Raw genomic sequence first — 72,089 nt, forward strand, 5'->3', positions numbered from 1 at the left:
TTTCCCCATCTTTCTTGTAGGCCCCCTTGAGGTACTGGAAGACCGCTATCAGGTCTCCCCGGAGCCTCCTCTTCTCCAGGCTGAACAGCCCCAACTCTCTCAGCCTGTCCTCATAGGAGAGCTGCTCCAGCCCTTTTATCATCTTCGTGGCCCTCCTCTGGACCTTCTCCAACTGGTCCATGTCCTTCTTATGTTGGGGGCTCCAGAACTGGACACAGTACTCCAGGTGGGGTCTCACCAGGGCAGAGTAGAGGGGGAGAATCACCTCCCTTGACCTGCTGGCCACGCTTCTCTTGATGCAGTCCAGGATGCGGTTGGCCTTCTGAGCCGCAAGGGCACATTGCTGGCTCATGTTCAGCTTCTCATCCACCAGCACTCCCAAGTCCTTCTCCTCAGGGCTGCTCTCAATTCATTCTCCGCCCAGCCTGTATTTGTGCCTGGGATTGCCATGACCCAGGTGCAGGACCTTGCACTTGGCCTGGTTGAACTTCATGAGGTTGGCATGGGCCCACCTCTCCAGCCTGTCAAGGTCCCTCTGGATGGCATCCCTCCCTTCCAGCGTGTCGACGGCACCACACAACTTGGTGTCGTCGGCGAACTGCTCCAGCGTGAGTCATCTCTTCCACGGGGTGCAGGCCCTCCAGAAGAGGTTGCCCCAGCATGGGCCCTCCATGGGCCACAGCCTCCTTCAGGCATCTGCCTGCCCCAGCGTGGGGTCCTCCATGGGCTGCACCACGGGCTGCAGCGGAATCTTGGCCAGGAGCAACTTTACTCCTCCCCCTCCTTCTTCACTGACCTTGGCATCTGCAGTCGTTCCTCTCACAAGAAATTCTTCACAATCCGGCTCAGGCAAACACCTCTCAGGTTCTCTTCACATCTCCTCTCTTCACTTCTTGTGGCTGGGCTGGGCTGAGCCGGGCCCAGACAGCAACCCAGCGGGAGACCAGAGGGTGAAGGTCACAAGGCTCAGGCCTCCTCCTCTCTGCCCCTCGCTTCTGCTTCTTCACTTCTTCCTTTTTTTTTTTTTTTTTTTTCTCCCCTTCTTAAATACGTTATCGCAGAGGCGTTATCACGGAACATTCTGTGACCAATTGGCTTGGCCCTGGCCAGCAGCAGGTCTGCCCTAGACCCAGCCGAGTCCACCAGACAAAGGGGAAACTTCTAGTAGCTTCTTGCAGAAGCTGCCACCGTACCCCACCCCACCCCCAAAGAAAACCAACACAATGAAATAGGGAAGAGGGGAAAAAACCTTTCAGACCTTCTGCAGAAGAAGGAATGTAAAATGGCAGTTTATTCTTTTGAATCCATGGAGAATTCACACATAATCTAATAAACTACTGCACTACTGTAGAAAATTGCCAGCTCTTCCTTTTGAGCTCATTTTTCTTGCAACTATCTTTGCTTTTGCAAACTAAAATGATGGGATTGTTTACAAGACTTATCAGGAGTGCACACTGGAATCTCCCTGGTGTAGAAATCTTATACACATATTACAGTTAATCAGAACAATGAAGATTCTTTACTTGGCTCCAATCCTAAAAGCATTCACATGCTTAGCTTTAAGCACCTGTTCACCATGAAGTCAAGTGGTTATGTACTCAAGTGCTTATAATTAGGTATAAGCTTGATTGCAGGAAAACAGCCTTGTTTTTAATGATTCAATTCTTTGTGTGCTTAGGTTTTCTTCATCTCCCACTGAAGTCAGTGGGAAGACCACTCAACATGAGTTGGACAGAACCACAAAAGCAAGTAGTAAAGTTGAGGGAATAAAACATAGCAGGAATCAGAAGTGTGATAACTATCTTCAAGACTGTTGAGTTTCCTCAGGCAACTTATGGAAAGGCTGCACTGTATATAACCTACTAAATAGTATATGGTTATATATCATATTTAGATAGATTACTATATTTATAAGAAATTATGAGAAATTTCAAATTATCTCTATAGACCAGATGTCTACAATTAAAAACTCTAATCACATGTCATTCACAATCCACATCAGTCTGATAGCACTAACCTGGAATACTAATACCATTTGCTTGCAAAATCTGATATTCCAGAGATTGAGATTAAATTATGCAACAACAAGAACTGCAGTAAATCAAGTCATTGTACACTACTTTCGAACTAAAATGTATTCACTTATTACGATAGTTTATGCTCCATTCCATTATCTCCCTTACTGCCCATTGAAATATAAAGCTTATTTTTTCTCTGTCTCTCTGTTCAGCCCACATATGTCCATGGTTTCTGAAAGGCAACAATAAACCTCTGACCAGAGATGGAAACCAAGTGCTCAGATAAAACCAGAGTTTTCATGGCTTTCATCAACAGAAGTGTGCATGTGTACATACACATCCATGAAATCTCTGTAATAAAGTCCAGGTATCATTACTAGTCTCCAAATACAATGCGCTGCACCATCTATTCCACAGTAACTGGGAAATTAATTGTTATAAGCATCACACCATTTTCAAGCAAAAAGGATGGAATTTTTTTTTCCCGTATATGTTCTGGTCTTGTTTTTAATCACATTGAGCCTTTATATCACAATATGACATGGCAGAAACTGTTGCTTTCAGACAATTCAAGGCATCAGCCTGGTCTAAATATATGGTTCAAATTCAGTGTAAACAGCAGTATGCAGTACAGACAGAATGTAGCTACACAAAATTGAATGTTTTCTTCTTGAGGAAAAAGAGCCATCAGCTACTTTATTCTTTTCCTGTTTTTCCCTTTTGTCCCTGATATAAGTTATAGACCAGTCAAATCCTGAATTTCATACATCTCTACATTTCTTCTTCATACAAATCCATATAGTACTCACACATCTTCTAAGTATCACATGGAAAAACAAATAACTAATTAACTTATATAAATAAATAAATGAATAAATTTATTCCCACCTTACCTTAACTTCTCCCATTTATCTGTATCTAAATAAAAATGTCAATAAAACTAGACGTTTTTCAATAAAAAATACTTTTAAACTGTCTCAGTGTAACGAAATTACTTAGAACAGTGTGCAGACCTATTATTTTCAAGCTTCATAAATATCAAGCACAATTTAAAAACGTCAGTATACACAAGCACAAAGTTGCGTGCACCAAATCTGTAATTAAGAGCTTAGAATGTATAGCTTCTCAGCAGAGCTCCTCAATATGGGGCTGGATTAGATTTAGAGATCACTTCCCTCTCCCCTCATTTAACCTCTGAAATGGGCATATAAAAGACACATTGCATTTGAAAAACAAATATTTTAAAAATTAGAAACCTGGGGGACACAACTGCAAAAAAAAATCACATCTCCTTAATTGTTTGCTGAAACATGTCAAAACTGCATTGTCTGTACCAGCTCACGGAGCACCTTTTGGGGTTCTACTATCCTGAAGAACAGAAATTAAAGGGTGTGCATTTGAACAATGGGTTTTATGACAGCATCAGTTACCCATTCTTCATAGGCATAGAATCATAAGTCTTCTTTTTGTAAATCTTACCATGGACACTGTTGCTGCTATTTACTCTGTGTGTGGAGTTGCATAAAGCTTTACTTGTACAGAGATGCAACCAAAAAGTCTCATGGCTATATTTTCCCTCCCCCTCTACACATAGCAAATGTTGAGGAGAGAGAGAAATGTATCTGCGGACACAAATGCAGCACTAGAAAAGGAAGCAGTAATGAAGAAAACTATCCTTCATGCGTGTTGTGAAGGTGAGGTGTCAGCCTTAGATATAAACTGGTTGCTCTTGCGCAGTCAACAATCTGTACATAGCAGCTGGCATGGTCTTCATATGAACCTAGAAGGTAATAAGATATGTTAATTAATACTCTTATTAGGCATACTACCAAAACCATGAGTGTCCATAGCCTAGGGAGCACTAGGTAAGAAACTAGCTGAGGTAACATACGACAGAGGGAAAAGGAAAGCCTGAGAATATTCATATCCATACTAAGGTCTGGGGAAAAAGGATTCTCTAAGGTGTTGAGTATCTACCAACCATCTCAATTTTATCTGAAATTGTGGGCGCTTCAATAATAAGAAAAATATTGGTGGTTCTCACTCTCACTTCTAATATTTATGTTTGAACAGTAACAACCCAAAAGAGGCAATGATGATGAAATATGCAATATTGTCTAGGCACACTGCTTACTCCTACCTCACCAATAGCATTTGAGAGAATGTGAATAATTTTCTCATGAGGTTTTGCTACAACACTCTGCCCATTGATTTCAATGATACGATGTCCAACTCGCACTCCTCCTCGCTCTGCTATACCTCCTCTCATAAGGCTACAGATCTGGAAGGGAAAGGACAAAATTAACACAATTTTGATATGGAACAGAGGCTTTTGACCACAAATGATAATTCAATATTTAAATACATGTATTTGCAACAAAGTCTAAAATGTAGTGGATCACTGATTCAAAGTAACATTTACTAGCAATTGAGTACTACACATTCTCTTCCAAAAGCAAAAGAAACTATCCACCAAAAGCTATCCGCATTATACTTGTTACTTCATGGTTTGAAAATTTAAGAGTGTATGAAGAACCATAGTTTACAAAAAGTTCAAAGTGCATAAGCCTTGCATTAAGAGAGAATCAAAGATAGACTCTTTCTTTTGAGACCATATAGAATGGTTTGGTCAGAGACACAAATGATACAGACTGAAAGCAGCCTTCTCCATACACTTTTGTTTCTTTAGCCTAAATCAGCCTTTTCACTCCTCCGATTGATTCTAAAGCTATGAAATAAAGTTTCTTTTCCCACTTTTGACTGGGAAAAAAGACAGATGAATAATGATTGGACTTGATCTTGGACATCTTTTCCAACCTTAAAGACTCTAATTCTATGATAACTTTGACCAGTTCAGCTTTTATATTTTAGACTTAAAATGTGTACTGAACCCCTGCTACAGAGAGGGAAAAGATACAATTCATTACATACGTAAACTTTAACATATGTAAAAGCATCACCAGAAGATCTGGAAGCTACTTACAATCCCATTCTGTACACTGAAGCCTAACTGGTATCTGAGGTCAGGTCTCCTGATCAAGACTGTGGTTACCGGAGGACATCTAACCACATTCAGTTTAACTTGGGCTTGATTTTTCAAACCCTGCAAAAAATAACCATCACCATGAAAAATGTTGACAAAGATGGGGTGAAACAATTTAACATGAGCACTAGGAGAAACAATACTTAGAATGTTAACATGGGAATAGCCCTGAATAAGCAGTTCTTTGAATGTATCATTATGAAACAGAATTCCTGAACAGCAGACACAAGCAACAGGATGCTCAGTGAATTGAATGATGCAGTATAAACCTCTTCTTGTCAAGTAGTTGATGTGGTTGTTTTAAGAAATCTAGCTTCCTGTTGGCAATTTCTTCATTTGAGAACACAAATTATTGTTCTAAAGGAAGCAAAGGAAATAAAAAGTAGGTCTATGCAGTTGACCAGAAAACTGCTAAACATTCTGGCTGGGAAATGAAATTTAAAATATGCAGCTAAGATAGATAGTTACAAATAAGTGGCTTTTCTGGTGTAGTTATATTCAATCCTGTAACGCAAACATCAAGTCCTTGTATAAGCAATACTCACATTTACATTACCCCTCCCTTCTAAACTGGATTTTTCACATTCACCATTAAATCTTTGCTACCGGAAGAACTAAATGAAGGAAAACCCAAACATAAAAGTGGAGATAATTGTAGAGTAACTGACTTCAACAAGATTAGGATTTCATTCAGAAAAATAACTCCTATTACAGCTAAGGTACTGATGTCTCTACATGCAGTTTACTGCTGCTGATTTTGTTGAATCTAACTTTAGACTTGGTACTGACTTGAGACTGACATTCTGCTGAGATGAAAAGTCAATGCTTCTAACTGCCTGAACATAACAGTTGCACAGTCCCTGAATCTGTTTCTGATAGTAGTTAGCACCAGATGCTTCTGAAAAAGACATAAGTAGCATAATACAATTAGGGAATAACCATCGCATACAGAAAATTTCTTCCTAAATCTGTCAGTTTGTAAATGGTTTATGGTCAATTAGTAGCAAGGCTTACATCTCTAATTTTAGAATAACCTTATGTGAAGTACTTACAAGATATTCTCCTCATCTATATAAAATGCTTATCTTTTCATAGGAATGCTTATAGCATGCTAAAAAAGATTGCAATCTTAGGATATTTCCGTAACATTGAAATATATACTTAGATGATTGATGTTTCATTTGAGGATTCATTTGTATTATCCAAAAATGTTACATAATCAGTTCTAGATGCATGGCTATAAAGACCTGAAAATGCATCAGCTACCTTCTTAACAGAAAGATAAATGGCTAGCAGTTCCTCAGGCAATAGCCTCATGTACCCATGAAAAAGGAGTAAAAAGGTCTCTAAAAGGCAGGAGACAGCAAAGCTGGTTTTTTGATTGTTTTCGTTTTGAGAAAGTACAGAATATTCTTAACGCATCACAGCAAAAGTCCATCTATATGAGTGGTGGTAGCTTCTGTAGGAAACTGCTAGAATTCGCTCCCCTTTGTTCAGTGGACTCGGCCGGGCCTAGGGCGGACCTGCTGCTGGCCAAGGCCGAGCCGACTGGTAGCAGAATGTCCCGTGATAACGCCTCTGCGATAACGTATTTAAGAAAGGGAAAACAGAAAAAAAAAAGAGAGAAGAGAAGTTGTAAAGAAGCTGAGTGGGGGCAGAGGCGCAGAGGGGGAGGCGCAGGCCTCATGGGCCTTGCAGGCCTCACCCTCTGGCCTCTCGCCAGGCAGCCGACTGGGCCCGACTCAGTCCGGCCTGGCTGCAAGAAGTGGAGAGGAGATGAACTTCTCCTCAGCAGCTGGTGTGTTTTGGATTTCATGTGTGAAGAATGTTGATAAAAACACCCTGATGATACTGATGATACGAGTTGTTGTTAATGAGACCAAGGACACTGTCTGGCTTTCCAAGTCTCGTTAACGTGCAGATGCAGGAAGCTGGGAGAAAGACAGACAGAATAATTGACCCAAAGTGGCCAAAGAGAGTATTCCATGCCATAAACGTCATGCTCAGTATATAAGTGGGGGTTGCCCATGGGAGGGGGCATCCTTTTCTGGCATCCATTCCATTTGGGTATCCGTTCGGGCACCCTTGGCATCCTTTTCTTCTCTCTTGCTTGCTGGCATCGTTCCCTCTACCTTGCTAGCTTGCTCTCCCCCCTTTGCTTGCTGCTCGGTGTCGTTTCCGTGATCACTGCTCAGGATGGGCTGCGTCAGTCATTCGGACATCAGGTGGTGAGAAATTGTACACTGTTCATTTTGTATATTTTGTATATATTAATATCCTTATATCCTGTTAGCTTTGTAGTTTTTAGTATTTTTAGTAAACTGTTTTTATCTCAACCCACGAGTTTTCCTTTCTTCCCAATTTCTCTCCCCCGTCCCACTGGGTAGGGGGAGGGTGAGTGAGAAACTGTGTGGTGATCTGGGCTAAACCACCACATATGCTCTCATGTCAATGAAAAGAAAGTTCTGCCAATTAAAAAAACCCACCATTTAGCCAAGTTCAAAGAAACATTATACTTTCCAATATACTCAAGTTGTTTCTACAGAAAATAAATAGGCTTCATTCTTCTTTTAGATTCAAAGCTTAGAAAAATGTTAAAATATGTTTTAACAAACCAAATTTTTAAAAAAATTACTCCATTCTCTAGGAACTAGATCACAGGAATCATTCAAATGTCTAAAATTGCATCAATGTAGATTTTAGGCACCTATGTCTCAGACTGTCCTATGAAGTTTAGGTGCCTCCAGATAGTAATAGACATCTTCCTTTTGGATCCAAATACCCTTGGGGCCTGAAGTCCTGCACTGTGACCCAGTCTAAGCAGCTAAATGCATAGCTCCCTTCTTAGGGCTCAGAAAATAGGTAAAACAGAATTTGCTCTCTACTTTAAGGTCATCAAAAGGAAACTGCTATAAAATGCACAAGATCGGAGTTAACAAACAACAAATAGTTCTATACTTTTTGCTCTTCCACTACTCCAATAAAGGTTTTAAAATATGTAATATCCAGGAATATTCTCTGTACCTTTATAATGCTCTGGCATGTTGAGAGTGGTAAGCCAACCAAACTGGTCCCATTAATTGACATGATCTGGTCCCCTATATTTAGTTTCCCAGACTTCTCTGCTGGTCCTCCATGCATCATGTTGGCTATGATAACTGTAGGCAAAATGGATCCCCAGCCAGATTCCACAATCACTACACCTAGAATTTCTCCCTTTTGCTTTTCAATGTAAACCTGAATCATAAGAAAGAGAGTTTCAAACAAAATCTTTTTTCTCATCTATGGAACTGATGATCCCACCCCCATATGTTTCTATATAAACAAACACAGGCTTCTCATTTGCAAAATGCCTTTCTTATTCAAAGGCAAAACACAGTAAGGTATATAGTTTAACACAGTTTAAATGCCTTCAACCATCAAATAACATTAAAGCTAGAGATTTTGTTGAATTCAAAATCCTCCCTCAAATAGAACTCATCTGTTCATATGGCTGGAGGGAGCTGGTATAGAAGAAACCCTGGCATGATGGACTTTGGTGGACAGAACATATTTAAAGTACTTGTATTTTTGGTAACAATTACCCATGTATTGCAGTGTTACACTACTTCATCTTTATTAATAAAACCAGCAGCAAATATATAACCTTTTAAAATCTGAGGTCAACCACTCTTATCAACCTCAGTGCCTCCAAAAATTTTATACTGTCTACTGTATATTCACTTCATTGACATGTAATGTCTCAAATGTGAAGAATGTTTGGTAAAAAGAACACATAGAGACAGTAAAACATTCAACTATTGATAAATTTAGGATTCACTGCTTTTTCTTAAAACAGAATTGCCCACAGGATAAACCTACTGGGAAGGATAGAAATTACCTCAGTGAGGTTATTTATTAGAAGCACTAATAGCTTTCTAATTGTTAACAGTACAGGCCTGAACTCAGGATACATGAACTTAACAGTGTTATGGAAAAAAAGCAGAGACATACATCTTTGCAGTTTTCAGATTTGGAAAAATGAATCAGGTCATCATTGTACATGTCCTGGGTATTGAGCAAGTCACTATATTCCTTCCGGCTTAAGTCTTCTGGATTGATTCCATTTGCCCTCAGAAATTCCTGGTAGGCCACGCTAAATGCTTGACCTATAGACTGTGCAATCAGCTGTGCCTGTAGTAATTCCCAAAGAAGAAAAGAAGAACATCAAACATTCCAATGGTTTAATTCACTGACACATTCTCTGTTACAAACAAGCTGCAAAATGGTTTATGCCTACAAGTTAAGGAACTGGAATAAATTTTTTAAAAATGAACTTAAAGTAATAATTAAAAAAGCAAAACAGAACATCAACATAGTCACCCATACAGTGAACTCAGTTGAACAAGTAGCTACACATAAGAAACACAAGTAAAGCTTTTCTTTCACAGCTAACTACTGCTAACATAAAGGTATATTCATTGCATTACTTGAAACTGAGACTCCAGAGGGAGAATGTGAGCTCTCGTCCGTGCTAGTTTTCACTTCTGGGACAAAATCAAGCCATCAATGAAAAATAAAAACATCTTCTAGAAAACACACAACAACATTTTAAAAGGTAATGAGAAGGCCTTTAAAATAAGGCAAAAGTATCTTGGGCTGCATTAGGAGGAGTGTTGACAGCAGGTTGAAGGAGGTGATCCTTCCCCTCTACTCAGCACTGGTGAGGTCACACCTGGAGTCCTGTGTCTAGTTCCGGGCTCCCCAGTACAAGAGAGATATAGACACACTGGAGAGAAGTCAATGAAGGGCCACAAAGATCATTAAGGGACTGGAGCATCTGTCTTATGAGGAAAGGCTGAGAGAGTTGTGAATGTTTAGCCTGGAGAAGAGAAGGCTCATGAGGGATCTTATCAATATGTATAAATAACTGATGGGAGAGTGTAAAGAAGACGGAGTCAGATTCTTTTCAGTGGTGCCCAGTGACAGGACAAGAGGCAATGGGCACAAACGGAAACACAGAAAATTTCACTTAAACTTAAGAACACACTTTTTTACTGTGAGGGTGTGGTTGAATACTAGAACAGGTTGCTCAGAGAGGTTGTGGAATCTCTATCCTTGGAGATATTCAAAACACAACTGGACATAGTCCTGGGCAACCGGTTCTAGTGGACTCTGCTTGAGCAGCTGAGGTTCAACTAGACAGTCTCTTGAGGTTCTGTCCCACCTCAGCTATGCTACAATATTTCCTACTCTTCCTTCTCACCCATGCTTTCCTGTGGCAGTAAAAACACGGACTCCATGGATGGTGTTCCAGAGACCTTTATTGTTAGTCAGCATTAGTCTTTTATACTCTATCTAAGTTACACGTGAAGCGCACACACTTATAGAATCATAGAATGGTTAGGGTTGGAAGGGACCTTCAAAGGTCATCTAGTCCAACCCCCCTGCAAGGAGCAGGGACATCCCCAACTAGATAAGGTTGCTCAGAGCCTCATCCAGCCGGGCCTTGAACGTTTCCAGAGATGGGGCTTCCACCACCTTTCTGGGCAACCTGTTCCAGTGTCCTATAACTCGCATTGTAAAAAATTTTTTCCTAATTTCCAATCTAAATCTACCCCCCACTATTTTAAAACCATTACTCCTTGTCCTACCTAATTTGATTGGTAGCAATATACTGTTCATGTGCCTTATGCTTCATTTGGATTGGTTATAGTTTTTTGGTTGTCTTTACTATTTTTGTTTTTGGTATTTCCTTATCTTGTTCTAGTTGCTGTTTTTTGTTATTGAGCAAGTGGTGTTCAAGGACATGGCCTAAATTCATCAATGTCAAACAGCTGCGTTGCACTTTCTGCCTCCACACTTTCCTTTAAAATTCTCACAACTCTGTTTCAAGTTACTGTCAGATAAGGTGTTCTGGTTTTGTTGGGTGAAGGGGGGGCCTAAGGTGGTAGCTTCTGTAGGAAACTGCTAGAAGTCACTCCCCTTTGTTTAGTGGACTCGGCCGGGCCTAGGGCGGACCCGCTGCTAGCCAAGGCCGAACCAATTGGTAGCAGAATGTCCCGTGATAACGCCTCTGCGATAACGTATTTAAGAAAGGGAAAACAGGAAAAAAAAAGGAGAAGAACATGTGAAGCAACTGAGCGGGGGCAGAGAGGGGGAGGTGCGAGCCTTGTGGGTGTTGTAGGCCTCACCCTCTGGCCTCCTGCCGGACAGCCGACTGGGCCCAACTTGGCCCAGCCTGGCTGCAAGAAGTGGAGAGGAGATGAGAAGTGAATAAGATGCAAAAAGGATCCTGAGAGACATCTACCAGCCTGTTGTGAGGAACGGCTGCAGACGCCAAGGTCAGTGAAGAAGGAGGGGGAAGAGTAATGTGGCTCCTGGCCAAGATTCCCCTGCAGCCTGTGGTGATGACCATGGTGGAGCAGGTTGTCCCCCTGCAGCCCATGGAGGTCCACGGAGGAGCAGAGATCCACCTGCAGCCCGTGGAAGACCCCATGCCGGAGCAGGTGGAGGCCTGAAGGAGGCTGTGGCCCATGGAGGGCCCGCTGGGACAGCTGTTCTGGAGGGACTGCACCCCGTGGAAGAGATGACTCACGCTGGAGCAGTTTCACAAAGGACTGTGGCGTATGGGTGGGACCCCACAACAGAGCAGGGGAGGAATGTGAGGAGTTCTTCCCCCGATGATGAAGTAGCGGCGTGAAACAACGTGTGATGAACTGACCGCGACCCCCATTCCCTCTTCCCCTCTGTGCCGCTCAGTGGGGGGAGGAGGTAGTATAGATAATGTTAAGCTTGGGAAGAGGGAGGGGTGGGGGGAGGTTATCTTGTTCCCTGTCTCATTATCCTGCTAGTTTTAGAAATAAATGAGTATTTTTCCCCAAGTTGAGTCTGTTTTGCCCGTAGCGGTAATTTTATGGATTACTCCCCATCCTTATCTCAAACCTTGAGCCATTTTCCTTATATCATCTCCCCCTATTCTCTTGGAGGGCGGGGGGTGCGAGAGAGAGACTGCGTAGTCTGGTCCCGATCGGGGCTGAACTACGACATAAGGTATGGAAAAGGTGGAAACAACTGGCCTGTTGAGCATGTCCAGCTCTTAATGTGACTGCAAGTCGTCCACGATCACAGAATCATTAAGGCTGGAAGGGACCTCAGGGGGTCTGTAGTCCAATCTCCTGTTCAAAGCAATCAACTATGAGGTCAGATCAGGTTACTCAGGTTTTTTAGTCAGATATCGAAAAATCTTCAAGGACACACTATATAACTTCTCTGGGAAGCCTGTTCCAATGCTTGACAGTTCTCATGATGAAAAAGCTTTTCCTTGTATCCAGTCTGAACCTTTCTTGTTTCAATGTATGCCTGTTAGCTCTCATACTCCCACCATGCACCACTGCGAGGAGGTTGGCTGCTGTTAGGGTCCCCTGAAGCTTTCTCTTCTCCAGGTGGAACAAGCCCCGTTCCCTCAGTCTCTCCTCAAAGGGCAAGTGCTCCAGCCCCCTGATCATCTTGATGGCCTTCTGCTGAACTCACTCCAGTTTGCCAATGCCTTTCTTGTCTTGGCGGGGAGCGGTGGACTCAAAACTGGCCGTGATATCCTAGAGGTGGTCTAATGAGTGTCGAGTAGTGAGGAAGAATCATTTCCTGAAATTTACTGCTTATGCTCCTTTTAATCCAACTCAGGATGCCGTTGGTTGCCTTTGCTGCCAGTGCGTACTTGCTGGCTCGTGTTCAGCATGTTTGCCAAGACCTCCCAGGGCCTTTTCAGCAGAGCTACTCTCCAGCTAGTCAGTCCCCAGCCGGTTTTGTTGCTTTCACTCACTGCTGCATTAGTCCCTGTGAGCTGTTCTAGTGCCTGGAAAAAAGGGAATATTGTACCCAATTTTTAAAAAGGTAATAAGGAGGACCCTGGGAACTGCTGACCAGTCAGATGTACCTCCATGCCCAGTAAGATCATGGAGCAGATCCTCCTGTAAGCTATGTCAAAACATGTGGAAGACAGAGAGGTGATTAGAGACAGCCAACATGGCTTGACCAAGGGAAAATTGTGCCGGACTAATCTAGTGGCCATCAACGATGGAGTGACTGCATTAGTGGGCAAGGGAAGAGCTGCGGATGTCATCTACCTGGACTTCTGTAAGGCTTTCACGTTGTCCCCCACAACAGTCTTGCTGCTAAATTGGAGAGATATGGGTTTGACGGATGGACTGTTACATGGATAAGGAATTGGCTGGATGATCGCATCCAAAGAGTTACAGTCAATGGCTCAATGTTCAAGTGGAAACCAGTAACAAATGGTGTCCCTCAAGGGTCCATACTAGGACCAATACTGTTTAATATCTTCATTAATGACATAGAGAGTGGGATTGAGTGCACCCTCAGCAAGTTTGCAGATGACACCAAGCTGTGTGGTGCCGTTGACATGCTGGAAGGGAGGGATGCCATCCAGAGGGACCTTGACAGGCTGGAGAGGTGGGCCCGTGCCAACCTCATGAAGTTCAACCAGGCCAAGTGCAAGGTCCTGCACGTGGGTTGGGGCAATCCTCAGTATCAGTACAGACTGGCTGCTAAATTGATTGAGAGCAGCCATGCCAAGAAGGACTTGGGGATATTGGTGGATGAAAAATTAGACATGAGCCGACAATGTGCGCTTGCAGCCCAGAAAGCCAACCGCATCCTGGGCTGCATCAAAAGAAGCGTGGCCAGCAGGTCGAGGGAGGGGATCCTGCCCCTCTACTCCACTCTCGTGAGACCTCTCCTGGAGTACTGCATCCAGCTCTGGGGTCTCCAGCAAAAGACAAACATGGACCTGTTAGAGCGGGTCCAGAGGAGGGCCACAAAAATGATCAGAAGACTGGAACACTTCTCCTATGAAGAAAGGCTGAGAGAGTTGGGGCTGTTCAGCCTGGAGAAGAGGAGGCCTTGGGGAGACCTTATTGCAACCTTTCAATATAGAAAGGGGGCTTATAGGAAAGATGGAGAGAGACTTTTTACCAAAGCCTGTGGTGGCCAGACAGGTGGCAACAGTTTTAAACTGAGAGAGGGTAGTTTTAGATCAGATATAAGGAAGAAATTTTTTTACGATGAGGGTGGTGAGACACTGGAACAGGTTGCCCAGAGAAGTTGTGGATGCCTGTGATCCAAAGGGTAATGGAGTCTGACAATATGTTATAAAACAAAGCTTTAATGAGGCAGCAGGAAAGATGAGCAACAACGCACCCATATGGCGACTCACCCGATCACCAATAGCAAACACAGGATCATAAGTGGTGCCATGGCTCTGGTGGACTGCCAGGGACACTTGGTGTCCAAGTCATCTGGCAGCAACAGCCAATTGTGCAAATGCCTTTTGAATGTAGGTAAGAGTTGTGTCATCCCATGGCTCCACCAATGGTAGTGTGATTTGAGAGAATCGTACCTTACGTGAACAATGTGGGTGGCATCCTGCCTATGCTGCCAATGTCAGTCGGGGGAAGGGTGTGGGCAGTCTGTCTATGCTGCCTATACTGGTCAAGGGTGTGGTGTCGGCAGTCTGTCTATGCTGCCAATATTGTTCAAAGGACAGGGTGTCAGGAGGCAGGGTGTCAATGTCCCATCCCTGGAAGTGTTCAAAGTCAGGTTGGAAGGGGCTTTGAGCAAGCTAATCTAGTGAAAGATGTCCCTGCCTATGGCAGGGGGGTTGGACTAGATGGTCTTTAAAGGTCCCTTCCAAGCCAAACCATTCTATGATTCTATGATTCTAGCTCCTGCCACCTGCTACTGGTGGTAGAGGCAGGGATGGGTAGAAAAACAAAGGCATGTAAAGGGAAAGCTCTGATCTCTGTGCCATGCAAGGAAGCAGCTGAAAAGAGCAGATTAGTGGAATCCTTTGTTGTGAGGTGATCAAGGTAAACTTGGAATGATATACATATTGTTTACAAGTGGAAAGCAACATGGCATGAGTACAGAGCTGATGGGAGCAGTACAGGAAACTGAGTGTGGAACAGTGCTGTGCATAACCAGAGTGCTGGGTGCAGGAAGCACTGTGGAGTGTAGGGGTGCTGGTCACAGCGTGGAATGAAACTGCCCTCTGGTGTGTAGTTCTGGTTAGGGGGAAGGGGAGGGAAAGAAGATGGGAGGACTCCATCGCCTGTGGTGTGGGAGTGTGCTGGGGATGTAGCAACACAGCTAAGCTGTGTTTTTACATGCAGCCGAATTCAGGCCTCAGTAAGGAAAAGGTTCCCAATCCCCAAAAAAACCCTATTTGTATCTTATATCTACTCAAGCTAGCTTTAAACTTGTTGATGACAAAAAACATGATTGCTGGCACTGAAAAGGTCAACAGCACACAGAGTCTGGACTTCCATTATTTTGCAAACTTTCAGATCAAAACAATGTGATGGCAAGAACAATATGGCAAGAAGAGTGCACTGCAACTCATTAGCTCAGCACACTATCTGCAAGAGAGGAGATAAATATGGACTTGTACATTCAGATGCATACACTGAGATGGACATCCACGAAGAGATCAACTGCCATTTAGACATCCAGTATTTGGCCATGTTTTAGGAGCTGAGCTGTTCTGAATATCCAGTGCCAACTACACTTAGAAAATCTGTTGTTGTTGCATTGTTTTTAAGATAAGGACAGTACCAAGCAGGGATGCATTTTGGCCATCACCCATTTGAAGGCTTAAGATGTATCACAATCAGCTTAACTGGATATATTCTTCTAGATATCCAGCTATCCCAGAAGAAGAAAAGATGACAGCGAAATATGTGAGATTTATATATATAAGAGACTCTACTACTCCATTGGATTTACAAGCTCTTCAGAGTGGAAATCTCTTTGCTGCTAACAGATACATTTCTATCTTAACTCTTTCTGAGCTATATTTCTTCCCACTCATTGGGACTTTTTAGAATGTTTATAAGCTATTTTTGAACTACTCTATGACCAAGGAATGCTCATGTCCTGAAAAACCTCAGAATATGTTCAGACTATTAAGTGATCGATGCTTTTTTTTTTTTTTAGACCTACAGACTTCTTGTACTTTCCAGGATAATATTTTCTGGCACAGGAAGGATCATGTCCAACACAAATATTAAATCATCTGACCAAACCACAGAAGGTAATGACAACAATCCTCTAATGGAAGCACACATTCTGAATAGCCAAGAAAATACTGAGAAATAGATCCAGGAAGGCTATCATATTCTGAGAGAAAAGAAACCACTGCCTCTGGCATCTGACAATTTGATCTTTGCTTTTTGAACTGGACAGTGAGAGAGAGAGAGACCAGTAGCATACAAAATGTGTGATTTGAAATACAGAAGCAACAGCCTCAAACTAGGCAGCACATCAGGTGATGTGATCACTAGTGATCTAGTGATGTGCACATCCCCCCCCCCCCGAGAAAAAAACAACAAACAAAATCCAAGTCACCTCAAAACAACAAAAAACGTAGTCTAGTCTTTCTATTTGCATGCCAATTTCATGAAGGGCATTACCAGAAGAGTGGCTTATATGCTATTTTGTATAAAAATCAATCTTTTAGGTTTTCTGTCAAATTTGGTTTGGTAGAGGACTACCTCTAAAAAGGTGAAGCAAAAACACTGAGAATCCCAGCAGTAGGTTGCATATGTACCTGCAACCACAGAATTTATATGAACATGGTGCCTTCAGAACAGGTTCCCAAATGCATAAAGAAATACACACTTCTTAAAGGAAACTTTCCTATCTGGAAGCCCTTACAAATATTTTTGACGACATCTAAGGTATTAGTGAGAAATTAATATTTTCACTTAAATGTTTATTAATTAGTTTAATATACTCCAAATTGTACTGCAAAGTCTTTTTGAAGCCTAAGTGAGGTGCAAGGCACGAGAAGCAGAAATAGGCTATTACCTCACCATCTGTAATTTTGGCTGGATGCCTTAACTGGCATGACTGCTGTAGTCTAAGCATTGATTTTCACATGGGAGTGATTCCTCTCCCTCTACATGAACCATCTGATCAGCATAAACATGGTGGTCACCATGGAGACATAATATCCTGTTATTTGGAGGGCTGAGCAATAAATGACATTTGCTGTCTTGTCAATTAGATAGCACCATGTGAGATCATTTTATTTGAGACTAACCTGATTATAAGACTGACAACTCTGTATCTCCCAACTTCATTTTGATGTATTTGTGTATGATTTTACACCTTGTTTATTTAGTTTAGGGGTTTTTTTTAAAAAAAACAAACCACATAAAATCAACAAGTTACGTGCACTGATATTTCTTTCTCAAAATGTTTGGGTTTTAATTAGTGAGAACAGAACATCAGGTTTGATAACAGACAACTCAGCCCTCTGTGGGGGTGCTTGTGCACCCACACTTGGTAAAATGGCCTGGGTAAGAACAGACGATAAGATGCTAGTGTGAGTGGGTGTATTGGGTCTGGCTGGAATGGAGTTAACTTTCCCCACAGCAGCCCTTATAGTGCTGTGCTTTGTATTTGTAGCTAGAACAGTGTTGATAAGCACCAATGCTTTGGCTACTGCTGAGCAGTGCTCCCATGGCATCAAGGCTGTCTCTCCAACCCTCCCTGTCCCCAAAGGCCAGTAGACTGGAGGTGAGCAAGAGGTTGGGAGGGGACATAGGCAGGACAGCTGCCCCAAACTGACCAAAGGGCTATTCCATACCATATGATGTCGTGCTCAGCAATAAAAGCCGAGAGAAAGGAGGAGAGGAGACATTCGATATTCAGATATTTGTCTTCCGAAGCAACCCCTACATGTACTGAGGCCCTACTTCCCAGGAAGTGGCTAGACATCACCTGCTGATGGGAAGTAGAGAATAAATCGTTTTGCTTTGCTTTGCTTCTGTGCACGACCTTTGCTTTTCTTCACTAAACTGCCTTTATCTCGGCCCATGAGTTTTTCATCTTATATTCTCTCCCTGTCCCACTGAGGTGGGAGAGTGAGAGAGCGGGTTGGTGGGCACCTGGTGGCCAGCCAAGGTCAACCCACCACAGTGGGTGTGAATGGGAAACCCACAACTGTCTGAGAGGGCATTTGCCCCAAGTTGATAACAATGAAGACGAAGATGACCATCGCCTGACTTAAACAGCAAACAAGGAATTATAAAGAGACTTTGTAATTACAAAGGACACTCTATTGGAATTCCCAGCATCATTCATTGGGCTTTTTTTTTTGGGGGGGGGGTGGGAATAATTTCAGCTACTCCTTCTGAACTCCATCATCATATCAAAAGGAAACTCAAACAAACAAAAGAAGCCCAAAACATCCCTTTATGGCATATAGCAGCAATCCTCGTGGCAACACTAGGGAATGGAAGCTCCCTATAAAAATAAGCTGCTTTGATGGTTGCTCACTCTCACAGATCCTGAGCTGGTATACATAAGCTGTGGCAACAGTGTTGTTTTAGAATCTGTCCCTCACTGTCTCTAGGAAAGTATTTAATTTACTTGAAAAAAAGGAAGTTCTGTAAATACTGACTTTGCAAGTAAAACACAGGGTTCCATAATGCAAAGAGAAAGCAAGTTATTCTACTTCAATGAAATATTTTTATGCAATTAACAAACAAGCCAAACAGGACCATTTGCTATAGACTTTCAAGCCTGTCAAGATGTGCTCACATTTTACCTCCTAGAAAAATCACAAGATTAAAAAAATCCTTACATCCTCAGACTCGAAGACATGGCAAATCATTTTGTATTGTCTTTTTCCATCTTGGCACGGGTGAGATGTTTCCACATTGTCCTGGGAATTTGATCGTGGCATTCGTCTACGAGCCATCAGAACAACTATATTCCCTATATCCGCAATGTAAGAAATGGTCCTCAGAGGATGATCCATCATAGTTTCCTGGAGGATAGACAAAATGGTATCAGATGCTGTTTTAAGCAAATTCTTCTTGCACTTTTGGTGTTTTATAGAGAGATTAACGGCAGTATGACACCTTTATTACATAAATGTCTACAAAAATGAAAAAAGTCTCCGTGGAGGACCCCATGCTGGGGCAGGAGGATGCCTGAAGGAGGCTGTGGCCCGTGGAGGGCCTGCACTGGGGCAGCCGTTCCAGAGGGACTGTACCTCGTGGAAGAAATGACCCACACTGGAGCAGTTCACAAAGGACTGTAGCCCGTGGGAGGGACCCCACGATGGAGCAGGGGAGGAATGTGAGGAGGAGTTCTTCCCCTGAGGAGGAAGCAGTGGCGTAAAGCGACTTGTGATGAACTGACCGCAACCCCCATTCCCTCTTCCCCCCTGTGCCACTCGGGGTGGGGGAAGGTGGCAGAGATAATGTTAAGCCTGGGAAGAGGGAGGGGTGGGGGTAGTTATCTTGTTCTCTTTCTCATTATCCTGCTTTGGTTTTAATAATAAATAAATAGTTTTCCCCAGGTCGAGTCTGTTTTGTCCGTAACGGTAACTTTAAGGATCTCTCCCTGTCCTTATGTCAAACCTCGAGCCTTTTTTTTTTCTTATATTATCTCTCCCTATGGTCCCGAGCGGGGCTAAACTATGAAAACTGCCTAGAATGCTCCATAATGTGAACAAAGCTGCTTATCTTTTGGGCTGACTGCAATTAGCATACCTGCCAAATCAGTCAGACAACTCTGATTAATTCCATGTGTGACATGGTTCTTGAGCATAGATTTTTGACCAGGAACTCCTGGAAGGAAGTATAAGAGCCAGCACTCCCTGAAAGTCAAATTTTGGCAAGTAGATGAAGGTCTCTTTCAAGGGACTATTATTATAACACTGACAAGGCTTGATCTGGCAAAGGTGCTTCTTTGTCCATACCTGTGTTTCTGCATTCAATACTTTTATTCTCTGCGTAGAAATGAAGAGGTCGACTTCAGTCATGGGTTGAGATTCACCTTCTGGAGCCTGCAAATAAATGGAATAGCATCAATAACATTAGGCAACACCCTTAATAATGATATTAGATCACAAACAAGACACAGTCACCAGAACAGCAATTCAAAACAAAGTATTAGATTGCAGAATCTAAAGATAAACAAAAAGATATGGACACCCTGTATTAGATACGAAAGTGGGTTAGATATAATTTGCAAAATTTTTAATCCCATAAAAAAACACTCTGATCTCCCTTCCCATACAGGGGCTTAACAGCAGTGACTGCTCAGAATAATGGAAAAATGTGTACCACAGGTGCAGTTTTAAATAACTTATAGCACAGTTCTGGCAAGAGGGTCTTCACAGTCAGACAACATACTATTAACACACTAACTCCCTCCAGAAGCCATATCTTTGTAAACAAAAAGCAAATGCTTGCAATTTTAAGTGTCTTCTAAAAAATCTCATAACTATTTAAGATCTCCATAATCATAACATATTACTAAAATACGAGTCAGTCGGCATATAATTGTGTGTCTATACTTTTTTCCTTTATTTGACACAGCTGTGAATCAAGCAAAACACTAAAAAGCACTTTTTTTTTTTATTTTGCCAGTTTACAGAAAAAAAACCTTTGACACGCCAGTCTTATTTCTTTGGTATGCGTTTTCGGTACTACCTGTATCCCTTTGATAAATCCAATCTTTACTCTATTTCTAACACAAAATGGCTAATGATAAGCAATGGTTAATGATAGTCAACCAGGCAATTGATTTCTGAGAAACGTTAACTGACATGGTAGCTCAGAAATAAATCTAAAAAAAACTTGCTGGATGCAGAAAAGAAAAGCACAAAATAAAAAGGAAAAAAAAACAAACCCCAACAAACAAAAGAACAGACATCACATCAAGCTGATGGTGGTTGTACTGCACCTTCTTCCTGTCTTTGGCTAATTTCTGGGTCATCTGTTTAGCATGTAAGAAACAGAGATGGAAAATAGTTAGAGAAGAACTTGCAAAGACTCTTAAGTCAAACAGGAATCTATACACTAATGCCAGGGCTCAATCTATTAGTTATTCTGGATTAGTCTCTGCTTAGATTAATTTCCTCCTTTTCTTTTTGATTTAGGAAAAGAAAAGTTTCACATTTAACAGTTTCTTTAAAAATGAAGAGAGATCTGCACCAGGAGAGTATATAAAAGGATTTTTCCCCATTTAAACATTACTCTGAAAAACAGTTTCCTCCTCCACTCTCCAAGAGCCTTTCCTCATTTACAGCAGTACAAATTGAGAGTAGCTCCTCCAAAGTAAAGTCAGCATAAGATGCAAGAAAAGAATCCCACCCATTATTATTCCAACTTTCTCAGATTTAAAGAATTTAAATACAAATTGCTTAATGGTCTCACACACACGTGGAATCATAAATCCCAAAGCATGCAGTCTTTAATCCCAAACACAGAAATATGATACATTTTCCTGGAAAAAAAATAGAAGTTATACTTGACTGAACCCTTCTGCCCCCAACTACATCTCCTCCTATGCACACCTTTTTTTAAAATATATATTCAAGAATTTACTGTTAGTATAATTGGAGTCTTAACAATCTAACCATTATTAGTCCAGATCTAATTGTTACAGAAAAAGAAAGAATAATAGTAAAGTTGAAATGTTATACATCCACCCTTGTTCTTGGTGTTGTGTTCACCCTTCCACTGCTCCTCTTGGGCCTACAGTTCGTAGTTTCTTTCTGGTGGGGAGGAGTGGGAGTGCTACAGCAAGTTGTCAGCATCTAGAGTTCTTCACCAGGACGAATATGATGTTCATGTTGGTGGCTTCTTCTTCACTCCAGGATCCACTTGGGGTAATTTGTACATGTTTGCTAACATGCTTTTACAATCTTTGCTCTTTCTTCATTGGTCTGCAGCTCTAGGTTACATCTGAATTTACTGTATATGGTGGCTTTTTACAGATGCTAGGTACTATTTCAATATTCTCTGTTACCCCTAAAATCAGTTTTGTCCAGCTCCAGGTCTGCATTTTGTTAACTGACCACTGGTGAGTTTATAGCCATGGGGTCTCCAGTGACAAAAGCCTGTGCCCCATCTCTTAACATCCCATGTCTGTACTCCTCTACACGGCATCCTGTGTCTCCAATTCTCAAGACCCCTGCTACCATACCAGGCCTGTATTTCTCTACACTACATTATTATGTTAGAATCGTAAAACCATGGTGGTACTATACAAAGATAAAAGAAAATCATATTATCCATAGACACTTGATCAATTATAAAAATTACTGTTACAGCTAAATCAAGTTAAAATAAGGCTATGAGCAGATCAAGAAAAGTTCATACAGAGTAGGCCTGACAAACTTCAGTCCTGAGGACTTGCAAACTCAACACAAAACTACCAATGGAAATACAGTATTACAGGACTACAGAGTAACACTTTACAGATAGAGATTTATGACTAATTAGTATTAGGAACTGCAAACAGAAAGCCTGAATCATGGACGCACTCAACATTTTATGTTATTCATGCTCACAACTTAAGTCTGCCAGATTACTTTACACCAGTGTGAAAGCAGTCACTTAAACATTAGATTCTATTTCTTATTTACAAATAAAACCAAGCATTTTCACACTTCTAATAATCTTTTTCAGATAGAGAAATATGCTATAGTTTGCTATCACCAGACTATTGAAAAAGCAATTGGAAATGGCTCATACTGAAGGCTCTCCATTAAATTAATTGACACTGTGCCGTAGTTCAGCCCCGATCGGGACCAGACTACGCAGTCTCTCTCTCACTCCCCCCACCCTCCGAAAAAACAGGGGGAGATAATAGAAGAAAAACGGCTCAAGGTTTGAGATAAGGACAGGGAGAAAATCCTTAAAGTTACCATTATGGGCAAAACAGACTCGACTTGGGGAAAACTATTCATTTATTACTACAAACAGCAGGATAATGAGACAGAGAACAAGATAACCTCCCCCCACCCCTCCCTCTTCCCAGGCTTAACATTGTCTCTACTACCTTCCCCCCTCCGAGCGGCATAGGGTGGGGAGAGGGAATGGGGGTTGCGGTCAGTTCATCACGTGTTGTTTTACGCCGCTGCTTCATGCTTTTTTTTTCTGTTTTCCCCTTCTTAAATACGTTATCGCAGAGGCGTTATCATGGAACATTCTGCTACCAGTCGGCTCGACCTTGGCCAGCAGCAGGTCCGCCCTAGGCCCGGCCGAGTCCACTGAACAAAGGGGAGCGACTTCTAGCAGTTTCCTACAGAAGCTACCACCTTAGGCCCCCCCCTCACTAAACAAAACCACAACACACTGACATTAAGGAATAACATACATATCCTGAACAACAGCTTCTGCACACACTGGTAGGATGCATTTTTATTTTTTTTTAAACTCCCGAGATAAGCAATTGTAACTGTTCCCCAAAATCGTATTCTTTTCCAGACTGTCATAGTTCAGCCCCGATCGGGACCAGACTACGCAGTCTCTCTCTCACTCCCCCCACCCTCCGAGAGAATAGGAGGAGATGATATAAGGAAAACGGCTCGAGGTTTGAGATAAGGACGGGGAGAAATCCTTAAAGTTACCGTTATGGGCAAAACAGACTCGACTTGGGGAAAACTATTCATTTATTTCTAAAATTAGCAGGAGAATGAGACAGAGAACAAGATAAACTCCACCCACCCCTCCCTCTTCCCGGGCTTAACATTATCTATACTACCTCCCCTCCTGAGCGGCACGGGGTGGGGGGGGAAGGGAATGGGGGTCGCGGTCAGTTCATCACGCGTTGTTTTACGCCGCTGCTTCATGGTCGGGGGAAGAACTCCTCGCATTCCTCCCCTGCTCTGTTGTGGGGTCCCACCCATACACCACAGTCCTTTGTGAAACTGCTCCGGCGTGGGTCATCTCTTCCACGGGGTGCAGTCCCTCTAGAACAGCTGTCCCAGCGGGCCCTCCACGGGCCACAGCCACCTCCAGGCATTCACCTTTCCCAATATGGGGTCCTTCACGGGCTCCAAGTGGATCTCTGCTCCTCCGTGGACCTCCATGGGCTGAAGGGGCACAACCTGCTCCATCATGGTCCTCACCACGGGCTGCAGGGGAATCTTGGCCAGGAGCCGCGTTACTCCTCCCCCTCCTTCTTCACTGACCTTGGCGTCTGCAGCCGTTCCTCACAACAGGCTGGCAGACGCCTCTCAGGATCCTTTTTACATCTTATTCACTTCAACTTCTCATCACCTCTCCACTTCTTGCAGCCAGGCCGGGTCAAGTTGGGCCCAGTCGGCTGCCCGGCAGGAGGCCAGAGGGTGAGGCCTGAAAGGCCCACAAGGCTCGTGCCTCCCCTTCTCTGCCCCCCGCTCAGCTGCTTCACATCTCCTTCTCCTCTTTTTTTCTTTTTTTCCCCTTCTTAAATACGTCATCGCACAGGCGTTATCACGGGACATTCTGCTACCAATTGGCTCGGCCTTGGCCAGCAGCAGGTCTGCCCTAGGCCCGGCCGAGTCCACTAAACAAAGGGGAGCAACTTCTAGCAGTTTCCTACAGAAGCTACCACCTTGGCCCCCCCCTTACTAACAAAACCAGAACACAGACAAAACTAGAAACACAATGATGGATCTCACACACAAAAAAAGAAAAGCACATGTCAAAAACAGAAAGGAAAAAAATCTTGAGATAGAACTCCACAGTGCAGGCACTATGTCAAAGGTGAATCAAAATACCCTGTGAAGCACTTCATTCAGAACTCTGCTCTCAAATTTAATGGGAACAGCATCAGACTGCAGATTTACTTCAACTTCTTAGTGAATGGTTTTCTAATATTTCGTAAAACTAATGTAATAGAGGTCCCAGTTGAGTGGATGTTAGCAAACGTGACGCCCATCTACAAGAAGGGCCAGAAGGAGGATCCGGGGAACTACAGGCCTGTCGGCCTGACCTTGGTGCTGGGCAAGATTATGGAGCAGATCATCTTGAGTGCCATCACACAACACATGTACAGGACAACCAGGTGATCAGGCCCAGCCAGCATGCGTTTATGAAAGGCAGGTCTTGCTTGACTAAACTGATCTCTTCCTATGACAAGGTGATCCACTTAGTGGATGAGGGAAAGGCTGTGGATGTTGTCTACCTGGACTTTAGCAAAGCCTTTGACACTGTTTCCCACAGCATTCTCCTGGAGAAACTGGCTGCTCATGGCTTGAGCGGGCGTACTCTTCACTGGGTAAAAAACTGGGTGGATGGCCGGACCCAAAGAGTTGTGGTGAATGGAGTTAAATCCAGTTGGCGACTGGTCACAAGTGGCATTCCCCAGGGCTCAGTATTGGTACCAGTTCTGTTTAATATCTTTATCAACGATCTGGATGAGGGGATTGAGTGTACTCTCAGTAGGTTTGCAGACTCTGCCAAGTTGGGCAGGAATGTTGAGGGTAGAAAGGCTCTACAGAGGGATCTGGTATGAGGTTCAACAAGGCCAAATGCCAGGTCCTGTACTTGGGCCACAACAGCCCCATGCAACACTACAGGCTTGGAGAAGAGTGGCTGGAAAGCTGCCTGGCAGAAAAGAACCTGGGGGTGCTGGTTGACAGCCCGCTGAACATGAGCCAGCAGCGTGCCCAGATGGCCAAGAAGGCTGACAGCATCCTGGCTTGCATCAGGAACAGCGTGGCCAACAGGAGTAGGGAAGTGATCGTGCCCCTGTACTCGGCACTGGTGAGGTCGCACCTCAAACACTGTGTGCAGTTTGGGGTCCCTCAGTACAAGAAGGATGTTGAGTTGCTGGAGCGCATCCAGAGAAGGGCAACGAAGCTGGTGAGGGGTCTGGAGCACAAGTCTTATGAGGAGTGGCTGAGGGAACTGGGGTTGTTTAGTCTGGAGAAAAGGAGGCTGAGGGGAGACCTTATCGCTCCCTACAACTACCTGAAAGGAGGTTGTAGGGAGGTGGGTGTTGGTCTCTTCTCCCAAGTAACTAGTGATGGGAAGAGAGGAAATGGCCTCAGGTTGCAGCAGGGGAGGTTTAGGTTGGATATTAGGAAAAATTTCTTCACCGAAAGGGTTGTCAAGCATTGGAACCGGCTGCCCAGGGAGGTGGTTGAGTCACCATCCCCGGACGTATTTAAAAGATGTGTAGATGTGGCGCTTAGGGCCATGCTTTAGTGGTGGACTTAGCAGTGTTAGGTTTACCGTTGGACTCGATAATCTTAAGGGTCTTTTCCAACCTAAACGATTCTATGATTCTGTGATTCTATGAGTCTATGTCAATCTGCATGTCGTTGGAGCTGAATTGAGGGGATGACCCTTTGTTACCCCCTCTATATTCATGGCCTGGCCGGCGATGTCTGTAGAGAGGTAGCCCGGGGGTTGGCGCAGGCAGATTTGCGTGCGTCTGAAGGGGCTTAGCTCCTGTGCTTGACAGGGGGGCGGAGCAGGCACCATGCTGGCGGTGCTGGAGCTGGGGTCTGTGTGGCCACTCCCCGAGTCTGTCCTACCGGCCCCGGCCTTGCTGCTCGCGGCGCGACGGTGGGGGAACCGATGCCCAGTCCCCTTCTCCTCCTGCTGAGGACTCATCAGAGGAGACGGTTGGTTTGGCTACCTTCGGGGACGGTTGGGATTTTCTGCCCTCTTCTGAATCGCCCCTTTCAGCGCCCGCCATTGTGGAGTTAGGAAACTGAGGGGAAACCCGGCACGGGGGCGGGGGGAGGTCCTCACTGAGTGGCAGATCCCGCTTCTGCAGCTCTCTGTCGCCCCAGGATCCTGGGAGTTTATTTCCTTTTCTGTCCTTTCTATGCCCTTTTATCCAATCATCCTGGGCACGCCTTGGTTAGTCTGGCACGATCCGATGGTTCGTTGGGCACAGAGAGGAATTTATCTTCCTGCCGTAGAGGCGGGTGCTGCTGCTTCTCCCCTCTCCCACCGCAGCTGGCGGGGTACAGCGGGCTCTGGCGGCGGTCGCTGGCCAGGGTTCCCAGGTAGGCGCTAGTGCCTGCCGGGTGTCCCGTGCCGGCAGCGTCAACTCCCCCGAGCCATCTGCTGGCCTGTTGGGGGCGCTGCCGCCAGAATTTAGGGATTTTTGGACGTCTTTGAGCAAAAGCAAGTAGCGACCTTACCCTCCGCCCCCCATCGGATGTACGATTGTTCTATCGCGCTGTTACCAGATGCTCCTCTCCCCTTGGGTCGTATCTATCCCCTGTCATGGCCAGAGGTGGTAGCCTTGAAAGCTTATAGTGAGGATGATTTAGCCCAGGGTTTTATTCAATACTCCACTTCATCCCTTGGTGCCTCTATTTTTTGTAAAGAAGAAGGATGGAGACTTGAGGCCATGTGTGGACTACTGGAGACTGAATAATATTACTATCAATAACTGGTAGCCCTTGCCCCTCATTCCTGAGCTGTTTTGCAATTGGAGTGTTTGCAGTGTGCATGCTGGTTTACTAAACTGGATCTGAAGAGGGGTTTATAATCTTATTTGTGTTCATCAGGGCGATGAGTGGAAAACTGCCTTTGTTTGTAAGTACGGCCATTTTGACTACCGTGTGATGACGGCCTGTGTAGTGCCCCTGCCACCGTTCAGCGCTTTGTGAATGATGTCTTCTGTGATTTGTTGGACAGTTATGTCATTGCATATCTGGGTGACATTTTAGTTTACTTGACCACATGGGAGGAACATGTTTTTCATGTTTGGGAGGTTCTCTCCCACCTTTACTGCCATCGCCTTCATGCCAAGATGGAGAAGCATGCCTTCTTCCAACAGTGTATGGATGTCTCAGGGTATTCAATGGGCCCTGAGGCGTGAGCGTGGACATGAAGATCAACACTGTTCTTCATTGGCAGGCTCCCTCAATGGTGTGTGACATGCAGCGCTTTTTAAGCTTTGCCAATTTTTATCAGCGTTTTATTCGGAATTTTGCTCAAAAGGTTGCTCTGTTCACAGCACTGACTCGTAAGCATGTCCCTTTTTAGTGGACGCCCGAGGTTCAGGAGGCCTTTGATAACTTGAAGCAGGCATTTACAACAGCCCAGGTTTTGGCCCACTCAGATACCAGTTGTCCTTTTGTATTGGAGGTGGATGCTTCCGCCCATGCCATTGGGGTGGTACTTTCTCAGCGTAGTCCATTGGATGAACAGCTTCATCCTTGTGCCTGTTTCTTCTGCCAGTTGACTGCTGCAGACAGGAATTATGATATCTGGGAGAGTTGTTGGCCATCCATGAGGTGTTTGCTGAGTGGAGGCACCTTCTCGTGGGTCCTGCTGAGCCCGCTTTGGTACTGACTGCCTATTGAAATCTGGAATGTTTTGGGAACCTGAAGTGCCTCTCTCCCCAGTTGACTTGTTGGGCAACTTTTCTCTCAGTTTCCATTTAATATCACCTACAGACTGGGCAAACAGAATGGTAGGGTGGATACCCTGTCATGTCAGGAAGCCCCAGCAGGAGCTGCTGAGGCAGATCCACCCCCCTGTAATTTTTTCTCTCTGCAAAATGTTATTGCATCCGTGCTGGCCCATGCCTTTTTAAGTTCTATGCATCGGGCAATGGTTGGTGATTCTTTGGTCATGCAGTTTCAGCCAGGGGATACTTCACAGAATCTGCAGGAGAAGGATGGTTGTCTGTATCATGATGAGTGGCTGTATATCCTTGCTGGTCCACTGCACACACAGTTCCTTCAGCACTGTCATCACATGCTGACAGTAGGGCGTGGTGGTCATCAGAAGACTCTGCATCGAGTCACGCAGATGTACTGGTGGCCCATTGTGCATGCAGCTGTCATGAGCTATGTTCTTGCTTGCAATGTCAATGCCCAGGCCAAGAAACTGACACGGAGGCTCCAGGGTCTACTATATCCCTTACCAACTCCTGAGTGGCCATGGCAAATTATTTCAATGGATTTTATTGTGAACTTGCCTGTGTCTCAGGGGTAGACAGAGGTGCTTGTGGTGGCGGACTTGTTTACGAAGGCTGCTATTTTGGAAGCTCACTATTTAAATAAGCTTCAGTAGGTAAGTCAAGGATTGGCATGGCATTGCCTGAGGGTGGCAATGCTAGTGGGAACATTTACGCTGGAGGGCTCAGGAGCATATCTGAAATGCTTGTACACCAACGCACACAGTATGAGAAACAAACAGGATGAATTGGAAGCGTTGGTCAGCTCCCAGAGCTACGATATCATTGGTATCAGTGAGACTTGGTGGAATGAGCCCCACAGTTGGTCTGCTGGGATGGAGAGCTACAGGCTGTTCAGGAGGGATAGGCAGGGCAGGCAAGGTGGAGGTGTCGCACTTTACGTAAGGGAGAGGTTTGATTGTACAGCCCTTACAGTTAGCGGTGATGTGGTTGAGAGCCTCTGGGTGAGGATTAGGGGGATGAAAAACAAAGCAGAAGTTGTAGTGGGTGTCTACTACCAATCACCCAGCCAGGATGTAAGCTCTGATGAGTTATCCTATAGGCAATTAGGAGAATTTTCAGGATTGGTAGCCCCTGTCCTTATGGCAGATTTCAACTTCCCAGACATCAACTGGGAATATCATACTGCTGTGATGAGCATGCCTTGGAAAGTCTTGAAGTTTATAGGAGATAACTTCTTGTCACAAGTACTCTGTGAGCCAGCTAGGAAAGATGCTCTCCTAGACTTGCTATTTGTGAATAGAGAAGGACTTGTAGGGGATGTGCTGGTGGTAGGTGGCTGTCTTGGCCACACTGATCATGAAATGTTTGAGTTTAAAATTTTCAGTGCAATGAGAAAAAAGAACAGCAGAGATGCTACCCTGGACTTCAGGAGAGCAAACTTTAAGCTATTCAGGGAGCTATTTAGCAGAGTACCCTTGAAGTCTGCTTTTGAGGGCTTAGGAATCCACGAGTGCTGGTCAGTTTTTAAGAACCACCTTTTAAAAGCACAGGAGTAGGCAATTCCACCGTGTCGTAAGTCAAGCAAGTGGGGCAGAAGACCAGCTTGGCTGAACAGGGAACTCCTCTTGGAACTCAGGAGAAAAAAGAAATTGCATGATCTCTGGAAGCAAGGTCTGGCTTAATAGATAGATTAAGAAACATTCCCCATCCCTGGAATCGTTCAAGGCCAGGCTGGATGAGGCTCTGAGCAACCTGATCTAGTCAGGGATGTCCCTGCTTCTTGCAGGGGGGTTGGACTAGATGACCGTTGAAGGTCCCTTCCAACTCTAACTATTCTATGATTCTATGATTCTATAAACAATAAAAAACTTCTAAACAATAGAAGATTTACCTTTCAAAAAAACCCAGGCATATAACCACGGCCAGAACCACAACTGAACAGAATCCAGTATAACCCCCTCCACCTGCGTGGGACATTGGTTTAGAACAATGAAGATTAACACACCATTGACACATACATCCACACCACCTGCACAAGACAAGCATGTAGTGATCCTGCATGGGACAATTACATACTGATTACGCGACAAATAGTAACTGATTAGCCCACCCCTTAACATGAGTAATTTGATTGATCTACATAACTGTATTGTAACATATATAAACCCTGCTCTCCTCTCTATTGGGGTCCTCTCCACCTCTGTGTGCATAGCTAAAATAAGAGAATAAATTCCCTTGATAATTCTATGCTAAGCATCCTTGTCTCCCTCCTCGGCCGACAAAGGACTGACTGACACCCCTGAAGACTGCCTTGAGCGATCTCCCTTGAGCAGTTGTGGCATATACATTTGCTTCTTCAAGAGCAGCTGGAAAAAGCAAGGCTGCTTACAAAGACTATGCAGATAGATGTTGGTGACCAGCGCCAGACTTTGCGGTTGGGGACTATGTTTGGTTGTCTGGTGAACATGTTCATTGAGTGTGTTTTTTTTCTAATTTAGACTACCGTTATCTTGGCTTATATAAAATCGTGGCTCAGGTGAGTCTGGTTGCATTTTGTCTGCAGCTTCTATGTGCTCTCAAGATTCACCCTGTCGTTCATGTCTCCCTGTTAAAACCCATTCACCCAGATCCCTTCTAGCAGCAACCTTGACCTCTGCCTCCAATTACGGTCCAGGGCCAGAAAGAGTATCACACCTGCGCTATTTTAGATTCCTGGATATCCTGGGGTACCCTGCAGTATTTGATTGACTGGGCAGAGTATGGCCTGGAGGACCATTCCTGGGAGCCTGCGTCAGAGGTGCATACCCCAGCTAAGGTTAGGCTTTTCGTGCCCATTACCCTGCTAAGCTAGATCCACTGGAGAGTGTGGGGGCACATCCTTGGTGAGAGGGGGGATGGTGTCAGTTTTATGCTTGTATCTGTTCAAAGGAGATGACGTTTTGTAAATAGTATGTCTACATCTGCCCTTGTTGGTTATCAGGAGAGCTAAGAAAACTGGCTAGCAGGTAGAGCTCAGCCTCTTTGAGCTACTACTTGCCTAGAGCCTTTGAATTGTATGTCTCTCTCTCATTTTGGGCCTGCCCTGACAATTATAGATTTCTGGCTAACAGAATAGAGCAGTTGTTGTACTGTAGAAATTAGAATTATCTGGAACTTTTTCCCTTTTACCCTTGTTCCAAAACCTCCCTTCCAATACTTAAAGGGAGCTTATAAGAAAGACGGGGAGAAACTTTTTAGCAGGGCCTGTTGTGACAGAACAAAGGGTAATAGTTTTAAAATAGAGGGAGGTAGATTCAGATTAGATATTAGGAAAAAATTTTTTACAATGAGGGTGGTGGAACACTGGAACAGGTTGCCCAGAGAGGTGGTGGATGCCCCATCCCTGGAAACATTCAAGGCCAGGTTGGACAGGGCTCTGAGCAACCTGATCTGGTTGGGGATGTCCCTGCTCCTTGCAGGGGGGTTGAACTGGATGACCTTTAAAGGTCCCTTCCAACCCTAACCATTCTATGATTCTATGATTAAATAAGTGGTTTATCTTGCAAAAAGAAAGATTAGTCACTTAATGTTTCTGAAACCACAGATAATCCAACATGGGAAGACTTAAGTGTACAACAAGTTCACATCTGCAGCTTTAAAACACCAATTTGAGAAACAGCAAGAGTCATCCCTCACCTTGATTCTGCTGACAGCCTCTTGTGCCTGCATCATTCTCACATTCTTGGAGGGAGTTTTGTCAGAAAGGAGTTGTGTGGAGCCAAGGTAATTGGCAGCAAAAATTATTCCATCAATCAAGTCTTCAGGATCACAAGGTCCAGGAACTACAAATACAGGGGGGGAAAATCTCATTAAACCATGGTAAATAAATAAATAAATAAATAAAAATTCTGACTACTTGAGCCTGTACCTAAGAGCCATAAATGCTCCTCTGAACTACTTCACTTAAGCATGATGGCATGACAACCAATACTTTTAAACAAGACATACAAAACACCGAGCATGTCTTCTCAACATCTCTCCCGCAGAAACTAATTGCTAATTCAGTTTCTCACAATAGATCATTCTCTTATAAGGCAAGGTTCACTCTAGAGCAAAATAACCTCTTTAGTTTTGTTCTTACATAGAAACAAGAAGACTTAAATTGTTCTCTCAGCACTTTGAACAGGTAATGGAATCTCCTCAAGAGTGCTTTGCAATTATCACACACACACACACACACACACACTCCTCCCCATAGTAGAGGGATCAATATTATCAAAATCACACTCGTTCCTAACAAGGGTATTGTGTTGAGGTGGGGGAGGAGAGTGTTAAACAAAAATATTTTGATGGTAAATATACAGAGCAAGGGCTCTTGCATTTGGAAAAAGCTAAGATAAAAGTTTATGACTACTGATTTTGAGGTACCTTGAGTGTGCTCAGTCTGTTCAGATACTACATAAGTGGACACCCAAAAAAATAAAAGTAACTATGGTCACTAGTCACTTTCAATAATGAAACCCAAAGGAATGGAATTTATATTGTTAGGGCTGCAGGCAAATGATTGGGCCACTGATTAGGCTGTGGCCCAAGGTTCAGCTAATTGAACAGGATGTGGAAAAGTACTGTCTGTGACATGAGAAATTGACGGATGTGACAGGTGAGAGAGTGTAAAGTTGACAAAAGTTACAGGCAGCGCCATGAGGGATGGTTGGATTGCACTGATGATTAAGGGGGAGCTATGTGAGACTTCAGAGACACCTGACAGGGAGCATTGGGGGCCTTTGGGGGAGTGGAACCTTGCAAGGCCAGCAGTGCCTGGGTAACTGTAGCGTATAAGGCTGAGAGTGTCTTGGGACTGGTATCAGAAATACCAAATTTGCGTATGGATGTAGCAAAATGGACTAGTGGGAAAAAAACTAATTAGAGGTGAGTTGTTTAATTGGGAGGAGACCAGGGTGGAGAATGGGAGAGGTCAAGGTAGATGGGGGGGAAGTACAAGCATGGGAAAATGGAGAAAAGGGGGGATAGAAGAGGCCGATCGCATGCAAGCAGGCTGCCAGTGAGTACACTTGTTTGACTGAGCCTTGTGCCTGATCACTGCAGTCTGTCCTGTCTTCTTATTAAATCCCTTTTCTTAATTCATGTCTCTGTGTGCTCTCACCCTCTATCCTATGTGAGCGCTGCAAGGTCAGCAACTGGAGAAGGGGTCACAAGTCACAGGGCCCATAGGTCTAGGTGCCAGCAACTGGAGGAATTGGGATGTGTTTATATTTCCCTAATGAATTTTAATACTCTGTGTGTGTGTGTAATTTGCTAGCAAACATCAACCTGGACTAGCTGGCAAGTAGGAGACTTGCATCTGGAAAGACTCAAGGTGTGGGTGAGGGGCCCCAAGTCCAGGCATGGATATTAGAAAGGGAGATACAAGGGTGACAAAAAGGAGGGCCAAGCAGTGGGAAAAAGGATAATAAAGTATGCAAATCATGTGATCTGTGGTGTTTGTGGGCCCCCATTGGGCAACCCTGTGCTTGATCAGCCACTGCAGTCCAAATCAGGACAATGAACAAAACCTGTTCTTCTGACCATATGACACATGTCAAACCTGCTTCCATGATCAGGATGACTTGGGGGGTTGGGGTGCTTTCCCTGGCTATCAGGGGAACCCCCAGATGGGACAGAGCAAGCATCCTGATATCACTATGTTGGTGCCTATTCCAGGCATGACAGCATCAGCATCTTACCAACCACTTCCAACCAACCACATAGCATCTAGTAGTGCTACATATTGGCATATTATTGCTCAAGCCCTGGAACTATACAGTATTTTAATTGCCGATATTTGTTACTCTATGCATAAAGGCCTTATTACCACTTCCATTACTCAAACCCTTTATAGCATAGTTCTTGATCAAAACACAAAATCTTAAACATAGGGTGAAAGAGGTACAGATAAGATAGGAAGCATATTCAAAAGGAAAGAGGAACATGTTTTAATTTTATGAGATGTGAACATACTTGCAGAACAACAGTAATGTTCTTCGCAAGCCCTCCTCTCTACATTATGTTAGAGTATGAAATTATCTGTTGCATAAAAGTGTAGTGCAGGTGAAAGTTTTTTATACCTGCATAAAAATAGTGTGTGTTCAATGTTTTAAGCAACTGTCTACTGGACCAGTGTCTCAAAGGATGATGAGATTTTTTTATTTGTTGGAGGGCAGGGACACACTTTAAGATGGTCCATGACAGAGAGAGGGCTGTCTACCAGAGACAGATCCTTCATTGGTTTGAATTTCCAAACCTCGGCTAATTTCAAAGCAATCTATGTAATTTAGAATCATAGAATCATAGAATAGTTAGGGTTGGAAGGGACCTTTAAAAGTCATCTAGTCCAACTCCTCTGCAAGGAGCAGGGACATCTCCAACCAGATCAGGTTGCTCAGAGCCTCATCCAACCTGGCCTTGAATGTTTCCAGGGATGGGGCATCCACCACCTCTCTGGGCAACCTGTTCCAGTGTTCCACCACCCTCAGTGTAAAAAATTTTTTCCTTAGGTCCAGTCTGAATCTACCTCCCTCTATTTAAAAAACATTACCCCTTGTCCTATCACAACAGGCCCTGCTGAAGAGTTCCTCCCCGTCTTTCCTGTAGGCCCCCTTTAGGTACTGGAAGGCCGCTATAAGGTCTCCCCGGAGCCTCCTCTTCTCCAGGCTGAACAGCCCCAACTCTCTCAGCCTGTCCTCATAGGAGAGGTGCTCCAGCCCTCTGATCATCTTCGTGGCCCTCCTCTGGACCCTCTCCAACTGGTCCATATCCTTCAATTTACACCAGTTCATCTGGTCACAGGTTCTAAAATGTACAGCATATACTTTTAAAGACTAAACCAAAGCCAAAATTTACAGTCTAAAGACAGTACACTGTAAAGCAATCAAGGAATTCAAAGACATTCCAAATTAAATATGACATCAGAGCTTTTTGTCATTCTATAAAGCATAAGGGTTATTTAATCAGAGGATAAGTACCTGAAAATCAGTGCAAGTTTCCTCCTACTTGCCTGCCAATTAAATCTCAGTTTTGTGGAGATTTTGACTGTTTTGTCTAACCTCTCTTCCTTATCAGACAACAAATTGCTCTCTACACACACATTCACATACATTATGACTTCCACAGTGTTTAGTGTTTGTTTTTTTTTAAATCAGTGATTTAAATGATATCGATAACAACGCAGTAGAAAGGTGGCAGGCGCCATCAATAAAATGTTACAAAATAAGAGAGAGAGATTTCACTCAAATTCCAAAAAAGCCTACTTAGGGTTTAATGCAAGTTCCAGGTTGGACACCGTTTAATCTAAATCAGTTCATCCAACCTTAGCAAGTTTTATGTTCTGCACATAAAAATAAAGTTCTGTACTTTAAAAACATTTGAGTTCCTCATATAATGAAAAAAAAAGTTATGAAATATATCTTACCTTCAACATATGTTGGGAACAAAGCCAAGCTTTTTCTGGACTGTAATCAAGACAAATAAGATTTCAAACAGAACAAAGTATGCTTAAATACACATTAAAAATTCCTCCACAAAAATGAAATGACAATAAGAGTTATTAGAAAAAGATGATGAGAGTTTATTAGGAAAATATTTACTTCTAAATTAAAAATCCAACCAATTATTAGAGGGTTATTATCCCTAAATATGACATATTCTATTAATATGTACATGTACAAAGAGGTAAAGAAAATTGAAAGGCATAAGCAATACAGACAAGATGGTGGCTTTTAAAAAGATTGTACTACCTCTTTATTAGTGGAGGTCTCTGCTGTACTGCAGACATCCTGATGATGTTGCCTACTTGGTTCAGCATCCCAGGGTGAAGAGGAATCAGAAGACAGAGACTAGACATGGTAAGAAAATAAAATTACATAATTTGAGTGACCGATGCAGAAATATCTCTGGTTTGGCAAAGGGAATAAGAAATTAGGAAAACACCAAACCATGACAAACACTTTCTGAAGTGTTATAGCCCTTCCTTTTCATTGCAATGATCACACACAGTCCATTGGGATGTTAAGACTTATCTAAACAGCTAAATCGTCACAGAAAACTTTTTTTCCTTTGTCAGTAATCTATTAAATGAAGCACGTTGAAAAATTAATAGCTGCCCTTAGTGGTAGACAACTGTGGTGGGTTGACCTCGGCCAGCTGCCACACACCACACACCCACCCAGCCACTCTCTTACTCCCCCCCCTCAACAGAACAAGGGGAGAAAATAAGATGGAAAAGCTCATGGGTCAAGATAAAGACAGGAAGATCACTTACCAATTACTGTCATGGACAAAATAGACTTGACTTGGGGAAAATTCCTTTAATTTTTGCCAATTAAAATAGATTTGGATAGTGAGAAACAAAGACAAATTAAAACAACACCTTCTCCCCACCCCTTTTTCCCAGGCTCAACTTCAGTCCTTCATTCCTGACTCTTCTATTTCCCCACACCCCGAGCAATGCAGGGGGGATGGGAAACAGGGGATTTAGGTCCGTCCATAACAATTCCTCTCTGCCACTCCTTCCAGCGTAGGTCCTCTCCACAAGCTACAGTTTCTGTCAGGAAAAATCTCCTCTAGCACGGGTTTTCCACAGGCCTCCGTTCCTTCAGGAAATATCCACCTGCTCCAGCGTGGTCTCTTCCACAGGCTGCAAGGGAATATCTGCTCTGGTGCCCGGAGAACCTCCTCCTGCTCCTTCTTCTCTGAACTTGGTGTTCATACTACTGTTTCTCACTTTTTTTTCCCCTCACGCCTCTGCTCGTCATCTGGCATTTTTGTCCTTTCTTCAGTGTTTTCACAGAGGCGCCACCAACTTTGCTGACTGGCTCAGCTTCAGCCTGCTGTGGGTCCATCAACAAGCTGGCTGGAACCAACTGTGTCCGGCACAAGGCAGCCCCATACCTCTTCCCACAGAAATCACCCCTGCAGCCCTCTCCGCTACCAAAACCTTAATTAAATCTTAATGGAGAAACAATTTTTCAGACTATTTCCCCCACTCATTCACTATCATAAAGAATGTTCTTCTCTGTTCTAACGATAAAACCTCCATCAGATATCATATACTTGGGAAAGTCATATTAGAAAAATAAAGCAAACAGCACAGAAAACCAGTATAATGAATTTTCTATCTCTATGTGATCACCTTGGTGAGCTGCTATGAGAAATGCTATCATACTAATAGAAGACTCCTATGGAATGCTGCTAATACTAAAGAGCTGTAGCTAGGTATCTAAAGTCAAGAGTAGTAAGTACTTTAGTGCAAATATGATACAAAATACAGCATGTAAAAGAGTGTAAAGCTTTGACCCAGCAAGTATTTCAAAATCAAACCTTTAGGAGATGTGGCAGTGCAGATGTCACAAGGTGAACCCTCAGAGGAAGCTTTAGTATTCAGTTATGCATACTGGGGTATTTTTAGCCCAGCAGCCCTGAAATTCTACAAAGCCTCCTTCAACATAGGAATCTTGGTCCTCGCTTTGCCAGATCAGTACAGTTTGTCACTAATAGTAAAACAGTCAAATACTATCCTTCTAGCTTCATAAGCAATTATTACATCCCTTCTCTAAGCCAGCTAGTATTATAACACTGTAATATGACTATACTTCTGCTTTGAGATGGCAGCAGCAATAACCCAGAAGTAAATTCTTGGCTGTATTCTCACCCCAGCTTAAATCTTGAACTCTATCAAATATTATGCTATGAAATCTAATTTCTGTTGCTTTTTCTTCACAAATACACACCAACAAAAAATCCACCCCCCTCCCCTCCTTTTCCTCATTTCTTGAAAAGGCCTATCTTGTATGTTTACTAAAAAGAAATTTCAGAATCACATTCAACTAATAGAGGTTACCAAAGAGTTACAAAGCAGTTATTTGTACAGATTCATCCTAGGTAAACAGTAGCCCTTGCTTCTATTTTTTTTTTTTAATTCACAACTGTGGGGCAAAAAAACAAGACACAGAAAAGGTGATTTTGTGAAATGGCACCTAAAATATGGGAATATACTTGCACTATGAAAATAATGAATCATCTATCATCACCCATATGATCCCTGGCACTCTCAAAAGTACTTTGAGCGAGTTATATACTTCCTAACTTACCATGTGACATAAAATGTTACAGTTCTGTGCTGACTCAACCCCACAAGTAGCATTGCCTATTCCCTTGGGAAAGCATTTCCATCGCATTCCTATTCCGATTAGATACATAATACTGTTAATATTACGGTTAAACATAAAAGGTGTGAAATACTGTCAACCTAACAATGACATCACATACAAATATTGGAAGATTGAGCTTTAAGCACTAAGGAAAGACAAAAAAAGTAAAGCATATGATCCTTCAACACCAAATGTATCCACGAAGAATTCTCTGGAAAGTCTGAAAGCTCTCATATTCATATACCAAAATAATAATTAAAAAAACTTTTACATACCGAGTTTACTGGGCTGTATGGATTCAATGGCCTGGCACATCAGACCCACAAGAGTATAAGGCTCTAGTAGACACTGGTGCACAGTGTACCCTAATGCCATCAAGCTATAAAGGGGCAGAACCCATTTGTATTTCTGGAGTGACAGGAGGATCCCAACAGCTAACTGTACTGGAGGCCAAAGTAAGTTTGACTGGGAATGAGTGGCAAAAGCACCCCATTGTGACCAGCCCAGATGCTCCATGCGTTCTTGGTATAGATTACCTCTGGAGTGGTTATTTCAAAGACCCGAAAGGGTACCAGTGGGCTTTTGGTATAGGCACCGTGGAGACAGAGGAAATTAAATAGCTGGCCACCTTGCCCAAGCTCTCGAAGGACCCTTCCATTGTGGGGATGCTGAGGGTCAAAGAACAACAGGTACCAATCGCTACTATAACTGTCCACCGGCAGCAATATTGCACCAGCCGAGACTCCCTGATCCCCATTCATAAGCTGATTCATCAACTGGAGAGCCAGGGAGTGATCAGCAAGTCCCGCTCACCCTTTAAAAGTCCCATATGGCCAGTGCAAAAATCTAGTGGAGAGTGGAGGTTAACAGTGGACTATCGCGGCCTGAATGAAGTCACGCCACCACTGAGTGCTGCAGTGTTGGACATGCTAGAACTTCAATACGAACTGAAGTCCAAGGCAGCCAAGTAGCATGCCACCATTGATATCGCCAATGCGTTCTTCTCCATCTCTTTGGCAGCAGCATGCAGGCCACAGTTTGAAGAGGTGCTGCATGCTGAAGAGGCCTCACCATATAATAATCTACCAGAAAACGAGAAGCAATATGCTCAGTTCACTGATGCGTCTTGTCATATTGTAGGAAAGCATCGAAAGTGGAAAGCTGCTGTGTGGAGTCCTACATGACGAGTCGCAGAAGCCACTGCAGGCCAAGGTGAATAGAGTCAGAGTTTGCAGAGGTGAAAGCCATCCAGCTGGCTTTAGATATTGCTGAACAAGAAAAATGGCCTGTGCTCTACACTGATTCATGGATGGTGGCAAACGCTCTGTGGAGGTGGTTAAAGCAATGGAAGCAGAGCAACTGGCAGCGCAGAGGCAAACTCATCTGGGCTGTTGCACTGTGGCAAGATATTGCTGCCTGGTTAGAGAAGCTGGTTGGGAAAGTATGGCACGTAGATGCCCATGTACCCTAGAGCAGGGCCACAGAAGAACATCAAAACAACCAACAAGTGGATCAAGCTGCTAAAATTGAAGTAGCTCAGGTGGATCTAGATTGGCAGCATAAGGGCGAATTATTTTTAGCTCAATGGGCCCATGACACCTCGGACCATCAGGGAAGAGATGCAACATACAAATGGGCTCGTGATTCGAGGGGTGGACTTGACCATGGACGCTGTTGCACAGGTTATCCATGAACGTGAAACATGCGCTGCAATTAAGCAAGTGTGGTGGTTTAGCCCGAGTCACCACACAGTTTCTCACTCACCTTCCCCCTACCCAGTGGGATGGAGGAGAGAAATTGGGAAGAAAGGAAAACTCATGGGTTGAGATAAAAACAGTTTACTAAAATAGCAAAGGAAAACTACAATAAATTACAGAATATAAGGATATTAAAATATACAAAATATACAAAATGAACAATGTACAATTTCTCACCACCCGATGTCCCAATGACCGACATAGCCCGTCCCGAGCAGCGATCACGGAAATGACACCGAGCAGCAAGCAAAGGAGGGGAGAACGAGCCAGCAAGGTAGAGGGAACGATGCCAGCAAGCAAGAGATGGAAAGAAGGTGGAATATGGATGCCAAGGATGCCCAAATGGATGCCCCCTTCCATGGGCAACCCCCACTTATATACAGAGCATGACGTTTATGGCATGGAATACTCTCTTTGGTCAGTTTGGGTCAATTATTCTGTCTGTCTTTCGCCCAGCTTCCTGCATCTGCACATTAGTGAGACTTGGAAAGTCAGACAGTGTCCTTGGTCTCATTAACAACAACTTGTATCATCAGAGTATTTTTATCAACATTCTTCACATACAAAATCCAAAACACACCAGCTACTGAGAGGAAAATTAACTCCATCCCTGCCGAAACCAGGACAGCAAGCCAAGCAGTTAAAGCCTCTTTGGTATGGAGGATGATAGTTGAAATACAAATATGGAGAGGCCTGGCAAATTAATTACATCACACTCCCACAAACCCGCCAAGGCAAGCACCATGTGCTTACAATGGTGGAAGCAACCACCGGGTGGATAGAGACATATCCTGTACCCCAGACAGTCTGGGTTATTCCTCCCCTGGGCAAAGGCAAACCCACCCATGGGATTGCTTTTGCTCAAGGACCTGGGTGTACTTGGTGGGTGATGCAGGAGGATGGGGAAGTCCAATGTGTACCTCAAGGAGATTTGATTTTAGGTGAAAATAGCCAATAATTTGAACTGTATGTCATAATTTCTGCAGTTATTATATGTCATATCAAATGTATTGCAACAAGATGGATGGATGCCATCCCGAGGGACCTTGACAGGCTGGAGAGGTGGGCCCATGCAAACCTCATGAAGTTCAACCAGGCCAAGTGCAAGGTCCCGCACCTGGGTCATGGCAATCCCAGGCACAAATACAGGCTGGGCGGGGAATGGATCGAGAGCAGTCCTGAGGAGAAGGACTTGGGAGTGCTGGTGGATGAGAAGCTCAACATGAGCTGGCAATGCACCCTTGAGGCCCAGAAGGCCAACCGCATCCTGGGCTGCATCAAGAGGAGCATGGCCAGCAGGTCGAAGGAGGTGATTCTGCCCCTCTACTCCGCTCTGGTGAGACCTCACCCAGAATACTGCGTCCAGTTCTGAATCCTCCAACAGAAGAAAGACGTGGACCAGTTGGAGAAGGTCCAGAGGAGGGCCACAAAGATGATAAGAGGGCTGGAGCACCTTTCCTATGAGGATAGGCTGAGAGAGCTGGGGCTGTTCAGCCTGGAGAAGAGGAGGCTCTGGGGAGACCTTATAGTGGTCCTCCAGTACCTAAAGGGGGCCTACAGGAAAGACAGGGAAAAACTCTTCAGTAAGGCCTGTTGTGACAGGACTAGGGGTAATGGTTTTAAAATAGAGGGAGGTAGATTCAGATTAGATATTAGGAAGAAATTTTTTACAATGAGGGTGGTAGAGCACTGGAACAGGTTGCCCAGAGAGGTGGTGGATGCCCCATCCCTGGAAACATTCAAGACCAGGTTGGATGAGGCTCTGAGCACCCTGACCTGGTTGGAGATGTCCCTGCTCCTTGCAGGGGGGTTGGACTAGACGACCTCTAAGGTCCCTTCCAACCCTAACGATTCTATGATTCTATAAGAACCACCTGAATCAGAGAAGAATGAGATTCGATGAAACCGAGCGATGTGCAGCGGTGATGGAACCAGAACTACCACCCAACAACTTCCTCGAGATCAACATCTTCAACTTGCAGACCATGAACATAATACACCAGCTGTGCCAGATGTACCAACTGCGAGCTCCAGATGCAGCATGCAACAACCCCACACTACATACCATCTCTCCTGCCCTGAAAGACTGTTATGACAGTCATGGAGTCAATGAACTCAACAGATGTTGGAGGGATGGCCCATAGATTGAGGGAATGATATCTGTGTGTGTGTGTATATATATATATATAATCATGACGTAAATGGTATGGAATAAGGGGTGGATACTGTCCTGGTTCCGGCAGGCATGGAGTTAATTTTCCTCTCGGTAGCCAGTGTGTTTTGGATTTCATATGTGAAGAATATTGATAAAACACCCTGATGGTATGAGTTGTTGTGAATGAGACCAAGGACACTCTCCTCCTTTCCAAGTCTCGCTAATGTGCAGGCACAGGAAGCTGGGAGAAAGACAGAATAATTGACCCAAAGTGGCCAAAGAGCATTCCATGCCATAAACATCATGCCCAGCATATAAGTGGGCGTTGGCCAGGGCGGGTATCTGCCTTCCTGGCATCCATCTCTCTCTCTCTTTCGCTGGCATCGGTCTCTCTACTTTGCTGGCCCCTTTTTCGCTCCTTTGCTTGCTGCTCAGTTTCATTTCCATGATTGCTGCTTGGGGCAGGCTGTATCGGTCATTGGGACATCGGGGGGTGAGAAAACGTACATTGTTCATTTTGTATATTTTAATATCCTTATATTCTGTTATTACTGTAGTTTTCCTTTGCTATTTTAGTAAACTGTCTTCATCTCAACCCAGGATTTTTCCTTTCTTCCCAATTCTCTCCCCGTCCCGCTGGGGAGGGGGAGGGTGAGTGAGAAACTGTGTGGTGACTAGGGCTAAACCACAACAGTGATGAACTGACCGCAACCCCCATTCTCTTTTTCCCCTGTGCCGCTCGGGGTGAGGAGAGGAAGGCGGTGGAGATAATTTGAAATGAAGTTAAGCCCGGGAAGAGGAGAGGGATGTGAGTAAATTGGTTTTGTTCTTTTCCTCATTATCCTGCTTTGTTTTTATTAATATAAGTTGAAATAGTTTTCCTCAAGTCGAGTCTGTTTTGCCCGTAATGGTAACTTCAATGATCTCTTCCTGTCCTTATCTCAAGCCTCCAGCCTTTTTGCTATATTTATCTCTCCTCCATTCCCTCGGAGGGTGGGGAGAGTGAGTAAGAGACTGCATAGCTTGGTCCCGAGCGGGGCTGAACTACGACGCCTAACTAAAGCTTTGTCAAGATACAAACAATAAATGAATGTCAGTCTTTCTATTATACCATAGAAAACTTTGCTACTGACTTGTAGTGTGCCCCGGCAGCCAAGAGATCAAACCGCATTCTGGGGTGCATCAAACACAGCATAACCAGTCTGTCAAAAGAGGTGATTATCCCTCTGTATTCAGTGTTGTTGCGGCCTCACCTTGAGTACTGTGTGCAGTTCTGGGCCCCACAATTTAAAAAGGATGTGAAGGTCCAGAGGAGGGCAACAAATCTGGTGAAAGGGCTGGAAGGCATGTCCTATGAGGAGTGGCTGAGGACATTTGGGTTTATCTAGTTTGGAGAAACGGAGGCTGAGAGGTGACCTCATTGCTGTCCACAGATTCCTGAGGAGGGGAAGTGGAGAGGGAGTTGCTGATCTCTTCTCCCTGGGATCCAGTGATAGGACACTTGGGAATGGTTCAAACCTGTGCCAGGAGAGGTTCAGACTTGACATTAGGAAACATTTCTTTACTGAGAGGGTGGTCAAACACTAGAACAGGCTTCCTAGAGAGGTGCTCGATGCCCCATGCCTGTCAGTGTTTAAGAGGCATTTGGACAATGCCCTTAATAACATGCTTTAGCTTTTGGTCAGCCCTGAAGTGGTTAGGCAGTTGGACTGGATCATTGGATCGTTGTAGGTCCCTTCCAATTGAACTATGATATGATATGATATGATATGATATGATATGATATGATATGATATGATATGATATGATACATGAGGATTCATAGCAAATCCCTAGAGACTGCAAGCAGATAAGTAGCCTGAATCTTTTCAGATCTGCATCTGTGATATTACCTTTATAGAAACAGTAAATAATATTAACAGGTTTTTCATAGAAACTGTTAGCATTATTATCTGACAGAAAACAAAACTGACAAGTCCAGAATTAACGGGAACACACAAGGTTCTATACCATAAAGTAAATTATTTAGTAGTCATTCTAATTATCAAATGGATGTTAGGAAAAAAATTAATAGCACTTGTTTCAGAAAAAAAATCAGTAGAGCTTTCTGTATCAAATTCACCTCTAGTGCAACTCTAATGAAGTCAGCAGTGTTTCATAAAGGAAAATTTGGTGGACTGACAACATATATGTATACTCCTTATGCATCATTTTGAGTAAAAATTTAAAATAGATACAGCATTACATATTTTACTGAGGAATAAAAGGAATCACAGAAGAGTATAACACTCTCAGTTTCCCTGTAATGTATATTACACAGTCCCTGTTCCTTTAATTGTAACACGTGAGCCTAAAGCTCTGTATACTTACATCTCCATCTAGTGGCCTTTGTTCTTCACAGTCCCTGGTTGGGCTAATGTCCTGCCTCATCACCCAAATAGGTTCTTTTGGTTCATCAGGGGTATAAGGAGAACGAACAGTCCGTGTCTTCACTTCCTCAATAGCTTCTTTAATATCTTTGATGGCCAGTGATACTGCATCCCTTTTTTCCTTTCTGCACCTCTGTACTGACTCTCCTGAGTGGGCTGTGGCCCGAGAGCCAGCTGACAGTTGACTGTTGCTTTCATGCCCCCTGCCAGGGAGAGCATGAGCATGCTCTAAGCTCTGCTCTGCCTCTAGCATGTCTTCAGCAGCCTTGCCCAAGCTCTGAGAGCTCATACTCTGTTTCACCTCTGCCACAGTCTGATCAATATCTTCCTCTTGTTCATAGCTGTCCATTCTTGGATATGGAGCAAACTCTGCCTCTTTCTCAGGGCTATCTGACTCCCCATCAGATCGTTCATCATAATGGTGAAGGCGGGCACCAAGAGCTTCCTTGTGATAGTTGTCAGCTTCCTCCCTTTCCCACTCATAGAGCTGAAGCCCCTCCCTAACATCAAGGTCCAGCACATCCCCTATCTCCTCATACACATGCTCCTGCTGCCTATAGTCAACATAGGGCTCAGCATACCGCTCATCCTCTCCTTGGTGGAGGGGCTGGTGAGTGTAGACATAACCTGAGTACACTGCATTAATGACTTCCTCATGTTCAATGGAGTGGAAACATACATGATCAGGCAGTGTTCGATTACGAACAGCCTCAGTATGCTCTGCTTCAGCATTTTCCGTGTACTCCTCAGACTCAGGCCTGTACTGCACTGCATATGTAGTCTCTTCCTCATTCTCCTGAACTATATCTACATCATAGCCATCCTCTGCTGTGGCTATAATATCCCCTTCCACCATGTCCATGTGATTGTGGAAATCACTCTCAGTGCTGGCTGATCGAGCTAGCATCCCTTCCTCTTCTTGCCCAGATGGTATCTCTTGGTTGCTGTTTCTGTGCCTTGAATAGCAGATCACAGGCTGTTGTTCCTCTTCTACCTGTGAGTGCTCCAAGTCAGCTTCCACTGATTCATTCATATCTTCATTTGCTGGCTCTTCATTCACCTGCACCTCAGATGGTATGACCAAATGATTCATGGAAAGTTCTGGTGTGTAGGCCACTTATTCTGTAGACATTTTGTCTACCAGGACTGGAAAGAAATTAAAAGAGTGATGTTATTAAAAAAAAAACCCAAACAAACACAACTAAAACAAAAAAAAACCACCTCAGTCAAACAGAAAAGCCCCACAATGTGGAGTCAACAAACAGTCCCAAAGTAGCAAAAGGCATCCTTGCTTCTCCAGCAAAGTTTTGGCTTCATCAGCTCGGAAGTCAGAGGACAAGCAGCACAACAGCAAGACTTTCAAATGCAAATTGATTTCTACCAGCACCATTCATTCAGAGATGGGACCACAATTCTTTTGAGAATTGCATTTTACAGTTTTATGGAAAAATTTTCAGGGAAAGAATCCACTATCTCAGACCAGTCCAAGAAGTACTTCTATGGGCTGGTCAGACATCAAGGCAATGCAGACAAGCTGCACATCAAAGCAACTAACTTTCACCAGGGTCTCAATTGTGGTAGAGATATTGTGGTAGGATGTGGCAGTGTAAAATGACAAAGAGATTTCATCCTGTTGCAGTAGTCTGCAATAGGTCGGATATATGATACCTTTGCAGACTAGACATTTCCAACATGGTCTCTTCAACTGAGATCCTCATCCTAGGGCTCCTTTTAGTCAGTGGAGAGAAAAAGACACTTTTAGGGTGCAATGTAAAGTGCCCGTTTCTCTTCTGTAGAAAAGCATAAGATAGCTAGCTCCAGTACAGACATCTTCACGAAATACATCTAAAATTATGTAGAATCGTAGAATCATAGAATAGTTTGGTTAGGGTTGGAAGGGACCTTTAAAGGTCATCTAGTCCAACCCCCCTGCAAGAAGCAGGGACATCTCCAACCAGATCAGGTTGCTCAGAGCCTCCTCCAACCTAGGCTTGAATGTTTCCAGGGATGGGGCATCCACCACCTCTCTGGGCAACCTGGGCCAGTGCTCTACAACCCTCATGGTAAAAAAATTTTCCTAATATCTAATCTGAATCTACCTCCCTGCATTTTGAAACCATTACCCCTTGTCCTATCACAACAGGCCCTGCTGAAGAGTTCCTCCCTGTCTTTCCTGTAGGCCCCCTTGAGGTACTGGAAGACCGCTATAAGGTCTCCCCGGAGCCTCCTCTTCTCCAGGCTGAACAGCCCCAACTCTCTCAGCCTGGCCTCACAGGAGAGGTGCTCCAGCCCTCTGATCATCTTCGTGGCCCTCCTCTGGACCCTCTTCAACTGATCCGTGTCCTTATGTTGGGGGCTCCAGAGCTGGACACAGTACTCCAGGTGGGGTCTCACCAGAGCAGAGTAGAGGGGGAGAATCCCCTCCCTCAACCTGCTGGCCACGCTCCTCTTGATGCAGCCCAGGATGCGGTTGGCTTTCTGGGCTGCAAGCACGCACTGCCAGCTCATGTTGAATTTATCCATCAGCACTCCCAAGTCCTTCTCCTCAGGGCTGCTCTCGATCCATTCTCCGCACAGCCTGTATTTGTGCATGGGATTGCCACGACCCTGTAACCGGTTCGTAGGATTCCTATGCACAAAGTTCAACAAACATATGATATTTAAAAGCACAACAGTATTTATTGCTATATTGTATCCTTGCATAAGCAGTTACTAGCATAAGCAGTTACAGTCCCTAGCATAAGCAGTTACTAGCATATTGTTTTCCCTTTATGAGAGTCTTACCAACCCAACTAAGCCGGAGACACCGCCGAGCAGGAGGAGGATGATCAACGGGGTCAGAGCAGAGAAGGGAGGCAGGCGCAGCACCTTCAGGGCATCCCCTATTGTTTGTAGAGTGTGCTCTGTGTCCATTCTCTCTCCCTCTGCTCTGAGCCGCCTCTGTTTATACCCTCAGCAGATTCAGTGGAAGAGTACTGACCAGGTGTTGATGCATGCGTGGCCAGCGCATGCAGCAAGGCCTGCCAAGTACGTGCCCTGCTGGCTAACAGTGGTTCCCAGATAGCAGCAACATCCTGCTCAATAACAACCCTCCTAGTTCCCCTCTCTGAGATAACAACCCTCCTAGCTCCTCTCTCCAAGGTCGCGTTCTCGCAGCTGTGTGCAGTTTGTCATTTCCCACAGTGGCCCTACATGGACCATCACTGCAATCTCTCACACAGACCCATGTGCAGGACCTTGCACTTGGCCTGGTTGAACTCCATGACGTTTGCACGGGCCCACCTCTCCAGCCTGTCAAGGTCCCTCTGGATGGCATCCCTCCTCTTCAGCGTGTCGACTACACCACACAGCTTGGTGTCATCAGTGAACTTGCTAAGGGTGCACTCTATCCCACTGTCCATGTCGCCTACAAAGATGTTGAACAGGGCTGGGCCCAACACGGACCCCTGAGGGACGCCACTCTTCGCCGGTCTCCCCTTGGACATTGAGCCGTTGACCACCACTCTCAGAGTGCGGCCATCCAGCCAACTCCTTATCCACCGAGTGGTCCGTCCATCAAACCCATGTCTCTCTACTTTAGAGAGAAGGATGTCGTGCGGGACAGCATCAAAAGCTTTGCACAAGTCCAGGTAGATGACGTCCGTTGCTCCTCCCTTGTCCACTGATGCTGGAACCCCGTCATAGAAGGCCACCAAATTGGTCAGGCACAATCTGCCCTTCGTGAAGCCATGTTGGCTGTCACCAACCACCTCCTTGCTCTCCTTGTACCTTAGCATGGTTTCCAGGAGAATCTGCTCCATGACCTTGCCAGGCACAGAGGTGAGGCTGACCGGCCTGTAGTTGCCCGGGTCCTCCTTGTTTCCCTTTTTAAAAATGGGGGTTATGTTCCCTCTCTTCCAGTCATCGGGGACCTCACCAGACCGCCATGACTTCTCAAATACGATGGCCAGCAGCTTGGCAACTTCATCTGCCAGTTCCCTCAGGACCCTTGGATGGATCTCATCAGGTCCCATGGACTTGTGTACCTTCAGGTTCCTCAGATGTTCCCGAATGTGCTCTTCCAGTACAGCGGGCGGTTCTTCATCCTCCCAGTCCCTGCTTGTGCCTTCCACAACTTGGGTGGCATAACAAGAGCCCTTATTGGTGAAGACTGTGGCAAAAAAGTCATTGAGAACCTCAGCCTTCTCCATGTCCCGGGTAACCAGGTCACCCGTTTCCTTCCGGAGGGGGCCTACATTCTCCCTGGACCTCCTTTTGTCCCCGACATACCTATAGAAGCCTTTCTTGTTGCTTTTGACATCCCTGGCCAGATTCAGTTGAACAAATAAAGGTACTGTGTTCATCAGAGTGAAGAATCACAGCAAGATAAGTCAGTTGCAGACAAGGGAGATGGGAGATAAGGGGGTGTAGAATTGATATCTACAAAGATGAGTCACTGTATGGCTGCCGGAAAGTAATCAGCATGATAAAAACCACACTCCTGGGAGGAAGATCCCAAATGTTTATGTCCAACCGCCTTTGTATAACAAGCTAATCAATAATCAGGACCTGCACAGAAGTGCACCAGTTATGTAATTAAAAGTTGACCAATGAGTAAATCTTGTGCAACTTCTCCTTTGTTGCAATCGGTATAAAAAGCCTATGAACTCTCCAAAGAGGGGTGCTAGATTTGCGCATTATCGCTTAGCACCCCTTTCTGTACAGAACTGCATTAAAGGTTAGAAGGTGGATCTTGACTCTGTGTGCTCATTGGCTCCAGCACACCGGGCATGAACCTATTCCCAGATTAAGGGACAACAATTTCTGACGACCCAGATAGGACTGCCAAAAGGCCTTGCCCAGTCCAAACCGTCAACATCGGCAATGGAGGGACAGGACACCTGAGACCAAGCGCGCACCGGTGATTTCATCGGAGATCTGGCCTCAACCCTCTGGCGGCCTGAGGTCAGCAAGTGGTACAACAGCGCAACACCCCAAGAGATCCACTGATAACCTGGAGAGTGGGAGGGATCCATCAGACTGGTGAGTACTCCTTGTGTTTAAGGTTTATGCGCGTTGTTTGAGCGGATTGTCAGACTCGCACATAGATGCCGTGGTTCGTCAAAACTGGGCTAATACCCCATGAGCCCTCCTTAGTTGATTGAGTGGTAAGTCAAGGCCGAGTGTGAGCAGCCACTGGAAAAGAATGGGAAGTAGCCGGTCCAAGATTCCCCTCCCATTCCCCCTTGGGATGCATCCTTAAGAATTGGCCTAAGTTTGGGGGTGACTCTATGACAAAAGATAAAATGAAGCGATGCTGTAACCAATGGTGGCCCCAGTATAAATTAGATGATGGAGAACAATGGCCAGAAAACAAATCCTTACATTATAATACAATTTTGCAATTGATGTTGTTCTGTAGGCGCCTGGGGAAGTGGGATGAATTGTTATACGTTGAAGGGTTTATGTCATTGTTTCGGGATTGGAAAATTCAGGCTGACTGTAGGTTAAAAACCAACCCTATGATGCTATGCATTGAACTCAAAGTTAAAAGGGAATTTAATGAACCTCCAAAAATCTCTCCTAGTTTAGAATCTGAGGACATTCAATTGCTGGTACCCTCAGCCCCCCTCGCCACATAATTCGCCTTCAGGGAGCTCGTCTATAAGCCAGATGTCACCACAACAAGGAAGTACGTCTGTTACCCCTGTGAGGGAAACATGGGGCACCTCCCTAAGTTCAGGGTCCTCATCATCATCTCCCCTAAACGATTTGGCTGATTCGATCAGGAGCGGTATAAATTCTAGTCCAATTGCCCATCATACTAGACGACAAGGGAGACCAAGCGTCCAGGCTCCCTTACGACAGGCTCTGGGTGCAGGAGGGGAACCTGTCTTCATCCATGTGCCATTTACTACATCAGATTTATTGAATTGGAAGCAGTCTGTTAGGTCTTTGTCCTGGTTTTATTTGGGGGGGGGGGGGGGGGGGCTACGGTGGTAGCTTCTGTAGGAAACTGCTAGAAGTTGCTCCCCTTTGTTCAGTGGACTCAGACGGGCCTAGGGCAGACCCACTGCTGGCCAAGGCCAAGCCAATTCACAGAAGAATGTTCCCTGATAACGCCTCTGCGATACCATATTTAAGAAGGGTAAAACAGGAAAAAAAAAAAAAAAGAAGAGAAGATGTAAAGAAGCTGAGCAGGGGCAGAGAGGGGGAGGCGCGGGCCTTGTGGGCCTTGCAGGCCTCACCCTCTGGCCTCTCACCAGGCGGCCGACTGGGCCTGACTTGGCCCAGCTCAGCTGCAAGAAGTGGAGAGGAGATGAGATGTGAATGAGATGTAAAAATAGCCTGAGAGGCATCTGCCTGCCTGTTGTGAAGAATTTCTGGTGAGAGGAACGGCTGCAGATGCCAAGGTCAGTGAAGAAGGAGGGGGAGGAGTAATGCAGCTCCTGGCCGAGATTCCCCTGCAGCTTGTGGTGAAGACCATGGTGGAGCAGGTTGTCCCCCTGCAGCCCATGGAGGTCCACGGAGGAGCAGAAATCCACCTGCAGCCCGTGGAGGACCCCACGCCAGAGCAGGTGGAGGCCTGAAGGAGGCTGTGGCCCATGGAGGGCCCGCTGAGGACAGCCATTCTGGAGAGACTGCACTCCGTGGAAGAGATGACTCATGCCGGAGCAGTTTCACGAAGAACTGTGGAGTGTGGCTGGGACCCCACGATGGAGCAGGGGAGGAATGTGAGGAGTTCTTCCCCTGATGATGAAGCAGCGGCGTAAAACAACGTGTGATGAACTGACCGCAACCCCCATTCCCTCTCCCCACCCTGTGCCGCTCAGTGGGGGGAAGGTAGTAGAGATAATGTTAAGCCTGGGAAGAGGGAGGGGTGGAGGGGAGGTTATCTTGTTCTCTTTCTCATTCTCCTGCTTTGTTTTTAGCAATAAATGAATAGTTTTCCCCAAGTTGAGTCTGTTTTGCCCATAACGGCTACTTTAAGGGTTTTCTCCCTGTCCTTATCTCAAACCTCGAGCCGTTTTTCTTATATTATCTCTCCCTATTCTCTCGGAGGGTGGGGAGAGTGGGAGAGAGACTGCGTAGTCTGGTCCTGATCGGGGCTGAACTACGACAGTCTTATAGAGACAATCCGTCGAGAATGCATCAGTTGCTTGAAACTATCCTGATAACCCATAATCCTAATGGAGGAGACATGCAGGCCTTACTAAACACCTTTCTGACCACAGAAGAAAGAAGAATGGTCCTAGAAAAGGCACTAGAGGAGGTGAGACAGAGATTCCCCGGGGATGAGGTGGAAGAACTAATACCAATTAGAAGAGACTCTGAGTGGGATCCAAACACCGGTCAGATCGCAGCTTTGTTGAAACAATACCAGCAGTTGATTTTGTATGGTGTCCAGCATGGGATACCAAAACCAAAAAACCTCTCTATATTATATGAGGTCTGTCAGGACCCGGACGAGAGTCCATCGGCTTTTTTTGAACGTCTCTGTAGAACAGCCAGAAAATGGACAGATCTGGACCCGAGTGATTGTCCTGGTTTCGGCAGGGATGGAGTCAATTTTCGTCTCAGTAGGTGGTGCATTTTGGATTTCATATGTGAAGAATATCGATAAAACACCCTGATGGTATGAGTTGTTGTGAATGAGACCAAGGACACCGTCCTCCTTTCCAAGTCTCACTAATGTGCAGATGCAGGAAGCTGGGAGAAAGACGGACAGAATAATTGACCCAAAGTGGCCAAAGAGAGTATTCCATGCCATAAACATAATGCTCTGTATATAAGTGGGGGTTGGCCAGGGTGGGTATCTGCCTTCCTGGCATCCATCCTTCTCTCTCTTGTTTGCTGGCATCGGTCTCTCTACCTTGCTGGCCCCTTTTTCGCTCCTTTGCTTGCTGCTCGGTTTCATTTCCATGATTGCTGCTTGGGACAGGCTGTATTGGTCATTGGGACATCGGGGGGTGAGAAAATGTACATTGTTCATTTTGTATATTTTAATATCCTTATATTCTGTTATTATTGTAGTTTTCCTTTGCTATTTTAGTAAACTGTCTTCATCTCAACCCAGGATTTTTCCTTTCTTCCCAGTTCTCTCCCCCGTCCCGCTGGGGAGGGGGAGGGGGAGCGAGAAACTGTGTGGTGACTTGGGCTAAACCATCACAGTGATGAGGCAAATAAGAAAATGTTTAACATGCTGTTCATAGCGCAATTGGCTCCAGACATTAGGAAAAAGCTGCAGAAGGCAGATGGAGCAGGAGGAATGCCAGTACAACTGGGGAGTGCGCAAAGAGAGGAAGGAAAAGGAAAAAATGAAGTTACCCGCATCGCTCTTGGCAGCAGCTATTACAGAGGAAAGAGGCAGAGACCAAGGAAAAGGTGGATTTTCAGGAGGTCAAGGACGTGGTCAAGGACACGAACCGATTCCCGGATTAAGAGACAATACTACCATACACAAAACTGACTGAGCTTTCTAGGACTTCATATAAACAAAAAGCAAACAGAAGTAGCCCATGGGTTCGGACTTCTGTCAAAAGAATTATTGGAAAATTGGGGGTGGTGGTAGTGTTTTCTTTTAACTGAAAAAGTTAAAGTATGTGAATAAGAACCCTCCAGTAACAGAGTAACGTATTTTCATCCAAGATTTCCAAGAACTGAGGAGAAATTAAAGATTTCTTACAACATGCATTATAAATAATGAGAACCCCCCACAAAACAGATGACTAGAGCTATATTATTTAAGGAAACACTATAAAGAACAGCAGCATTGAAGAACTGAAAATTTTAAGCATGGATTAAACAAAATGACAAGTGAAGATGATAATGCATATTAGGGTTTAGAAGAATTCACTGTTTGCACTGAAGTTTGTGATAAAATTGCCATTGATATACCAAGACAAAGAATTAGGCACAAACAGAATGTTATTGAAAAATCCTGCCTTTAATCAGTTGCACTCAAAGCACCGATGACATCTAGGTAAGAGCCAGGGGCTTGCTCAGAGAGAAAGGAGGGTAGTAGAGAGAAATGAAGTTACACACAGCCACATAGAATGACAAATTTTCTGAAATCTTTATCATTTGTATCCTACCACATATATTTAACTGAACAACATCAAGCTATGTGGTGGATTGACCTTGGCTGGCTGCAGATCTCCAGCCAGCCGCTCTCTTACTCCCCCTCCTCAACAGCACAAGGGGAGAAAATAAGATGGAAAAGCTCATGGGTCGAGACAAAAACAGGAAGATCACTTACCAATTACTGTCACGGGCAAAACAGGCTTGATTCCTGCATCCAGATCACTTATAAAAACATTAAAGAGCACTGGCCTTACAATTCAGCCCTGAGGAACCACACTGGTGACTGGCTGCCAGGCTGACGTAGCCCCATTTACTACAACTTTTTGAGCCTGACCCATCAGCCAATTGCTCACCCATCGTATTATGGACTTGTCTAGCTGCGTGCTAGACATTTTGTCCAGAAGGATACTGTGAGAGACAGTATCAAAAGCTTTGCTAAAATCCAAACCCATCGTATCTGCTGGCTTCCCTTGGTCAACTAGATGGGTGACCTTGTCATAAAAGGAAATTAAGTTGGTTAAGCAGGACCTTCCTCTCATGAACCCTTGTTGGCCATGACCAATGACTGCATTGTCTCTCGAGTGTTTTTCAATAACTCACAGAATAACCTTCTCCATAATTTCACCAGACACTGAAGTAAGACTGACAGGCCTGTAATTACCAGGGTCTTCCTTCTTACCCTTCTTGAAAATTAGGACAACATTTGCCAGCTTCCAGTCGACTGGGACCTCTCCAGACTCCCAAGACCATTTACAAATAACGGAGAGAGATCCCGCGATGGCATCGGCCAGCTCTTTCAGTACCCTTGGATGAATCCCATTGGGCCCCATAGATTGATGCGTATCCAGCTGGAGCAGCAAGTCTCAAACAAGTTCAGGGTCGTCTGGGAGTTCATCATCCCCCTAGTCATGGTCTTCCAACACAGGAGCTTCACCCTCTTCCAGTGCAGTCTGTATCAATCCATGGCAAATGGTGGGGCTGTGTTTCCACCCCTGGGGCAGTCGATTCCAGGTGTACTGGATGCCCCTCCAAGTGAAAGCAAACTGTGACCTGCACTCTGCTGCCAAAGGGATTGAGAAAAACACGTTAACAATATCAGTTGTTGCATACCGCTTGGTTGCCTTTGACTCCAGTTTGTATTGGAGGTCTAGCACATCTGGTACGGCCACACTCAGCAGCGGTGTGACTTTGTTCAGACCATGATAGTCTGCTGTTAGCTTCCACCCTCTATTAGATTTTCACACTGGCCATATGGGACTATTAAAGGGTGATTGAATCATGCTGATCACTCCTTGGCTCTCCAGGTGATGAATCAGCTTATGGATGGGAACCAGGGAGTCTTGGTTGGTGTGATATTGTTGCCAGCGCACCATCATGATGTAGCAATTGGCACCTGCTGTTCTTTAACCCACAGCAACCCCACAACAGAAGGATCCTCTGAGAGACCAGGCAAGCTAGACGGCTGCTTAATCTTCATACTCAAGGCAGCTATACCAAAAGCCCACCGGTACCCTTTTTGTGTCCTTGAAGTACCCTCTCCTGAGGTAGCCTGTGCCAAGGATACATGGAGCCTCTGGACCAGTCACAATAGGATGCTTTTGCTGCTCATTCCCAGTTAGCCTTACCTCAGCCTCCAACACAGACAGTTCCTGGGATCTTTCTGTCACTCCAGAAATAGAGATGGATTCTCCCCTTTTGTAATCTGATGGTATTAGGGTACACTGTGTACCAGTGTCCACCACAGCTTTGTACTCCCATGGGGCTGATGTGCCAGGCCATCAAACCCACACAGTCCAGTAAACCCGGTTGCCCCTTTCTTCTGCCTGACCAGAGGCAGGGCCCCTTTATTCCTGGTCAGAGTATTCATTACTTGTTTTTTGTAACTGCAAACCAGAAGTCCCTTCATCAGGGTCAGAAGTAAGATCAGCCCTTCTACTCTGCCCAACAGGTACTGGAGCAGTAATTTTCCTGGATGGATGTCTTTTGGCTGTTGTTTGTTCTTGTAATTCCTGTACTCGAGCTTCTAGTCTCCAGGTAGGTTCACCATCCCACTTCCTCGTTTCCTCCTCCTGGTCATGCAGGAAGAACCACAGGGTTGCATGTGGTGTGCGCCACCGGTACCCTTTCCCTTGAACAGAAAAAGGTTGACTCTTAATAGCTGAGGTATCGGCCAGTATGAGTGTGGAAGAAGATATATCCTTTTTGAATTGCTGGGACAATTGTTGGGACAGTCTCTCCACAGCTGAGACACAGGTCTGTAGGGAGGAAGAGAAATTCTCTGCGATTTCTCAGAGTTGGCTGGCCAATCCATCTACAGTTGGTGCCTCCGTGTCTGTCCAGCTCATTATCGCCAGGGTGTTGGCGTATGGTGTCGGTGCACTTTGTACAAACTTTCGCCACATGGACTGCATGCACCAGATTTCATTCGGGTCTTTGGATGCCTGGTTGGTGTCCAGGCTGCTGTAGATCACCTCCACCATGGTGAGTTCCCTCAGATACTGGATACCTCCCTCAATGGTGGTCCACTTGCTTCGGGAATTTGCAAGATCTTCCTTGAGGGGATACCTTTCCTTCACACTCGACAGGAGTCACCTCCAGAGGCTGAGGACTGTTGTCCCTTTTCCAATCCCTTTGTCAATGGCCTTATCCCTAGCAAGCGATCCCAGCTGCTGGGCTTCCTGATAATTTGCTCACCTGGATGACGGCTGAAATCTTTTCACATATCTTGCAGCTCACTTAGGGACAGGGAATGGGTGGTTTCTGTCTCATTTATGATTTCAGTCTCTTCCCCCTCCTGTTCTTGTGACTGCTCTGCTGCAGAACAGGCTGTCTCTTCTGATTCTCCCTCCTGCTCCCTCTTAGGAGAAGCTTCTTCCTCCCTTACTAAACGAGTTGACCTCTGCTTCCATTGTTTCTTCTTGACTATGACTATAGGGGCGGCTGATATAGTTGAGGGTTGGGTCTCCAGTTTAGCCACAGCGTCTGTTTGTATGTCTTTGGATCCAGAGACCCTCTCTTCTCCTTGAGGGTGCTGAACAGTGCTCGGTAGGCATAGGCCAGGCCCCAGCACAGTGCGATAAGTTGTTCTCTTTGGAACAGCCAAGGCATCCTTTTTTCAGACATTCTATCAACTTCATCAAGATCTCGCACTTGTTTGGGGGTGAAGTCCCAGACCACTGGAGGCGACATCCTTTCTGTGTACCTGCCCATATTCTCCCACATGCCTTGCAACCCATAACCACACTGCCTTGGGCAATATCCCTGGGTGATATTCCTGATTAGTTGGTTAGCCTTAAGAAAAAATGCAAAAATATCCTTGAGAAGTACCAATAGGAGTATTTTGGTTACCCAGGGATGTTCAAGATACTGAAGAGTTACTGTAACGAGGGAGAAAACATCCTCCACATGGGAGAAGGTGGTGAAGGTGCCATTCTGTGTTTCCTCCACCGAATGACTCTGGGAGGAAAAATGTAATTTTTAATTGTCTCCATGAGATGGTTCCAGATGCCAGGGACGGCATCAATGCAGAGCCCAAATACCAGATTAAGCTCAAGGCCAGTGCTTTTATCATAATTCTCCCAGGCAAAACACCACCAAGTGCTACACAGCACAGCAAGTTGGAAAAGCTGTCTTTAACATGTACAGCAAAAAAGGGAGTGTGGCACAGATCAGACAAACCAGTCTCGAGAACAGGTAAGTCAATATCGTGACCAGAAACAGTTAAGCAGATATAATCATTATAAGTTCCCTCTAATATGCTCTGGTCAAATCTGCTGTTATCTCAAACCTTTCGAACTACACATCTGGCATCAAAAAGGACTGCTGTGGTTTAACCCCAATAGGGAGCTAAGCCCCACACAGTCACTCGCTCACTCCCTCACCCAGTGGGATAGGGGAGAGAACTGGAAGGATAAAAGTGAGAAAACTCATAGATTGATGCCAGCTCTCTTGCCAGCAAACCAACCTAGGACGCACTGGAGCCCCGCCCCGGGGAAAGCAGGGCGCCACACGGATACCGTCAAGCCAAGCCTTCTATTTAATGCTGCGCAACACAGGGTTAAATACCCGTACACCCGCTACGCACGCGAACGCACCTGCCCCCTGCGCCCATGGACCTATCCGCGCCTAGCGCGCGAATCGCTGTGGACCGCCCCTCCTGTGTACGTGCAGCCCCGGTCACCGCCCTTCCCGCGCACGTGCAGCCCAGCCCCGCTCGTAGCCTTGTTGCTAGGCTGTAAGTTCTGCCTTGCAACACCCACCAGTTTGCTAACGTTACCCCACAGATTGACATCAAGACAGGTTAATAATAATAAAAACAAACAAAAAAAAAAAAAGAGAAAAAGAAAACAACAAAGACAAACAGAAAATCCCAAGAAAAAAACAAACAAACCCAAGAAAAACAAGTGATGCAAAAAAAAAAACCAACCCCAAAATTGCTCACCACTAACCAACCGATGCCCAGCCAGCCCCTGAGCAATGGCAGCCCTGGCCAACCTCCCTCCCTGCCCAGTTTTTATTGCTGAGCACAGTGTCATGTGGTATGGAATATCCCTTTGGTCAGTTGGGGTCAGCTGTCCCAGCTGTGTCCTCTCCCAACTTCTTGTGCACCCCCAGCCTACTCGCTGGTGGGGCAGTATGAGGAGAAAAGGCCTCGTTGGGGAATTTTTATGGTACCCCTTGAGGCAAATTAAACACACGTTTGTGCTTAAATATATATTAAAAATATTAATGAACAATGCACTGGACAGAGTTCTACTGCCATAAGCAGTTCTACAAGGAGTCTGCAAAGATGCGTCATGAGCTGATTCCATATATACACTTGCACCAGCACCAATCCCGTGATCGGTTGCATGGGACACCTCAGCATGGCCTTGGGTCCATCCCCCAGCACCAACTCTGCTGAGAAGAGGGGCTAAGGAAACTTTAATAGATATGGCATTTATTGATTATTGCTGTGCATGCTAATACAAATAGCGTTTGATGCTTTGCTAACTAGCTATTGTAAAAACTACCCGAGGGGGGGAAGTCTTGTATTCCCCAACCGAGGGGTCTTGCTTTGTGCTTTGAACTCTTTATCTGAAGTGAGAAGTCCTGCACCTCCCGCACAAGGACAGTCCTGATAAGAACCAAGGGGTCTCCTGCGAGAAGTCCTGCACCTCCCACACAAGGACAGTCCTGATAAGAACCAAGGGGCCTCCTTCAGGAGCCAGCTAAAACTGGACAAATGACTTCTTGGAACTAATTGTAATACCTAAATGACCTCTTGGAACTAATTTTAATACGGAGCGGGGATAGCTCATGCATATGTATAGGCGTGTTTTTTTAACTTCATGCATATGTAACACTTGGTTGTATAAAATTCAAAGTGAATTGCCATGCCAGGCGCGCACGATTTTGGCGGGACTACCCCCCGTGCTGCCCGGCGCCGAATAAACATACCTACTTTACAATCTTACAGATTGTGGAGTCTGCTTTCCGCACGTCAGTTTGGCGAGCCAGGCAGGAGGCTCTCTGCTTGGCTGCGGGATCGACTGCGGAGCGGACTCTCCTAGGCGCGCCCCGAGCACTTTCCTCGGAGGAGCCTCCGCTGCCAGCCGCTCACCGCAGGAGCAGACAACAACCTCCTAAAGCCGCGGACCAAACGGTATGTTTAATGGTAGGGGCCTGTAAGTCGTACGCGTGGCCGGGGCAGCTGGTAAATCGCGCAGAGACGTCTGGCGTGCAGCATAGTCCCCTTTGGGTGGGTACCCAGGTTGGTTTGGGGCTCCAGTTGGGGACTCACTGACCGATAGAGTGACCACTAGTGATCCTGGGAGTAGATCAAATTAGTCTGTGTTTTGCTGGTATCGATTTTTGGTTCTTGTAATAAGGCATTTTGTGTTGGCTACTGATTTGGACTTGCTGAACCATAGTGTCTGCGTGAAGGATTCTTGTGTGTGTGTGATCTATGTTGCATGGTAAAAATTCTATGTTGCGTGCAGGACCTTCTATGGTGTAAATGCCTGTGTTGTGAAAGCGTGAGTCTCGGGAATCCCAGCAAAGCTGTGACTGTGTGTGTGGCACGAGGTCTGTCCAGCCGCCCCTAGCCACCCAGAGTCTTCTGAGGTGGGCTAGAAAGCAAGGGGACTTTCCTCTTTCCGAAGTTTATGGTGTAAACGCCTGTGTTGTGAAAGCGTGAGTGAGTCTCGGGAATCCTAGCAAAGCTGTGACTGTGTGTGGCGTGAGGTCTGTCCAGCCGCCCCTAGCCACCCAGATTCTTCTGAGGTGGGCTAGAAAGCAAGGGGACTTTCCTCTTTCCCAAGTTTCTTGTATGATTGTGTGACCACTATGAGTGTGTGGACGTTCACGAGAGTGTGAACACTGTGAGTCTATGTAAATTGTATTGTTTGTGTGCAAAGATTGAATTGGATCCAAAGTGTGTGTTTGTAACCGCGGTAGTAGTTTATTGTGTTCTGTCATTGTAGATTCCTTTGTTCCCTTGTGGTGGGACCCTGACGGTCCTGAATAGTGTCCTTTACACCACGGTAACTCTCGTAAACCTATATTTTGTTCTAGAGTGTAAGGGTTGTGGTGAAAAGTTGTGGGTAAAGGTTGGCTGAAATTCCGAGCATCCTAAGTGTAAAATTTAGACTGGGATAAGAAAGAAAGGGCTGTGTTTGTGTACAAAAGAAGGATAAATAATAAATCAATAAATATGGGAGGGGGTCAGAGTAGAGGAATAATAAACAAAAGTCCTCTGGGTTTCATACTTGCTCACTGGGAAGATATTGCTGGGACTGGAAGTACGAAAAGTAAAAAGACCCTTATCAAATATTGCAATCAATGGTGGCCGTTGTACAAGCTAGAAGGTGAGGCTAAGTGGCCGTCTGATGGGTCAATAGATTATAACACCCTTTTACAACTAATGTTGTTTTTAAGAAGAGAAAGAAAATGGGATGAGGTTTCGTATGCAGATATGTTTTTCACCCTCCAAAACCACCCGGAATGGCAAAGGGGCTGTGGAATGGTGCCCCCACAGGACCCTATGGTACTCGCGCTTGAGCGAGAAAACAAGGAGCTCAGAGGTAAACTGAGGCGGTGTTGTTCGGCATGTAGTATCAGACAAAGATATACTAAGGCAAGTAAGATTCATCAGGCGCCAGAACAAGATTTAACTGATTTGTTTAAGCCTCCCCCTCGACCACAGGAACAGGATGCGGACTCGGACAGAGCTTTGACTCCCCCGGACAGTCCCGTATCTTCCCGTACTAGGAAGAAATCCGCTCCAACAGTTTTTCAAGCACCTCTCCGGGAGGCGGTGGGACCGGATGGTGGGACGATGTTAATTAAAGTACCCTTTTCTACTGCTGACCTAGGGGAGTGGAAAAAGATTGCAAAAGATTATAGGAGTGACCCGGTAAGTGTAACTAAGCATTTCCAATTTATTATAAAGCAACATAATCCTGATTGGAAGGATACCATTATAAAGTTACAGGAGGGAACGTTAAGGAACATTTCCCCCTCCAAGATCCAAAGTGGGATGTTAATAGATCTGCACATATGGAAAAACTGCAGGAGTACCAGGAATGGATTTTAAAGGGAATGGAGAAGGCAATCCCCAAAACTATAAATTGGTCAGCTTTGTATGCAATCAGACAGAGCCCTTCCGAGTCCCCATCTGAATTCCTGGATCGATTGAGGGACGTGATGCGCCGTAGCACACCGCTGGATCCTGGGTCAGAGGTAGGAATACAACAATTAATCTCCCTATTCTTGGGTCAATCCACAGGAGATATAAGACGCAAACTTCAGAAGTTACGCCCCACAGAAAGCAGGAATTTAGAAGTGCTGCTGGATGAAGCATGGAGAGTGTTTAGAAAGGGAAAAAGGGATTAAATGGAACCTGCCTCTTGTGGGTAAAAATCAGTGTGCTTTCTGTAAGAATTTTGGTCACTGGAAGAGGGAATGCCCAAAGAATAAGAAAGGGGGCCAAAGGGCTCACACAGGAAGAACAATAGCCCACGTAGGGAAAGACTGACGGGAACCTGGGGGATCTACCCTAGCGGATCCACTGGTTATAATTAAGCTAGGGGAAAAACAAGAAAAAGTAGAATTCTTAATAGATACAGGGGCAACATACTCTGTTTTGAATCAAGCCTTGATGCCCCTGGGGAATGATTATGTTATGATAAAAGGGGCGACCGGCCAAAGTGAAAAGGCATATTTTTGTAAGCCTCTAAAATACAAATTGGGAAAACAATGGGGCATTCACAAGTTTTTATATATGCCCAACTCCCCAAAAGCACTTTTGGGAAGAGATTTGTTGGAACAATTGGGAGCAAAAATCACATTTGAAAAAGGAGAAATTACTCTGGAGGTAAAAGATCAACAATACGTTCAAATATTGAGTCTAACCTTAACCAGTCTTCCCTCAGAAGGAAAAATTAACGAGGAAATCCTAGATCAAGTGTACCTGGGGGTATGGGCTACCGACGTACCGGGAAGAGCGAAAAATGCTCCACCGGTCAAAATTCTGAATTCAATACCCCTATATTACCTGTTCGGAAACCCGATGGGTCATATAGGGTGGTCCAAGACTTACGGGCAGTGAATAAGGTAACTGAAGACCTCTACCCAGTAGTGGCGAATCCATATACCCTGCTGACTGTGTTAACACCTGATCTAATTTGGTTTACTGTCTTAGATTTGAAGGATGCTTTCTTTTGCCTCCCTCTCCACGAAGCCAGTCAAAAATTGTTTGCATTCGAATGGGAAAATCCTAAGAGTGGTCGGAAGACCCAGCTCACTTGGACGGTGTTGCCGCAAGGATTTAAGAATAGTCCTACCATTTTTGGCAATCAGCTTGCGAAAGACCTGGAATCCTGGGAAACCCCGTCTGAGAAAGGAAAATTGTTGCAGTATGTGGATGATATCCTGATCGCCGCCAGGACAGAGGAAGACTGTATGGCATGGACGGTGAGTCTGTTAAACTTCTTAGGACTCCAAGGATACCGGGTGTCCAAGAAGAAGGCCCAGGTAATGCAGCGTAAAGTGAATTATTTGGGCTATGAAATTAGTGTGGGGCAGAGAACTTTGGGGCAGGCCCACAAAGAGGTGATATGCCAAACTCAGAAACCCCAGACAGTAAAGGAGTTGCGGACCTTTCTGGGAATGACAGGGTGGTGTCGATTATGGATTTACAATTATGGACTGCTTGTTAAACCACTGTATGCGCTGACAGCGACTGAGCAGAAACACCTTGAATGGAATAAGGAGGCTGAACAAGCTTTTGAGCGACTGAAAAAGGCTCTGATGTCAGCCCCAGCCTTAGGACTCCCAGATGTGAGTAAGCCATTTCTTCTTTTCTCTCATGAAAAGCAGGGCATTGCCCTAGGAATACTGGTACAGGATCTGGGTCCGCATCGACGGGCAGTTGCCTACCTCTCTAAGCAGTTAGACGCGACTGCAAAGGGCTGGCCTGGATGCCTATGGGCGGTTGCAGCTGTGATACTGAACATACAAGAAGCCCGAAAGTTTACTCTGGGTCAGAAAATGACTGTTTTTGTGTCCCATGCAGTGTCAGCAGTATTGGAAGCAAAGGGCGGGCACTGGCTCTCTCCACAAAGATTCCTGCGATATCAAGCTGTGATAGTGGAACAGGATGATGTGGAAATTGTGGTCACTAACATTGTCAACCCAGCTTCTTTTCTCAGTGGGAACACAGGAGAACCGGTGCATCATGACTGTTTGGAAACCATCGAAGCAACATATGCAAGCCGCCCAGACCTGAAGGATAGCCCCATAAAAAATGGGGAAAACTGGTTCACAGACGGGAGCAGCTATGCCTCGAATGGCAATCGACATGCGGGATATGCCATCACCACCAGTCAAGAGGTAATAGAATCAGGGCCTTTGCCCATGAACACCTCCGCACAGAAGGCAGAAATAATTGCCCTAACCCGAGCCCTGGAGTTGGCCCAGGGCAAAACTGTGAACATATACACGGACTCAAAATATGCCTTCGGAGTTGTGCACGCACATGGAGCAATTTGGAAAGAAAGAGGCTTATTGAACTCTCAAGGGAAAAATATCAAACATGCAGAAGAAATTCTGAAGCTACTAGAAGCTGTCCAACTCCCTGAGAAAGTGGCAATTATGCATATTAAGGCACACCAGAAAGTGAGCTCAGATTTGGAAAAAGGGAATGAACTGGCGGACAGAGAGGCAAAACAAGTGGCCAAAACGAAGGTAAAAATAGAAGGGGCTCTAATTCCTGATAGGCAAATCTCCCTACAAGGTAAGCCAAAATATACCAAAGAAGATCAGAAACTTATTACAGACTTAGAAGGGTCACATAATGAAGAGGGGTGGGCTTATACCCCACAGGGAAGACTAATTATTCCCTCTTGTTTACTGTGGCACTTGATACGGGAGGAACATAGAAAAAGGCATTGGGGAACAGAGGCTCTGTATAAACATTTGATAAGGGAAATCGTGGCTAGAAACTTATATACCACAGTGAGACAGGTGACTCAACAGTGTGACCTTTGCCTCCAGACTAATCCAAAAAATACTCCCAAACCAGAAATGGGCCAGATTGGGAAGGGCAATGGGCCTGGACAACAATGGCAGGTTGATTTTACAGAACTTCCAAGAAAAGGGGGGTATCGCTATTTGCTGGTATTAACTGATACCTTTTCAGGTTGGCCAGAAGCGTTCCCAACTAGGACAGCCAAGGCTCGGGAGGTAACTAAAGTGTTGGTACAAGAGATAATACCACGTTTTGGGGTTCCGGCAACCATATCCTCAGACAGAGGACCACATTTTGTCTCAAAAATAGTGCAACAAATCAGCCACCATTTAGGTATAGATTGGCAACTTCATACCCCGTATCGCCCTCAGTCGAGTGGCCAAGTGGAGAAAATGAACCACTTAATCAAACAGCAAATTGTGAAATTGGGACAAGAAGCAAACCTGACATGGCCTCAGTCTCTCCCTTTAGCCCTTTTAACAAGACCAAGGGGGAGGGAAGGACTGAGCCCCTTTGAAATTTTGTATGGACGACCCTATGGAATACAAAAAGGGATATCTATGCAAATTGGGGATGAAATTATGACTTCCTACATGGTGGCATTGAGCAAACAGCTCAATAAAATTAGAAAGCATGTAATTGGGACCCGGGGAAGAGGTCTAGATGAACCTGTACATGATATACAACCTGGAGATTACTATGGAAAGTCTCGGTACTGCGACAGGGGATGCAATTCAAGCCCTCCAAGAGGAGACTTCTTCCCTGAAAAAAATGGTCCTCCAGAATAGGCTGGGTTTGGATATGTTGTTTGCCCAGCAAGGGGGATTATGTACTGCTATAGGTGAACATTGTTGTACATATGTAAACCAGGAGAAAAGGATAGAAAAAGACTTATCTAAAATCTGGGAACAAACTAAAAGTTTTCATGAAATAACCAGGGACAACATTTCCTGGGGGTTTGACTTATGGGAAAAGTTAACCTCTTGGCTACCAAATTTAACATGGCTGAAACAACTATTTTTGGCAACAATTATAATTATACCTTTCTTCATAATCCTTTTTATAACAGTTCGGTGTGGCTTCTGGTGTTTCCAGAGCACGGGAAATTCCTATAGTAATTGGAAGAAAAACCAATTACGACAGAGGCTTGAGTCTAACCAATACTTTGAGAAAGTGCAAAATAAATAAACATTGTGCCAGAATTAGGTATAGTAAAAGAATTTACTAATTCTCTAGAAAAGGGGGGAATGAGAAGAGGGGCTAAGGAAACTTTAATAGATATGGCATTTATTGATTATTGCTGTGCATGCTAATACAAATAGCGTTTGATGCTTTGCTAACTAGCTATTGTAAAAACTACCCGAGGGGGGGAAGTCTTGTATTCCCCAACCGAGGGGTCTTGCTTTGTGCTTTGAACTCTTTATCTGAAGTGAGAAGTCCTGCACCTCCCGCACAAGGACAGTCCTGATAAGAACCAAGGGGTCTCCTGCGAGAAGTCCTGCACCTCCCACACAAGGACAGTCCTGATAAGAACCAAGGGGCCTCCTTCAGGAGCCAGCTAAAACTGGACAAATGACTTCTTGGAACTAATTGTAATACCTAAATGACCTCTTGGAACTAATTTTAATACGGAGCGGGGATAGCTCATGCATATGTATAGGCGTGTTTTTTTAACTTCATGCATATGTAACACTTGGTTGTATAAAATTCAAAGTGAATTGCCATGCCAGGCGCGCACGATTTTGGCGGGACTACCCCCCGTGCTGCCCGGCGCCGAATAAACATACCTACTTTACAATCTTACAGATTGTGGAGTCTGCTTTCCGCACGTCACTGCTGCCCAGAGGTGGCCCCTGAGCGCTCCCATTCCAGGATGGCTACAAGACAATGCTGTGACTGTTTCTTATCTCATCACTCCCTTACAGGGAATCCTTCTGTCTCTGGCATTCCTACTTCCAGCCAGTTTAACTCCTTCTTGCAGTTGGGTCTTCTTGCCCTCCATGCCAGATCATTCCTCAGTCACAAATTACCACTGCTGAGCAGTTACAATTTGAATTTCCCCTTCATTCCTCCTTTTGTGAGTAGTTATTACTCACACACATTAATCATTGCAAGTCTTTCAAATTCCTCCTTATGCTTCTTTCTATAGATTTCCATTTCCAAAAACATTTACTTTGCCTCACCTAGTTGTATTCCCTTTGCTCCCTTCTCCATTTGTTTACAGCTTAATTTCAGGCACCTTCAGATAAGAAGGCTCTTTCTCTTAAAGATCTGCTCATGACTTCTGGGAGCCCAGGATCAATCACCACGTGGGCTGTGCTGTCCCATCATCCGTTCCTGCCTCTAGATTTTATAATCATTTATAGTCAGGAGTCCAAGCACTTCCTCCTTTCCTTCTTCCTTATCCTCTAAACATATCCAGCATTATTGTTCTGGCCTCTGCTTGCGTTATGCCTTGGTCTATCCTTTTACATACCATTTAGCTACAACATAAGATCAACTGAACTAATACATACATAGCCACCAAAGTTGTTAATCCCAACAAAGTGTACTTCAATGCTGTCTTAAGTAGCTTCCTAACCATCCTTCCATGTCTGGGAGCCATCCCCACCAGTCAAAAAGTTTTTTCTCCAGGTATTTCACGCAGTATCTGAAGTTTACCTCAAATGTTATGTATGTCCATTTCTATTCTCTTGATCTTGGTCTGCATATGTACAGGAAGTGGCGCTAACCAGTATGCATGTACCTTTCTTGAGCAACGAGCACATAATTTAATGCCATTCTGTTTTGCAGGGCTGCCTGAGATGCTTGTTTTACCTCTAACTGTAAGGCTGAAGCAGCATTACCCATCTCTTCCATTACAGTAGATATATTTACGATAGCCCTTTCTAATTCTGTTACTCCTAGTCAGAGGAGAAATGCTTGTGCAAACTGGTGGAAGTCGGTTTGTCAAATAATAAGTGGATTTTGCACAGAGCATTTTATACTTTGTTTGGTACGCTGGGGTAAGTTGTGCCCGTCATTCCAGAAGAGGTCTGGATGTATTGAGATGCCAAGAAAAACAACCAACCCACCCTAATGTACAGGTGTTAGTCCCTGTCCTGGTTCTGGCCAGGATAGAGTTAATATTTACCTGAGCTGGGTGGAGAACTGAAGCTGGTAGCCCCTATGGCTGGGATAGTTAACTAATTAGCTAACAGCTGGGGTTAATTTACCCAAATTAGCCAAAGGGCTATTCCATCCCATCTGACATCATGCTCAGTATATAAGTGAGGAGGGTGCTGAAGGGAGGCCCTCCTAGTTGGAAGAGACTGGATGTGGAGATCTGTTGTGAGCTATTATACTGTATTTGTGTTCCATCACTGTCTTGTTTTCTTCTGTCAATTACTGTTAAATTTACTTTTTGTTCAATCTCAACCCGCGTGTTTGGTTTTTTTTTTTTCCTGGTTTTCTTTTGTTTGTCAAATCTCCTCCTATTCTCTCGGAGAGTGGGGGGAGTGAGAGAGAGACTGCGTAGTCTGGTCCCCGTTGGGGCTGAACTACGACAGTCCCATTAACAGGCAGTATCTTATAGGCCTTAGAGCCATATACCCCTCGTAGTCCTTCATTCCTTAAGGTCTTATCATATAACAATTCTTATGGTTTAGTATATGACCAGTAGTAATATAAACCCAAATGCAATATCCCAGAGCAAACAAAGCTACAATTTCTAAAAACAATCAATAGGTTCAGATTATAATAATAGGCTAATCAAAGTCTATTTGCAGGGTTGTAGATTGTACTTCTGTTGACATTTGATCAAAGGAAGTTCATCCAGATCATCCAGCTCTGCTGTGATAGGTGACACACTCTGCGTTGGGTTTAGGGTGTGCAGCTATATTTGTCTTCTCCTTCTGCCTTATATTATTTTGTTGAAAAGTTGTCCTAACAACATGAAGATTCAAGAATTTGAACAGTACTTTGTTAGCAAGCTTCAGTCAAAATGAAAAGCCCCTTCCTGATTGTTCAAGCTATAGAACTACTTAATTAAATAAAAATGAGTATGAATTATACAAATCTTAAATTTATGTGGACTACTTAAAAGAAAATTGAAATCATATTTAAAGTTCTTTAACTTTCCTTTTTCAGTATTAGCTGTATCTTCAGATATACCAACATTTTAATGATGTAGTCATTAGCTCAGCGACTTCACTAAAGCACTCCCATCCCATTCCAAAATAATGTTAAGAATAGACAAATAACTGAAAAATACGTGCACAAGAAAAAATTGAGGCAAACCAATCAAAAATTTGGAGCAAACCAATCCTGTCATAGAACTGCAATCATCCCCCCTTTGCTGGTGTAGGCCACTGAATGGGTCACAAGAGCAAAGACAGGTATGTCTCTCATTCTTCTTGCTGTACTCCCAAAGCTATTTTTCCTGCAGTTTGCAGGGAGCTGTAAATCACTCCAGCCAGACTCATGGTATGGTATTTCCTCCCTCCTTGGGTTGTTGTAGCACAATTAGTGTGAAGTGATCAAGTGAATTATAGCTTGAAACTAGGATGGGAGAGAAGGGGGTCTTTTTTTAAGCAGTATGAGAGTTTCCCTGCCTCTCCTTTACTGTCTTCTCAGGAATATCTCCTAGGGAGAAATCCCTGGGCACATTACAGGAGCTTGAGTAACCCCACCTTCTTCAGCCTTAAATACTTAATCTCAGTCAGCGGTGGTTGAGTAGTTTAGCTTGTATTCAGTATGAACTGAAACTTTTAGAGCAAAGTTCCTGCTGCTTTGGTGAATGAGCCTGGCATCACTGGCTCTCCGGCGGGAGAGTCTGAACGTTATCTCAGCCCCTTCCCCCGCGCTGACCCCTTCTTCACTGCCGAATGCTGCTGCCGCGGCCCGGACGCCTTCAGCGCTGACATTCGGGGGGGAGGGGTCGTGCAGGACTGCACGGAAACTGTCGCCTGCCCGTCCCGTTCTTAAGGGCAGAATCTTTTAAGGACCTCAGAAGGATCCCAGCTCCTTAGGGGAGGAAAAGGTTAAAAAGGAACCACAAAATCAGTCACATATCTCCTTGGATCAGGGACTTATCTGAGCATCCTTGGAGACAAGGATCTCTTGTGCCACCGGCAATCAAACTGGCCGACCCTGGGTTGTCCTGTCCAGCCACCTCTTGTTTACGAGCATGATGGTATGCCTCTGCCTAAGGAGATTTACATTTCCACTAGGTACATTATTTGTAGAGTTAAGTCATGTTTGTTCCCCTATAATTCACCGATTTCCTCTGTAATACTTGGTTCTACTACTTGGCTCCATCAGGTTTAAATCTCTGTAAGATGAGGCTGTTCTTTTGCAACTGTGCATTTCCCTTTTCTACCCAATTCTTCACAAATTTGGAAATTCCATCTGTAGAGAGTTCAGCCTTATCCTGATGCTCTCAGGTTTCCTCCTGCTTTATAGTCAATATCATTCTCGGTTTGATAGGTGGAAGTGATTTGCTGCTTACAGGAGGTCTTGTACATACTCTGAGTAAGACTCTTTTCATCTCCCAAACTACAAATCCCAGTCACTAAGTCTGCAGTTTGAGCCATTTACACCTCCTGTTGTCCTTCTAATGTTCTGTAAACATCTTTTCAATCCAATTGTTCCAGAAGATCCCTGCTCAGTCAAGCTGGTCTTCTGCCCTGCATGCTTGATTTCTGACACTTTGGAATTGCTTGCACTCTTAAGAGATGGCTCTTAAAAAGTGAACAGTGTTTATGGACCCCAATACCTTCAAAAGCAGATTCCCAGGGGACCTTACTAACTAGCTCCTTCAGCAGACCAAAGTCTGCTCTCGCCATATCCAGGGTCAAAGTTTTGCTGTCAGTTTTTCTCCTATCGCCAATGATTTGAAACTCAACTACTTTACGTTCACTGTGACCAAGACAGTCACCAATCACCACTTTGCCGATGAGTCCCTCTCTGTTTACAAACAACAAATCTAGGAAAGGACCTTTCCTAGTCAGCTCCCTTAGTACCTGTACCAAGAAGTTATCTTCAACGTGCTTCAGAAATTTCCTGGACCTGTTTCTGTCCACTTTATGATATTCCCAGTTGATGTCTGGGAAGTTAAAATAACCCATAAGGACAAGAGCAGTTGATCCAGAGATATCCTGTAATTCCTTGTAGAATAATTCATTGGTGGCTGGCCCCTGGATCCCCTGCTCTCCCAGATACCTCACACACAGATACACATATACAATGTGTCTCCCTGCTAGCAGGTCCAGACCTATGGCCTTTCCCGTAGCTAATCCCCAGATCCCTTAGTATCCCCAATAGGTGTCTTGGACCTCCTGGTCCCTCCAGTAGCCAACTCTCAGACCCTCTGGTCTCTCCAGCATCTGTCCCAGTGTTGTAGTTTAATTCCAGCTGGCAACTAAGCACTGCACAGCTGCTTGCTGACTCCTGCCCCGGTGGGATTGGGGAGAGAATCAGAAGGGTAAAAGTGAGAAAACTCGTGGGTTGAGATAAAGACAGTTTAATAGGTAAAGTAAAAGCCGCATATGCAAGCAAAGTAAAATAAGGAAGTCATTCACTACTTCCCATCAGCAGGCAGGTGTTCAGTCATTTCCAGGAAAGCAGGGCTCTATCACACATAACGGTTACTTGGGAAGACAAACACCATAACTCCGAATGTCCCCCCCTTTCCTTCTTCTTCCCCCAGCTTTTATTACTGAACATGACATCATATGGTATGGAATATCCCTTTGGTCAGTTGGGGTCATCTGTCCCAGCTGTGTCCCCTCCCAACTCCTTGTGCACCCCCAGCCTACTCGCTGGTAGGGTGCTGTGAGAAGCAGAAAAGGCCTTGACTCTGTGTAAGCACTGCTCAGCAATAACAAAAACATCCCTATCAACACTGTTTTCAGCACAAATCCAAAACATAGCCCCATACTAGCTACTATGAAGAAAATTAACTCTATCCCAGCCAAAACTAGCACAACAGGACAGACTGTGCTGATCTGGAGCAGAGCATGGACAGAGAAGCATACCGATAAGCCACCCATTTACACGATTGATTCCTATTATCTCCTTTTCCCTCTGTTTTCCCATGTTTGTTCCTCCCCAAATCACCTCAGTCCTTCCCTTTCCCTGACTTTGGTCCTTCTTCTAAACATCCCATTATAAATCTTGTGCAATCCCAAAATACTCTTCCGCTGTATCCCATAATGAGTCCCATACCCCTGGTAGGCAGTAACCCACATCAGTCTGTAAAGTGCTGCGGGGAAAGTCTTTCCCCTGTACTCATCTGGTGGGTGACACACCCAGACAATGGGTAGCCCTGGGAGGAGATGGGTCAGGGTTCTCCATTTGCCCTGATTAGGTTTTTGGGGTTCCTCCACCTGACATTTGTTCTGGTTTTATTTAGTGAGGGGGGGCTGCAGTGGCAGCTTCTGTAAGAAGCTGCTAGAAGTAGTTTCCCCTTTGTTCAGTGGACTCGGCCAGGCCTAGGGCAGACGCACTGCAGGCCAAGGCCGAGCCAAATGGTAGCAGAATGTTCTGTGATAACACCTCTGCGATAACATATTTAAGAAGGGGAAAAATAGAAAAAAAAAAAAAAGAAGAAGAAGAGAAGATGTGAAGACACTGAGCGGAGTCAGAGAGGGGGGAGGCGCAGGCCTCATGGGCCTTGCAGGCCTCACTGTCTGGCCTCCCGCCAGGCAGCTGTCTGGATCTGACTTGGCCCAGCCCGGCTGCAAGAAGTGGAGAGGAGATGTG

The 72,089-nt window shown here is 44.8% G+C and overlaps 1 protein-coding gene across 1 annotated transcript; it reads right to left on the reverse strand.

The window, feature by feature from the left end:
• Nucleotides 1-3,726: 3,726 nt before the first annotated feature.
• Nucleotides 3,727-45,884, reverse strand: LOC147596697 (amyloid-beta A4 precursor protein-binding family A member 1-like). Its single transcript, XM_086769505.1, has 12 exons — nucleotides 44,715-45,884; nucleotides 36,021-36,119; nucleotides 35,696-35,735; nucleotides 31,924-32,069; nucleotides 20,824-20,856; nucleotides 19,835-19,921; nucleotides 18,710-18,895; nucleotides 9,055-9,234; nucleotides 8,086-8,298; nucleotides 5,002-5,121; nucleotides 4,159-4,299; nucleotides 3,727-3,798 (listed from the first exon to the last, which is right to left on the reverse strand). The coding sequence occupies exons 1-12, from the start codon at nucleotides 45,864-45,866 to the stop codon at nucleotides 3,727-3,729; spliced, it is 2,469 nt and encodes an 822-aa protein (XP_086625631.1). The 5' UTR covers nucleotides 45,867-45,884.
• Between the last annotated feature and the right edge of the window lie 26,205 nt (nucleotides 45,885-72,089).

This window comes from Chlamydotis macqueenii, chromosome W (genome assembly GCF_036417535.1).
Source record: "Chlamydotis macqueenii isolate bChlMac1 chromosome W, bChlMac1.mat, whole genome shotgun sequence".
NCBI classification, from domain to species: domain Eukaryota; kingdom Metazoa; phylum Chordata; class Aves; order Otidiformes; family Otididae; genus Chlamydotis; species Chlamydotis macqueenii.

What these genes read in the sequence shown, in the direction of transcription:
- LOC147596697 (XM_086769505.1), bottom strand. Translation starts at nt 45,866, where the DNA reads ATGAATCATTTGGTCATACCATCTGAGGTGCAGGTGAATGAAGAGCCA. An exon ending in AGACCTCCACTAATAAAGAG is followed by an intron (nt 35,736 to 36,020) that starts GTAGTACAATCT and finishes TCTTGATTACAG; the next exon opens with TCCAGAAAAAGCTTGGCTTT. An exon ending in TCAGTGTACAGAATGGGATT is followed by an intron (nt 4,300 to 5,001) that starts GTAAGTAGCTTC and finishes TTTCCCTTCCAG; the next exon opens with ATCTGTAGCCTTATGAGAGG.